Consider the following 71,545-nt stretch of genomic DNA (forward strand, 5'->3'; position numbering starts at 1 on the left):
ATTTATGAGGCTAGCAAACACGTTCCTCACATGCCAGGAACGTATTTCTTCCAACGTTATAATGAAAACGTGCCTCTTGGTCCCGAAACACAAGTTTTCTGGAGATTTGTGGGAGGGGTGCTGATGACGTTACCCACTGTATGCGCTTTCGGTAGCCTGATTTCATCCAGACTGAGGAGAAATCTGTACAGGTTGCATTCCTTACCACCTCCTGAAGTGGGTAGCCAGCTCTGAACACAATCAGACCACAAAGCCACTTTTGTGCATCCAGACCTGTCTTTTCAATGCAATCTTCGTATTATGATAGCAGAAGTTGCATGCAAGTGTCAAGTGTAGACATGACCAGAGACACAGGTGACAGGACTCAAGTGCCCCAGTTACTAAGGTAACCAATCGCCCTTAAAGGGGCAGCTGAACAGTTTGTCTCTGATATTTCGGTTAAAAGACTCAGGTCACAAAAAATGAAATGAAATTGAGCAACATTTATTGTTTTAGAAACATTACAAAGCATGTTGGTGTGTTTTTTATGTATGTATGGTGCCCCCCAAAAATGTGTCCGGTAAAAAATCTCAGTGGCTGGTCAAAAAAAATCAGTACATTTTTTGCCCTGGTCTCAAGATTATATACTCATTCATCAAACTTTATTTATAGAGCACATACTTACAGGGGATGCATTGAATAGCTTCCTATCATCTCTTTTCCCTCTGGAGCAATACGCTGAGAAGGTTTGATGGGTAAAAAAAACACTATTCAACTCATGGTCCTGTTAAAATACTTAATTGTATCATTCCTTCTGTCCTTCTCCCTGCCTGAGCTGACAAAGTTGGATTGGTAGCTAGAGACTTTATTTATACACACTGATTACTTACTTCAAGATGGGAAGGAAGCAGTAGGGCTTGTAACAAGGCTGCATTTGAAAGAGATCACACAGGTTTCCTCTTGTCAGTATAGTTTGTAATGGAAAGCAGATGAGTAGCGCGAGATGATCCAGATTGGGGCTAAAAGGAGGATGAGACTATGGGTGAATATTTATTTCCTAATCTTATTTGGTCTGCCGCATAATGTTTTCGACCAGAAATAGATCTGTATCAGAAAACGCCACATTAGACAGCTATGTTCCGTTTGCAGTTTGCTAAAAGGCACGAAGCTTAAAAAGGCACATCTTTCTTCTGACTCTCAATCAGGGCATGAAATGAACACCCACAACCTGCTAGTAGGTTTAGGTATTTTGGCGGGTAAAAAAGTAATATTTCACCAGCCATGTTGGCGGATGGTCAATTTGTAAGGCTCTACTATGCAAGCAATACATTCGTGAATAAAAAGTCAAAAGTCAAGTATGAGTACATGTGCGAGTTAGGATAAGAAAAAATGCTGCAGTAGCTGTTTTCAAAGTATTTCTCCTGTTTTGTTTCATAGCTGCTAATTGCACAAATAAATAGGAATCCTATGTCCCACCTCGCAGTAACACTGCCTGGCAGGGGAGCTATGCACACTGAGTGAAGTGCTGATAGATTCATTTTTGGAGGCGCTGCGCACAGGCGAAAGTCTACAAATAAGCTATGATCCCTTGTTGATGTCACCTTCAATCGGGTGTAGATGAAGGGGAGGAGACAGGTTAAAGAAGGATTTTTAATGCTTGAAACCATTGAGACATGGATTGTTTATGTGAGCCATTCTAAGGGTGAATGGACAAGAGCACCCTCTGATTATTCTGATTGTCCGATATCAATATGGAGAAACGAGCTCGTCTAGCATTTTAAATTGCCTTATTGCAATTAGCAATGTGTTCTATTAAAATATCAAAGTGGACCTGTAATTTCGACTTCCTCCATACCCATTCAGCCTTTCTAAAGTTTCTCTTGAGTTGCTTTATTTCCTCATTCCTCCAAGGAGGTTTCCGTTTAGGGATTACCTTTTTAAAATTTGATTGGTGCAACAGCATCAATGGTAACATTTAACTTGGTATACAAATAATTTACAAGATTATCAGAAGAGGAGGGTAGAATAGGCAGTGGCATATCATTTATATAACCTCTTAAATTCTTAGCTACTTCAGATGTCAGACAACACTTTTTAACAATACTCTCTAACATATTGCATTGTGGGAGTCAATGCAGTGAAACATACACAGTATTGGTCAGACAAAGCTACATCAACAATAGAGGATATTTCAATGTTGAGTCTGTGTGTACTCACTAGGTCCAAAATATGGCCACGGTTGTAGGCCATTGAATTCAATAGACTCAAAAACATCATAGTATTGTTTTGATTATCTACAGTACATTTAGAAAGTATTCATACACCTTGACTTATTCCACATTTTGTTGTGTTACAGCCTGAATTCAAAATGATTAAATATAGTTTTTCTCCTCACCCATCTACACACAATACCCCATAATGACAAAGTGAAAACATGTTTCTAGACACTTTAGCAAATTTACTGGAAATAAAATACTGAAATATCTCATATACATTAATATTCACATCCCTGTATCAATACTTGTTAGAATCATCTTTGGTAGTCTTTCTGGGTAAATCTCTAAGCTTTCCACACCTGGACTGTGCAATATTTGCCAATTATTCTTTTTCAAAATTCTCCAATCTCTGTCAAATTGGTTCCTGATCATTGCTAGACAACCGTTTTCAAGTCTTGCCATAGATTTTCAAGCAGACTTGAGTCAAAACTAACTTGGTCACTCAGGAACATTCACTGTCTTCCTGTTAAGCAACTCCAGTGTAGACTTAATCTTGTGTTTTAGGTTGTTGTCCTGCTGAAAGATGACTTCATCTCCCAGTGTCTGTTGGAAAGAAGACTGAACCAGGTTTTCCTGTGGGATTTTTCCTGTGCTTAGCTCCATTCCATTTATTTTTTATCCCGAAGAACACCCGTCTTTAAAGGTTACAAGAATACACATAACATGATGCAGTCACCACTATGCTTGAAAATATGAAGAGTGGTACTCACTAATGTGTTGAAAATGTTTGTTTTTTTCAGTATTACTTTAGTGCCTTATTGCAAACAGGATTCATGTTTTGGAATATTTGAATACTGTGCAGATTTCCTTCTCTTCACTCTTTCAATTAGGTTACTATTGTGGAGTAACTACAATGTTGTTGATCCTTCCTCAGTTCTATCACAGCCATTAAACTCTGTAACTGTTTTAAAGTCACTATTGGCCTCGTGGTGAAAATCACTGAGCGGTTTCCTTCCTCTCCAGCAACCGAGTTAGGAAGGACGTCTGTATCTTTGTAGTAACTGGGTTTATTGATTAACCATGCTCAAAGGGATATTCAATGTATTGGTTATTCACTGCTCGACTGAGGGACCTTACAATGTAAATGTGTGCGTGCGGTAGATATGAGGTAGTCATTCAAAAATCATGTTAAACGCTACTATTGCACACTGAGTGAGTCTATGCAACGTATTATGTGACTTGTGAAGCAAACTTGTGAAGCAAAGGGGTTGAATACTTATTGACTCAAGACATTTCATCTTTTAATTTATTTGTAAAAAAAAAAAAAAATCCACTGACATTATGGGGTATTGTGTGTAGGCCAGTGACAAAAAAAACATTTAATCCATTTTAAATTCCGACTGGAAGGCACTGTATATGTAACTTGAAATCACCTGAGATCACAATTGTTATAATTTGGATGAATGATTAAAAGAAATTCTGAGAAATCAGCTAAGCAAGTAGGACACGGCTTTCGTGTCTATAGAGGGTTTCGACAAGCAGATAGTTGACATTTTAACAACACAGCATGATGTTTAAAGTAACTGAGATGACCGACAGATGTCCCCGCCATTTAGAGCATTCGAAAAATAGTAACTGTCCCTCCACCTTTTTCCCCCCCTCGTCTCAAAGAATGACAAAATCTATAGTTCGGGGGAGATGCTTCAATAAGACAAGTTTCAGTTAGAAACATACAGTTCTAGATTGTGCTCTGAAATAAGATTTATTAGAGTGATCTAACGATAAATAGTCCCATCCTTATTTTGACAGGGATGCCCTGTCTTTAAGGACCCTGCCTTGAAACAGTTAATGCAACACGCACAATATTTCTCACATTTGTTCCAGGCTGTTTTTGCTGTCTAGATAACACCTGTGTGAAGCTAGCCACAATAAGGATTAACCACGATAGAGGAATTTGCAGTTCACCTTAAAAAACAGAAAAATGGGGGGGGGGGGGGGGGGGTAGTGTTAATGGTGAATATAGTGAAAAGACAGGGCAAACAACAAAACACACACATAAAAAAACTGTCACCTGCGCCAAATATGTGTGCGCCAAAGTGTAGACTTTACTGTGAAATGCTAACTTACAAGCCCGTATCCAACAGTGCAGTTCCAGAAGAGTTAAGAAAATATTTACAGAATAAACTGAAGTAAAAAAATGATCATAAATTAACACAATAACGAGGCTATATACAGGGGTTACCGGTACGGAGTCAGTGTGCGGGGAGACAGGTTAGTTGAGGTCATTTGTACATGTAGGTAGGGGTGTCTATGTGACTATGCATAGATTATAAACAGCGAATAGCAGCAGTGTACAAAACAAATGGGGTGGGGGGGTCAATGTAAATAATCCAGAGGCCATTTTATGAATTGTTCAGCAGTCTTATGGCTTGGGGGTAGAAGCTGTTAAGGAGCCTTTTGGTCCGAGACGTGACTGCTTACCGTCCAGTAGCAGAGAAAACAGTATGACATGGGTGACTGGAGTCACTGACAATTTTATGGGCTTTCCTCTGACACCGCCTATTATATAGATCCTGGATGGCAGGAAGCTTGGCCCCAGGGATGTACTGGGCCGTATGCACTACCCTCTGTAGCGCCTTACGGTCAGTTACCATACCAGGCAGTGATGCAACCGGTCAGGATGCTCTCAATGGTGCAGCTGTAGACATTTTTGAGGATCTGGGGACCCATGCCAAATCTTTTCAGTCTCCCCTCTTGGTGTGTTTGGACCATGATAGTTTGTTGGTGATGTGGACACCAACGAAATTGAAATCCTCGACCCGCTCCACTACAGCCTCGTCGATGTTAATCGGGGCCTGTTCGGCCCGCCTTTTCCTGTAGTCCACGATCAACTCCTTTATCTTGCTCACATTGAGGCTGTCTCATCGTTGTCGATGATCAGGCCTACCACTGTTGTGTCGTCAGCAAACTCAATGATGGTGTTGGAGTCGTGTTTGGCCACGCAGTCGTGGGTGAACAGGGAGTACACACCCCTGAGGGGCCCCAGTGTTGAGGATCAGCGTGGCAGACATGTAACGCATTGCTGTGAATGAAGCATTTCTGAATATGAGGTCCTGTATGTGACATGTATAGTATGACGTCCTTATTTATTTTATTTAAGACTTTGAGAGTATGGAAACCCAAATCACTCTATAAGTCACAATGGCCCTGTTAACACTCAGGTTGTACAACACATTTGACAAGGTTAGTTATAACAAAAATAGAAAAAAATATGATTTTGTCTGCATACCCTTTTTTTTTACACAATCATGTCAAATTTGTTGTAAGCTACATCAGGTGTACAACCTGAGCATGTACAGGGCGGATGTCTGCAAAATGTTACCTTGAATAAATAAGCATTCACAATCTCGGTGTCTCCAATAGTCTATTGTATACACTAACTTTTGCTGCCCCCTCTTGGTTTGGAGTGGGACAACAGCATTACGTTCAATGTGTAGGGCAGGGGTATTCAACTCTTACCCTTCAATTTAGACCCTCCAGGTCTAAATCAGTCCCTAATTAGAGGGGGACAATGAAAAGAAAGCAGTGGAACTGGCTTCGAGGTCCAGAGTTGAGTTTGCGATTCACTTCAAACCATGATATCCAAATGTAACAATCAAATATTAGTGTAAACAAGCAACAAATAATGCAGTGGTGTGCTGCCTCATAACTATCAAGCTGAACAACCATGCAAAAAGAGTTAACCTACCAACTGTTTGCAACATATGACACAAAAAGTTACTTTATTTTTATTTCATTTTACTGAGAAGCTAGAATCATTCACAGCAAATCCTTCTATACACAGAAACACATACTTTGTAAAGTGTGTGTGTGTGTGTGTGTGTGTGTTACACAAATGCATTACAAAAGCCCTGATTTACGTTTGACATCGTAAACGTATCCCACTGGGCACAGACGTCAATTCAATGTCTATTACACGCTAGTTCAATGTCATTTCATATAAATGACGTGGAAACAATGTTGATTCAAGCAGTGTGGTCCAGTGGGATGCTACTCAAAACAGTTTAAGCTGGTTTACCCAAAGGAAACACAAGACCCCTTTTAAATCAGTTGCAGATTAAGTTAAACTGCATCGGGGATTAATTCGGAATGTTTATGCTATATTGGAAGTGTGAATCAAGTTTAAAATCAACACCACAATGAGCTGTTTTCACAGACATTGTTCTATATTGATGCCAAACCACACCTATAACAGTGTTAACATTCTGAGAGAAGCCACAGTGTGGTATCCCCATCTGTCATTGATTGAATTGGAGTCTTGATGTCAAGCATATTGGCACAGTATTCCAATGCATCTCAGTCAAAACGCAGTGTCCATTTTAAAAACCCTCCCGTAAGAAAACAAAAATTGTTGTTAGAGTGCAGTAGAACTGCAGTATGCTGCAAATACTGCATCCAAAATAACACCGTTTTTTTTACTACAGTAATTTTGCAGTACACTGCAGTTATTCAGCAATTACTTCGTCCAAAATACCAGTCGACTGCAGTTACTGCACTTTTACTGCAGTTTCAAAACAATCTTTCTTTGTAAGGGCTGCTGTCACTAAGGTGAATGGCCAGAGAAAAGGGAAGAAGCACCATTTTGTTTTGAAAACCAAAAAACGAAGGCACAAATCCATGCTACCATGCACACGACTAAGGTCTCTCTTGTTGGAGGGATGTTACACACAAACGTTATGTACAATGGGATACTTATGTACAGTGCATTCAAAAGTATTCAGACCCCTTGATTTTTCCCACATTGTGTTCAATTATAGCCTCATTCTAAAATTGATCAAATATTTTTTTTTCGTCAATCTACACACACAATACCATGACAAAGCGAAAACAGATTTAAAAAATAAAATAAAAACAGAAATACCTTATTTACATAAGTATTCAAACCATTTGCTATGAGATTCGGCATTGAGCTCAGGTGCGTCCTGTTTCCATTGATCACCCTTGAGATGTTTCTACAACTTGATTGAAGTCCACCTGTGGTAAATTCAATTGATTGGAAATTATGATTTGGGAAGGCACACACCTGTCTACTGTATATAAGATCCCACAGTTAACATTGCATGTCAGAGCAAAAACCAAGCCATGAGGTCAAAGGAATTGTTTGTAGAGCGCCAAGACAGGATTGTGTCGAGGCACAGATCTGGGGAAGGGTACCAAATAAATGTCTGCAGCATTGAAGGACCCCAAGAACACAGTGGCCTCCATCATTCTTAAATGGAGGAAGTTTGGAACCACCAAGACTCTTCCTAGAGCTGGCTGGTTGGTCAAACTGAGCAAATCAGGGGAGAAGGGCCTTGGTCAGGGAGGTGACCAAGAACCCGATGGTCACTCTGACAAAGCTCCAGTGTTCCTCTGTGGAGACTGGAGAACCTTCCAGAAGGAAAACCATCTCTGCAGCACTCCACCAATCAGGCCTTTATGGTAGTGGCCAGACTGAAGCCACACCTCAGTAAAAGGCACATGACTGCCCGCTTGGAGTTTGCCAAAAGGCACCTAAAGGACTCTCAGACCATGAGAAACAAGATTCTCTGGTCTGATGAAACCAAGATTGAACTGTTTGGCATGAATGCCAAGCATCACGTCTAGAGGAAACCTGGCATCAGACTGGGGCGAAGGTTCGCCTTCCAACAGGACAACGACTCAAAACACACAGCCAAGACAACGCAAGAGTGGCTTCAGGACATGTCTCTGAATGTCCTTGAGTGGCCCAGCCAGAGTCTGGACTTGAACCCGATCGAACATCTCTGGAGAGACCTGAAAATAGCTGTGCAGCAACGCTCCCCATCCAACCTGAGAGAGCTTGTGAGAATCTGCAGAGAAGAATTGGAGAAACTAACCCAAATACAGGTGGGCCAAGCTTGTAGCGTCATAACAAAGACACAAGGCTGTAATCGCTGCCAAAAGAGCTTCAAAAAAGTACTGAGTAAAGGGTCTGAATACTTATGTAAATGTTATTTTTACTTTATTTTTTTTATAAATTTGCAAACATTTCTAAAAACATGTGTTTACTTTGTCATCATGGGGTATTGTGTTTAGATTGTAAAGGGAATTAAAAAAATAAAATAAGTCTGCAACATAAAATGTGGGAAAAGCTAAGGGGTCTGAATGCACTGTACATGTGCCTTGTCTCAATGTACCGTTTTATTAATAATTTCAAATTGAAGGATATTTATACGTATTTATTTATAAAATCACTGTGACTATAATAGTCTGGAAGACAACAGCCGTATCATAACACACAATAAATAGTTTATTCGAACAGTCCTATGACCTTTGCGTTAAAGTAAAACAATAACAAAAACAACTCTGTTCAAAACACTTTTCAATCCACTGCCTCAATGGAGGTTCAGGGTTAGGACAGAGACTGTATGTGTCCCCTCTCGTCTCATACACCAGTGGTGTCCCCATAGTCCTTGTTCCAGCGCACATACAGGTCCAGCGTTTGTGGTCCGACACTCCTCTTGATCTTCTTCAGTGACTCCACGAAATCAGGGAACCTGATATTCCTCACCTGCACAAAGGCACAGAACACTCCAGTGACGAAGAGTGCAACAACAGCAGAGTGGTTCATTCATTCACAGCAAAAGTAAGAAAACTGAATGAAACTGTGAGGGAACACCTGAACCTGTCCAATGAGAAGCGCTCGTTTTCATTTTCTGTAGAAAAAAGTTTTGCAACCATTAAGGGTTATTAAAAAATGTAACCTTTATTTTACCAGGCCGTCAATTAGGAACAAATTCTTATTTACAACGATGGCCTGGCAAGAGGCAAAAGGCCTCCTGTGGGGGAGGGTGCAGGGATAAAAAAAAAGTAAGACAAGATGGACAACACAGACGACGGAAGACACTTAGTTGGGAAGATATATAAACAGGCAAGGTTTTTCATTAAAAGTATATATTTAACTTTGTGAATGATGCACATTGTGAATGCTGCAAATAATTGAGCATGCCTGTTGCAATGGAACCAAGAGGTCCTGCAGGGGCCACACCACCGCCGCAGCAAGTTGAAGGAGGAAGGGGCCAACTTGAAGGGCGAAGGAATGAGTCTGAAGAAGGACGGGACTAGGATCCATTATGTCAGAGGAACTATGTCAGACTCACTGTGCTGAGGCTCAGAAAGAGTCATAGCCGCTGGAAGATTTTAGGGGGAAGATGTCTGTGCTACAGACAGCTATATTGGTCCACCAATACAGGACAAGTAAAGGCCCAGTGCACTACTTTTGTGACAAATATATATTTTTTAAGTCGTTTAAAAAATACATATTTGTTTCCCTTCAGATTTTTCAGGGGGTGCTGCAACACCCTCAGCACCCCTACTCCGTGTGGCTATGGAAAGAATCAGAGAATCCTGGAATAATCATTTGACCTTTTACAGGTGACAGAGACTTGAGGATTTTTTGCTTAAATTCTGTTAATTTCTTTCTCAAATTCCATTTTCTCTGTTTAGTTTTTACAGGTTTCGGATTTTCCTGTTTCTTCCTTCAGGTTTTCGCTCTCATAATCCTACTTTTATTTGAAGAAAAACAACAAAATTGGATGTACTAAAAGTCCACAACAATGCTTAAACCACATCAGGAGATCATTTTTTTTATTCATTTTTGGGTGTAAATACCAGGGTTGGGATAAATTACATAAATTCAATTCTAATTAAATTCTCTCTCCCAGTAAATTCAATTATAATTCCAGTCGTCTGAATTCCAATGTTAGGTAAATTCCAAGAATCCAATTCCCTATGCAATATTATCCTCAACAATTCCACAAATTCCAATTTGAATTCAATTCCTGGAATGATTATACTGGAATTATAATAATATAGGTTGAATGATTAAAACAAATCCTACAGTCCATGTCGTATACTACGTGCATTAACTTCATTAACTGGGAAACGTAAAAATATAGAATTCCAATTCAATTCATTTTCAAAGATTAAACAACACAGAGCCGCCGACATGGGCCCCCACCGCTCACGAAACCAATGGTCACTCTGACAGAGCTCCAGAGTTCCTCTGTGGAGATGGGAGAACCTTCCAGAAGGACAAGCATCTCTGCACTCCACCAATCAGGCCTTTATGGTAGAGTGGCCAGACGGAAGCCACTCCTCAGTAAAAGGCACATGACAGCCAGCTTGGAGTTTGCCAAAAGACACCTAAAGGACTCTTAGACAGTGAGAAACAAGATTCTCTGGTCTGATGAAACCAAGATTGAACTCGTTGGCCTGAATGCCAAGCATCACGTCTGGAGGAAACCTGGCACCATCGCTACGGTGAAGCATGGTGGTGGCAGCATGTTTTTCAGCAGCAGGGACTGGGAGACTAGTCAGAATTGAGTGGCCCAGCCAGAGCCTGAACTTGAACCCAATCGAACATCTCTGGAGAGACCTGAAAATAGCTGTGCAGCAACGCTCCCCATCCAACCTGACAGAGCTTGAGAGGATCTGCAGAGAAGAACGGGAGAAACAAAATACAGGTATGCCAAGCTTGTAGCGTCATACCCAAGAAGACTCAAGGCTGAAATCGTTGTCAAAGGTGCTTCAACAAGGTACTGAGCAAAGGGTCTGAATACTTATGTAAATTTCCATCAACCAGTTGATGTCATCATTAGCATCATTGCTAACGGCTACACAAAGTAGACAAACGCGCACACACAGACCGGGGCATTCCCGTGTTGCCTTTTAAAGTTGAGGAAAAATACAAATCACTGATGCATTTTGTTCTTGGACAAATTAATACATTTTCAATAGATTTAGTTGAATTCCTACCAAGTTCAATACAGTTTTGAATATGGTTGAATTCCGTTTTAAAATGTATGGATTCCGTGATAACGGCCCCATTCTCCGCATCACAGATTTTATAGGGCCCTAGATATGTGTGTGTTTGAGGAAAATTAAGTCCTTTGCAAAAACAATTAGGTGAAATGTGGCTATAGGAACAGTAGAGTTTGTGGCTAAATGGATAATAATTTAGGTGGAATGAGAACATCTCTACTAGACCAGGAAAAGTGGCATTCTGCTTATTAAAAAACACACACAAAACACAGCCGCTGTGGGGTTTTTTACAAATCTGCCAAGCAAGAAAACAAGTAATATCTCCAAGGCATTCGTAGTCGATCACCAAATATTTCTGTAAAAAAAAAACAACGATAAAAACATTGCGTTCCTATTAATACTTTTTCAGTTTAGCGCCGTTGGCGGTCGGTGGACTTGATTCAGCAGCCTTAGCACCGGGAAGGCAAAGTGTTCCCATTTTGAACCATTTCATGGTTTTGAACCACCCTATCGGCACAGTTTCCTGGAGCCATAAGCTGTAAAAAAAGAAGCCTCGGCAAAGTTGACAGTGATATTTCAAAACTTTTAAAACCATGACAAGAATTGACTCAATGGATACAGTATAGAGCTGCTGTTTTTAAGTTAATGTGTAAGTTGTTATTCAGCATTTTGTTCAACACTTTTATAAGCCATAAAATCTGCATTATGCCTACTGCCACTCATGCTACAACCAGCACTGCAGCTGCAATGAATGAGTATAGCAAAGTGTTTCGATAACTTTGTGTTATTATTAGCGGCTTGTGTCTTTTTAATATTGAGGAATATTTCATAGGAGTAACAACATGAATTGCTGCATGAGGCAGAAATAATGCAGTGGGAAAGCGGAGGGACGGTGAGTTAGGTGAGCCAGCCTCACCGCTGCTCTCTACCTCTCCTCAGACTGACCATCAGATGCAGGCCATCAGTGCAGTAAAATAACCTAATTATAATGCTCACAAGTAATACAACAAATGATCTATTACCGGTGTGATCATATACAGTGCCTTTGGAAAGTATTCAGACCCCCTGACTTTTTCTACATTTTGTTACGTTACAGCCGTATTCTAAAATGTGTTATTGTCCTTCCTCAATCTACACACACAATATTGACGAAGCAAAAACAGGTTTTTAGACATTTCTGCTAATTTATTCAAAATAAAAAACGGAAATATTACATTTACATAAGTAGTCAGACCCTTTACTCAGTTCTTTGTTGAAGCACCTTTGGCAGCGATTACACCCTTGAGTCTTCTTGGGTATGAAGCTACAAGCTTGCCACACTTATAGTTGGGGAGTTTATCCTATTCTTCTCTGCAAATCCTCTCAAGCTCTGTCAGATTGGATGGGGAGCTTTGCTGCACAGCTATTGGCTGTGTGCTTAGGAGCGTTGTCCTGATAGAAGGTGAAACTTCACCCCAGTCTGAGGTTCTGAGCGCTCTGGAGCAGCTATTCATTAAGGATCTCTCTGTACTTTCCTCTGTTCATATTTTCCTTGATCCTGACTAGTCTGCCAGTCCCTGCTGCTGAAAAACATAACTCACAGCATGATGCTGCCATCACCATATTTCACCGTAGGGATGGTGCCAGGTTTCCTCTAGACGGGACGCTTGGCATTCAGGCCAAAGAGTTCAAGCAGCGGTGAGGCTGCCTCCCCCTTACTGAGGAAAGAGGACACTGTCTTCCAGCTGATGGCGAAACTCAAGTCACACTGCATTATTTCTGCATCATGCACCAATTAATGTTATTAATCCGGTGTTCAGATAAAGTGAAATATTGTATTCGTTGAGTAATGTATTCGTTGAGTAATAGAATGCGCATTATCCCTACTTCCACTCATGCTTTGGGCTCGACAATTTATAACTTTTACGTCACTACATTCCTAAAGAAAAGAAATATACTTTTTACTCCATACATTTTCCCTGACACCCAAAAGTACTCATTACATTTTTAATGCTCAGAAGGACAGGAAAATGGTCAAATTCATGCACTTATCAAGACAACATCCTTGGTCATCTCTACTGCCTCTGATCTGGCGGACTCACTAAACACACATGCTTTGTTTGTAAATTATGTCTGAGTGTTTGAGTGTGCCCCTGGCTCTCCGTTTCTTTACTTTGGTGCTGTCTGGTTTGCTTAATATAAGGAATTTGAAATTATTTATTATTATATTTTAGCAATTACATTTACATTTGACACTTAAGTACTGTTTATTTAAAACCAAATACTTTAAAAGTTTCAATCAAGTAGCATTTTACTGGGTACTTTTTCCACCACTGAGTGCTAATGCGCAGGTGTTATCGGCTCTATAAAACAGATGGCAGCGACAACGAAACGGCATATGCGAACGTGAGTAGATTACGTTGAAAACAACGGTCGGCCATCTTGGACGCTGTCTCCAGTTCAAAATGTATCCTGATGTTGACAGTAGATGAGTTATATTCATAATATAGCTAGCTAACATACATTTGGAGGAAACAATTTATAATTAACTGGCTAGCTAACTAGCGTTAGCAGTGTTTTCAATGGTGGCAAGTGCAGCTAGCTAACCAGCTAGAAAACAACGGAACAAACGTATAATTTTAGATTCGAAAACTAGTCCAACTACTCCAAATATCTAAATATAAATTCCTGCATTCCAGGAATCACAATCGTAAGCGCACTGATAAATTATTTAGCCATTTAAACAATTTATTTAAACAATTTATTTGTTGGTGAAAACTTTGGTTTTGCAACTGCAGTCATCGGCTTCCTTGCATTTCAAATGTGACCTGGTCGGATTGGATTCTGGTTAGTGACGGTTGCTATCCAACGGAGCGCTATGATTGGTTTCACAAATATTCTGTGGCGGGCTTTGCGAAGGGGCAATTCCCATCCCCTGCATCTAATGACTTGAGGGAAATCTATCCAATGCTCATACCCTGACTACACCGCTCACGTTGCGTGCGCGAGCGTTGCAAAATAAATACAGAAATATATATTATTAAATTATTGCACCCACACTGCTCACGTGCGCCAACGAGCGTCTGCGTTGCCAAGGTCTAAAATAGAAGTCAGTTCTATTTGTGACGTAGATTGCGCTGCAAGTCCTGCCTCTCCCATCTCCTCATTGGTTGACAGAAGCAGGTACCCACGTGCCATCTCATTGGTTATGAAAGACGGACGAGGTCAGTGGGGGTAATGCACCTAATTTATGAAAGTTGCCAATCGCAATATAAAGTCCAGAGAAGAAAAAGCCTGGAAGGAGGAGAGATGACTAGAAACGATTTGGTTCACCGTTTTATGTGTGGATTAATTGTCGGAGTAGAGGACCTTCTGTATTTCAGGTAAAATAACAAGTCAATGTTTATATCCCAGAACAAATTAGCTAGCAACAGCAGGCTTGCTAAATAGGACAAATTAGCTAGCAAGTGCAAGCTAGCTAGCTAAATTGCCATAAATGTTTAATGCTTTTTGGATCTGTCCCCAAATTAAATGTAATTAGTTGAGTTTGCCTGCGTGTCGTGATCGCGTTTGGTGTGGGGGGACAAAATTAATTTATGCACGATGGCGCGCGCGCAGCCGGTTTGTGTTCCATGTCAGTCTGCTCTGGTCGCGTCTGGTTTGCCAGGGACCTGAACAAAGAGTCAGCACACTCAACCCCAGAAATTATTAACTCAAACCCTGGTCCCTATGACTAATTAAAAAATGATTATATGAAAAGGTTAAGGTGATGTCTCTAGATGTTACATTAAGGTTGTTTTGTGTTTTTACAAGGGATTCACTTTTTTTTGCATCACTTTTCAATAAAAGTTTATAAAAAACTCGTATGGCATTTTTTTTATGAGAATGTGACTATAATAAATAAGCACAAAAATAGCACAGTATGGAATTATTGGTGAGCTAATATCAGATATTTGGAGTAGCATATCGTGGAATAGGTTTTCCCAAATATCGCCCACCCCAAATATGCCCGAATAAATAACACGCCAAGATTCATAGGTAGAACTTGCTGCCAAGGGCGCCAAGTTGGCACAGGATGACCACTCTGTAGACAGGCTGCCGAAGGGTAGTCAACAACTAGAGCGCTGGACTAGTAACCGGAAGGTTGCTAGATCCAATCCCCGAGCTGACAAGGTAAAAATCTGTTGTTCTGCCCCTGAACAAGGCAGTTAACCCACTGTTCCTAGGCAGTCATTGTAAATAAGAATTTGTTCTTAACTGACTTGCCTTTTTAAATAAAGGTTCAATAAAAAAAAAAAAATAGCCATTGAATCTCAAACCGAACACCATCACTCAATATACGCGTTCACGTGTCAATCTCAATTGCTAGTTGTCGAGTCTACGAGGGCTCCACTGAACCTTTGGCAGCCTCTTTACTGAGTGGGCATACTGTGCCGACTCAGCGTCCTTGGCAGCAACTTTTACCCATGAATTTTAAACCGTTACCTAGCAACAACATGGCCACTACTACTTTGCCCTCAAAATTGTCAGAATGAATCTAAGATAATCCTTTGTTTTTAAGTTTTGGTCTTGCAATTTTACATCTAGCTAAGGTGTTTTGTGCTTGAAGGAGTAGTATTTTTTACGTTTTAAAAAGTGCATGAAAACAAGTTAGTGCAGTAGAGAGTCTGCTGTGCTCAGCTGACCCGACACTGTTTAGAGAAACATGCGGTTCTACAGACTGATTTATGAGAACACATCTACAACTTTATCAGCATGCTGTAATTGAAGGACAAGCTACACGCTGTTCATCAGTGCCCAAAATCACTAGCGTGTTAAGTTCCATCCTTGTGTTTGTCAGTGAAGCTAGCCGTTAGAACTAGCTAGCAGGCACTATGAGCAGGCAGGCTAAGTCAACTGGTGAGTTGCTTTGGTAACATTTGTGCTCCAGTAAAGAAATGCCGTTTTGTTTCATAGCGTATCATGCTACAAAACAGGTCGCAGAAAGAGACAATGCTTTCAAATGGGTTTTGCATTTTGGAATATTGACAAGTGGCAGTTGGGATACAAGTGGTTGATTGGTCGAAGTGTTTGGTTTATTATTCAGCCTTAGTGTGACGTATACAGTGAATAGTGTAAACGTACCTCGTTTGCGGCCATGTTCCTGACTTGTTCTGGACGCAACTCTGAGAATTGAAATAGATTACATTAGAAACAAATAGACACATTTGTAAAGAGACCAATTGCTGTAATGATTCAAAGGTTTGAATGAATTGTGCCGCTTACCTCTGATGGGACCGAGGGACGCATCTTTGGCCAGCGAGTTCAGGTCACTGCCAGAATAGCCTTCTGTCATTCTGCAAGGATTACACATATACCAAGTATTTCTATTATACCACAATATTAAATTAAGTTTGGGCGCAGGTAGCCTAGTGGTTAGAGCGTTGGGCCAGTAACCGAAAGGTTGCGGGATCGAATCCTCGAGCTGACAAGGTAAAAATCTGTCGTTCTGCCCCTGAACTAGGCAGTTAACCCACTATTCCCCGGTAAATAAGAATTTGTTCTTAGTTAAATAAAGGTTAAATAAAAAAATATCTATATCTACATCTCTTAGGTCTCTATACAGTCAGGTCCAAAATTGTCACCCTAGATAAAGATTAGCAAAAACGACTAAAATAAATAATACAAATACTGAGCTATATTTGCTCAAACAGGTGCAGTTAATACAGGTAATGAGTGGAGAACAGGAGGGCTTCTTAAAGAAAAACTAACAGGTCTGTGAGAGCCGGAATTTTTACTGGTTGGTAGGTGATCAAATACTTACAGTATGTCATGCAATAAAATGAAAATTAATTACTTAAAAATCATACAATGTGATTTTCTGGATTTTTGTTTTAGATTCCGTCTCTCACAGTTGAAGTGTACCTATGATAAAAATTACAGACCTCTACATGCTTTGTAAGTAGGAAAACCTGCAAAATCAGCAGTGTATCAAATACTTGTTCTCCCCACTGTATATATGACAGGTGTCAAAATGATTGGCAACCCTAAATATTTTTATAAAATCATACAAAATTCTATTTGCATTTACATTCTACTCTTCTAATGAATCTCATTTTAAGGAACTGTATTGTGGCCTTCCATGGCATCTTGTTTCAATGGGGTATAACAATGAGGTAACACGCATGTAAAATCCCATTGTCATCCGTCACCATGTGAAAATTCACAAAACAAAAAGCGACAAATGGTTGTTGAACATCAAATCAGGCAATGTGTACAAAAAAAAGCTAAAAAACAGAACAACTATTAGGGCAACAATTAGGAAGTTTCAAACTTGCCTGGTATTGGACAAAAGTGTATCTTGTCCCCACACACAGTAAGGAAGATAGTTTGGGAGGCAAAGAATATTGAAGGGCTAAAGTTGGAAAATTACAGAACTTGGTCACTTCTTGGGGTCACCAAGTCTCCAAATCTACACTTAGATGCCACCTCCATGCCAATAGGCTCGTTGGAAGGGTTGCCAGAAAAGAGCCTTTATTGAGAGCAACCAACTAATGTAAACTCTTGTAGTTTGCTAAACGGCATTGACACTTGGATTGGAATGCTTGCTGTGGTCAGATAACACAAAAATAAAGCTTGGCATTGACGGGAGGATGCATATGAAGAAAATAACCTCATACCTACTAGGGCTGGGAATTGCCAGGGACCTCACGATACGATATCATCACAATAATTAGGTGCCAACGATATGTATTGCGATTGTCACGATTCTACATGTATTGCGATTCAAAACTGTGATTTTATTGCGATTCTATGGTCCACACATATTGCTCACCACATATCTGCTGTAGAGTGACAAGATGGAGCCATGAGAAAACGAGTTTTGATCAGTCATGGAAATAAGTGCTGAAAACAAATTGGCTGCCTACTTAAAAAGTGGATATTGGATGTTATGGGGCTGTTTTGCTTCCACTGGTCCTGGGGTTCTTGTGAAGGTCAACGGCATCATGAACTGTATCAAGTACCAGGACATTTTAGGCACAAATCTGGTTGCCTATGCCAGGAGGCTGAAACTTCAACGTAAGTGGATATTCCAGCAAGACAATAACTCCAAGCAGAATCCACAATGAAATGGTTAACTGACCAAACAAATCTATTTTGCAATGGCCATCTCAGTCTCCGGACTTGAACCGCATTAAAAACATGTGGTTTGAATTGAAGAAGGCAGACCAAAGGATACCAAGGATCTGGAAAGATTCTGTATGTGTTCTCCAGTGGGGATTTTAGCATGTACATCTTGGTGGGGCAACAAAACAAAAAAATGTGGGACGCATACCAGCAAAGCCACTACACAATACATTTATTGCACTATAACGCTGACAAACGATACCCACAAACTGTTAGGGCCTCAACAGCAGACTCCCAACACCTTACCACTGCTACACCTGGCTCTCAGCGGAGCCGTGTCTGGCAGCGAAACAGTTCATTCAGCCTCATTTACTGCCTTTAAAAAAATAAACATAGCTGATATGGCTGACTTGCTTAAACAAATGTGGTTTCTACTGACAATTGAAATGCACAAACTATGGCATAAGTGGGCGACAAGCGGATAAGCGGCAATCCGTAATTTCGATTAAGACATTAATGAGCGAGCGACGAAGGACGTAGTCAGTATAACTATTTGTTCAGCACTTTTGAAATGTACAGCGACAGAATTCAGAACATTGGCCGTTCTTACAGTGTACTCCCTGTACAACAAGTCAGAACCGTAGGATAAACAAAGGGGGCATATAAGCAGAATGAAAGCTCTTACAATATTCAATGATTACATTTCTCTAAAACAGGTTAAAGGCTTCATGTGCACCACCAAGTTAGAACAGTAGGCAAAATTAAAAGGTGAAAATATACCAAATTATTAGGGTGAGGCACATTGAACGCCGTTTGGGTCTTAGTGTGTCAAAAAAGATACGTCATATAGCACTATTTGACACATTAAATAAGCTTTCATTTATGCAGCAGCATACAAGACATTTTTGGACTCACCTTGTGAAGGTGGCGCAGCGGTCCTTTGTGGGCAAATTTTGTCATCAAACTTTGTCATCAAAGTCTGGCATTCTCTGGATTTATGATGGGAACTCAAACAAAAAAACACACAGCCACTCCATTGAATAGCAGGCTAACGTTAGTGGTTGCTTTGCAATGCTTGCAGTTAGTCACTGATTCCTTCCAAACGACTCATTGTTGAATTTGTGATTTCCAACTTGTTGTGTAATCTTTATGGCCGATGAGCACCGATACGTTTTATCTATAATTTCTCTTCATTATTTATCTTCATATGAAAAGGATTTGCCAGTAGATTGTCGACTTGATTCATGATGATGACTGCTAGCTAAGACTTTGAAATTAAGATGTTGACATGATCAGTCCAATCAAAGCTACTGTACATATAACGTGATTTTACGTAATTTTATCTGTGGCCAGTGACCTTGAGCCTTCTTGGAAGGGCACTTGTAATAATTCTACGGCAGGACCCAAAGGGCTGAAATTTTGGATGTCTACCCTTACTAAGGACAAACATGGCGATGGCGTACTGTCCCCATGAGTGACAGAACACTGAGCCAATCACGGCACAATGCTCCTACTTTCTGCTGGCTCGCCCCACCACCATAGAAAGCACTGAGCTAGGCTGAAATACCTGCATGTTGGAGCTGCCTTACTCAAGAAAACAAAAAAAGAAACCATGTGTATGCAGCTTTATTAACTGAATGACTTATATTTTTTACATTGTTTGCAAACTGATATGTGACACGTATTAATGGCAAAATAACATGCAAAACAGGCAAGCCCCCCCCAAAAAATATATTTATAATATATATTTTCAAAACAATTGCTAAAAATGTGGGGCTAAAAACAGCCCCCCCTGCCCTGAATGAAGGGTCGCCTCTGGTGTTCTTCAATCTCATAAAACATTTGAGAAAAAGGCTCAGTCCCATAGGGCGGCGCACAATTGGACCAGCGTCGTCTAGGTTTGGCCGGGGTAGGCTGTCATTGTAAATAAGAATTTGTTCTTAACTGACTTGCCTAGTTAAATTAAAAAATATATTTTTAAATAAAGTACCATTATCCTCGCAAGGGGAGGGTGCCGGAGTATTGAAAACTATATTTTTTAGATTACTTGTTAAAGAAAATCTTTCGCTGAGCAATTGTATTAGCATACAATAATATAGTTTTGCTCATCTTTATCTAGGTTGCCAATAATTTTAGACGTGACTGTATATCATTCTGAAAGCATAGAGAGATAGCAAACATTTCAAATATAACATTATGTCTCTATTCTTCTCTAAATATTAATATATCTATTGGTATCTCTTTATTTATCCATCATTTTGAAAGGATTACAGAGAACAAAACATGTTATATTATAAAGATAGATGGATATCAGGATCTATCGCTATATCTAATGCTCTATCAACTACCTATTGTACAAAGTTCATTCATACCATGGTAAAGGATATCTAAAAGTACATAACATATTAGGTAGGTTTCCAAGTCAGTTTACCTGGCTAGCTGTGACAGTTCTTTCTGTGCGAGAGGATTTCCGTGCTTCTCCAAAAGGTTCTTGACCAGTTTTAGCCGTGTCTATAGACAACACACAATTATATAGATTTTTGCAGGGAAATGTATGGGGCAATGTGATTTGTTTACTGTATGGCTACAATTGTAAATTTAATTAATAGGTTTCTTAACATACCTCTTCTGTTGGTAAAGCCACGTACACCCGTTTTGCAAATCGCCTGTGAATAGAAACAGTTTGAGAACATGTTACCATTGGGTATGCCTTGGAAGACTTAAATGACAATTCCACCACTTTATAACCAGTTATTATGCTGTTAGGATACACTGAGTATACAACACTTTAGGAACACCTGCTCTTTCAATGACAGAGGAACATATTGCAGGGAGTTCCAATAAGATCATGTTCTAGTTTTTTATTTTTTATTTAACCAGGCAAGTCAGTTAAGAACGCCCGGGTTTGGCCTACCCCGGCCAAACCCGCTGGGCCAATTGCGTGCCGCCCGTTGACTCCCAATCACGGCCGGATGCGTTTCAGCATGGATACGAACTAGGGACTATAGTGACGCCTCTTGCACTCTTGCAGTGCCTTAGACTGCTGCGCCACTCGGGAGCCCCATAGATAGCTGAAAATGACTGTCTATAATGTATTTTTATTAGTCATCTCAGGGATCCTACTTGAAAAAAACAGAGAAGCAATTTCCAGTTTTGCTCATCACTAAACAGTCAATAGCCATGAAATCACAAAATTACATTAAAACGGTGATTATGACATCACTAAATACCTCATAACAACAAACCAAATCTTAAATGTGGCGGAGTTGCCCTTTAACAGTGCTACCTTGTGGCAGAGAGACCTCACTGAAAAGTAAACCTGGGTTGTGTTCAGTAGGCACACAAAAACTTATGAAACGGATAGGGAGGTACTACCTGAACAATTTGCATGTTTTCCATTGCAATACCCTGTGTCCTACTGAATACAACCCTGGCTTACTAAAACAAACTGGGCATCCCCTGCCCCAGCCACACTGGCCTACAGTACCTAAGAACAGCCTCGTCCAGCTCCTGAGGTCTGTTGGTGGCTCCCATCACCAACACCCGCTCATCCCCACCAGATTGCACCTAAACACACCCCCAAATAAATATTATTGGAAGCAACACAGTTAGACAATATATCTCTTGGACAGATTTAAAGTGGAAGAGGCTAAATCTTTATGCAGGATATGGAGAGAAAAAAATCCAATCAAAATGTATGGGTCGCGTACACAGTTCAGCAGATGTTATAGCAGGTGTAGCGAAGTCCTTGACTAGCTCCTAAACAGACATGTCTGGTTGCAGGGTGTGGCCAACAGACAGAATCGCTCCATGGACAAACATTGCATACACGTGTACATACGCTCATGAACTTATAAAACAGGTCACAAAATGAATACTGGAACACACACGTGTGCTTACGCAGACACACACACAGGGAGAGACCTCCTTACCCCATCAAATTCAATCAAGAACTCGGTCTTGAGTCGTCTGCTGGCATCATGCTCTCCCTCTCTCCTCTCACAGAGTAGACTGTCAATCTCATCTGTGTGGGGTAAGTAACTGTAGTCATAATCTGAATGGAAGGGTCCCATTATCCTAGTATTCTAGTTATTAAATAGAAAAGTCTTGCCAACATGCAACTTTCTTGCATACAATATCTGTGATTATTATTAGATTGTAGGTAATGAAACATCATTATCGTTATGTGCTTTCTTGACCAGTTCATTGCAGTTACGCATTCATCTTGGTTTATCTAACAAAGTCAAAGTTACCTATGAAGATGATGGAGGGTTGCAGTTCTCTGGCGACGGCAAACAGAGCTCGCACCAGCTTCTCTCCCTCCCCCACCTACAGGGAAAGACCAAAAGAATAGTGAGTTTACTCTTTTTCTACACGGGTCTACTTGAAATGACTGATATATGGTTGTTTTTCTGCTAAACTCAGCTGAATGCACCGACTAAGTTGCACTGGATGAGAGCATCTGCTAAATAACTAACATGCAAAGAAATGTCAAATGTAACAAATGAAAGTGTAAAAGAGATCTTTACGCTAATAATGTACTCACATATTTCGAGGTCAAGCTGGCTGCACTTATGTTGAAGAATGTGGCGTTGGACTCCATGGCCACTGCTTTAGCCTATCCGTGAAAAAAATAGCAAAAATGGCAAATGCAGAACATTATACTTATTTTGAGATATTTTCAACGATATGCTCTATAATCCTTAAATACATTTTTTTTTCTGTTCGCTTTGTTTTAAATTTGATAACATATCCAAATTCCTGCTCTATGGAATCACCATTTGTTTTAATGCAGGTCACACACATTTTGTGAGATTGAGTACATACTAGAGTACATGAATGATGGCTAATGCAATTTTGCATGACAAAAAAACACAAAATATACATTTCCACGGATTTAGCCTATCCTTACATCATTATGTTCCATCGGTCAGAGTACTCTACTGTCAAAGTACTACCATGAAATTTTTTTAAATAAAAAATATACTTACAAACTTAGACCTAAACCAACTCTACTCTTGGACAAAGCATCTTGTAGTTAGAGGATGTCCCAACCAGCTAATCCAGTGAAAGGACTCTGTCCACTGTCTATATTAATTATACTATATTAGTCTTGTATTATAGAGATTTTACAAATGTATCGTTTTGTGCATTTTTCTATGACAATTGTTATGTTATATCATGATCACTTGTGATCTTTGTGAGCCTAACCAAGACCCACTCTACTAATCATTTCTCATTCGGTCTCTTGCCAATACCAAATGGCAGTGCACCACACTCACCAGCATCGTCTTTCCGTTGCCAGGGGGACCGAAGAGCAGAAGGCCTCGTGCTGGAGCCCTCAAGCCTGTAAACAACTGGAGAAAAAAAAACATCTACTCTGCACTTTTTTCATAGTCCTGAAGTTCAAAATTACAGAGCAATACATAGCCTATCAGAACCAATAAATTACAGATTTAACATTTACTGTATACGTACAGTATGAAGTGGGTAAAACAGTACATAAACATGACTAAAGTGACCAGTGTTCAATGACTATGTACATAGGGTAGCAGTCTCTAAGGTGCAGGGTAGAGTACCTGGTGGTAGCCGGCTAGAACAGTGACTAAGGTTCAGGGCAGGGTACTGGGTGGAGGCCGGCTAGTGGTGACTGTTTAACAGTCTGATGGCCTGGAGATAAAAGCTGTTTTTCAGTCTCTCGGCCCCAGCTTTGATACACCTGTACGGTCTCCGCTTTCTAGATGGTAACGGGTGAACAAGCCGTGGCTCGGGTGGCTGAGTTCCTTGATTTTCTTGGCCTTTCTGTGACACCAGGTGCCGTAGATGTCCTGGAGGGCAGGCAGTGTGCCCCCGGGTGATGCGTTGGGCTCATCGCACCACCCTGGATGGCGCAATTGCCGTACCAGGCTGTGATACAGCCTGACAGCATGCTCTCAATGGTCCATCTGTCGAAGTTTATGAGGATCCTAGGGGCCAAGCCAAATTTCTTCAGCCTCCTGAGGTTGAAGAGGCGCTGTCGTGCCTTCTTCACCACACTGTTTGTGTGAAGGGACCATTTCAGGTTGTCAGTGATGTGCATGCCGAGGAACTTCAAGCTTTTGACCCTCTCCACTGCGACCCCATAATTGTTTTAAATATATCCTGGCACCACTCTGCCAGGGCTCTCACCTCTTCCCTGTAGGCCGTCTCATCATTGTTGGTAATCAGTCCTACCGCTGTTGTCGTAACATGACTGAACATGGCGTTAATGGCCCACGAATAGTTTTAGAATGGCTTGCGACATGGTTAAAGAATGTCAAATGCAGCCCACCAATGGAGATGCATCCAGCTGCAGCGCCAATGTGCAATAGAAGGGAGAAAAACATCGCGCCGGTAATATGGCCACAACTTCCGAACAGTTTGGGCTAGAGACGAGCGCTTTTTTTTGTAGTAATGGTGCAACCGAAGCGCTGGTTTTTTACCTCTATGGCACACGGAAACAAAGTGGTACAACGAAGCCTAATCATTACAACAATTGTTACCGGGCAGATTATTTTTTCTAGGTGCACTGGTGCTACAAAATAAAAATTCCCTCCTATAAAGCTTGAACACATTTGCTCGTATCCACGGTTCCCCCCTTATTCGTTATGATTGAAAAGGCAAAACCGATCCTAGATTAGCACTCATACTCTGAGACACCTTTGTAGGCCATCATTGTAAATAAGAATTTGTTCTTAACCGACTTGCCTAGTTAAATCAACAGAACAAAAAAAATACAGACCATTATGTTAGGACTGCCCACATTAACGGTGGCTGCTCAACATTTTTACTGTGAGGTGATACTTTGTAAGAGGCTGCCCATAACAGCCTGTGAAAAGACTACCATATACACTCCATGGTCCAGTGAATTGCTGTTCCTCTCCAATCTCACCTCTGGCCTCAGTGCAGGCAGGATGACTATTTCCTGTAGGGCCTGCTTAGCCAGCTCCTGGCCAGCAACGTCCTCGAACCTCACTGATGAGCCACTGGAACACACACACACGAGACTGGTCTGAGTGCTCATTCCCATACAGAAATAAAGACATACTCAACTCTGCCTGGGTTGTATTAATTAGGCAGCAAAGACAGACTGAAACAGGCAGGCAGGACTTTTCAGTGTCAAAACGTTAAAAAACATAAAAAGTGCGCCCTATTGAACACGACCCAGGTCAAGCAGTCAACGTCTATTGTGTTCCAAACTGAGACACCTTGCAAAGCACATGCTTTAAGTCCAGTGAATAATACAGAACACTCCAAATCATTGTCTTTCACCTGTCTATGATCTCGCTGAGGATGAGGTTGGCAAGCTTGCTGTCCACATTCTTCAAGTTCTTCATGTCCCTGTTCTTCAGTGGGGACATAGATGTGGGAGCGGTGGTGGTGGGTTTACAGCCCGCTTTACCCTATAACAAAATAACCATGAATTCAGATTTGGTTACGATTTTAAACAAGCTAATCTCTTGTGATGATGATTGGAAATTCTCCTATTTTCTTAAGTTTGTCAATTTTGTCTTCCCTTCATTAAAAATTGATATAGACTGAAGATGTTCTTTTAGTATTAGTTTTTTATTTATTTTTATTCCAGCTATTTTATAGTCCATGGCTGTAGTGCTAGTCTAGGATCAGTTATTCCTTCTAGAGCATAATTAATCAAATTTACATTGACAGGGAGGAACTGATCCTAGATCACCATTCCTACTCTGAGACACTATCAATATGGGCCCTGGACTCTTGGCTAGATGTGGAGTTAGTTGAGGAAAGACAATCTGGGTCTCACCTTGTTGCTGTTGGACTGGAGGGCCGGTCTGTGCTGTGTGTGACTGCTGGAGGGCCCACTGAAGCTGGGGGAGTGCTGGTGGCCCCCGTGGCCTGCCGCCAAGGTTTTTTTGGCCGTATGCTTTGGTCGTGGGAGGGAGTGACTGGAGTGAGTAGTCAGGGAGTCCCTCTTTTTGGGTACGGCTCCACTTACTGCCAAGAGCAAGGAGACTGTTAGAACAATCTAGATAAATGATAGATGATTTATCAGTATGGTAGTGTCAGGACATTTAATTAAGCTGCGTGTGAGCTAATGTCCCTTCAATAGAGGCATATGATTCTCCAGGCCTGATTTATTCTTAGACTGTGTGAATCTGAACAGGTCCAACAGACTTCAAACTTCAAGTCCATGTAGTCACTGGACAAAGCTGGATAAACACCCGCCAGTGTTTCTATGGAAGAGAAATATGACTGTAGTTTGAGGTAGCTATCAGTGTCAGTGTGAAGAACATATTGATAAATACACAGACAAAGCAGCAGAAAGAGTAAAATAAATAAAAATCGGTAACACTTAACTTGAAGGAAGCTTACTGTACATAGGCATTCAAAGATGAAATAGGAACAAACAGGAAAAGTAGGTTTGGAGGTAGATCAATTTCAATGATGTATGAAGAGAATTCCTGAATGAGGAACAATGACACCCCTGAAAACAACACTTTTAAGAAACCAGTCATGACAACTGAAAGCAGATTCCCGGTAAGCACCCACCTGAGCGTAGATGCCCGTTATGGTACGACTGGTTTGAGCTGTCTGTATAGATGTCTCTCTGAGCTGGCCCTGAACACAGCTTTGCTATACAACAGGAACAACAAAAACAAAACGAAATTTGGAAAGGGAATAGGAGAAGGGAGGGAAAAGGAGAAGAAAAGGAAATTATATTAAAATAAAATAAACAAATAAGATAAGGGCCATGATTCTTTGAATGGGGGACAAACAGCAATGTTTTGGGATGGTGCCTAAGTTAAGTTGTCCTGCCACATCCAAAAAAGAGGCATATGGAGTAGGGCTGAGAGGATTGTCAGTGTCTTAGGCAGCAAAGCCAAACATAGCAGCCATATGGGCTCCCGAGTGGCGCAGCAGTCTAAGGCACTGCAGCTCGGTGCAAGAGGCGTCACTACCGTCCCTGGTTCGAATCCAGGCTGTATCACATCTGGCCGTGATTGGGAGTCCCATAGGGCGGCGCAGAATTGGCCCAGCGTCGTCCGGGTTTGGCCGGGGTAGGCCGTCATTGTAAATAAGAATTTGTTCTTAACCGACTTGCCTAGTTAAATAAAGGTTATATAAAAGTAAATGAATACAAATTCCAAACAGGACAAATCAAACACCAAGAGTAGGGTCCTGTTCATTAGAGAAATGTTTTAAAACATTCTGCAAAGCAAAGGGGAAATTATAATTTCTTATTGGACAAGTCTAGGTTTGTTATCTTAGGTTTGGTGACTGATGAACATGACTCAGGATAATGTTGCAGCCAGCTGTGGAATGACGAGAAGCTTCTGAAACAGCTTTGGGGGACCACAGTGGATTTTTACCCTAATTTACTAATTCTGTAATTTAAAGGATTAAATCATGTTTTGGGGTGTCCATTATGGGTTTAATAAAAAGGTACTGGAGTATTTAGGGCCTAATCCCTTTTGGTGCATAATGTACATTGTAATTTGGAAGTGACGTCAATACAAAAAGTATGTATGCGAATATACACTGAATTGCACCCCCTTTTGCCCTCAGAACAGCCTCAATTTGTCAGGGCATGGACAACAAGGTGTCGAAAGCGTTCCACAAGGATGCTAGCCCGTGTCGACTCCAATGCTTCCCACAGTTGTGTCAAATTGGCTGGATGTCCCTTGGGTGGTGAACCATTCTTGATTTCACACAAGAATGTTGAGAGTGAAAAACACAGCAATGTAGCAGTTCTTAACACACTCAAACCGGTGCGCCTGGCACCTACTACAATACCCCGATCAAAGGCACTTCAATATTTTGTCTTGCCAATTCACCCTCTGAAAGGCACATGTACACAATCCATGTCTCTCTGAAAAATCCTTCTTTAACCCATCTCCTCCCTTCATCTACACTGACTGAAGTGGATTTAACAGATGACATCAATAAGGGATCATAGCTTTCACCTGGATTCACCTGTCATGGAAATGTTTTGTACACTCAATGTATACAAGGCCTACATGTTGTTTTCCCCCCAAGAGATACAAAGCTATGGAGAGATTTCAGTGCCAACAGCAATTGTATTGGATTTGGATATTTAATTTCAATTAAATCATTTTGAATTTGTAATCCACAAATGGAATGAATAATTTCATTCAGTTTTAAAATTCAATTTAATTCAATATTCAAATTCAATATTTATACATTCAGTTTCAATGTGGTAACTATTGCATTCATTGTATTGTGTTTCAAGTTTAGAAACTATAATTTAAAGTTGATCAAAGTTTCATATATTCAACTTCTCAAATGCATTCAAATTCAGTTTTCAAATTCAGCTCTCTAAATTCAGATTCAAAACCAGAGACATCATGGTAGGAAAGGTAGAGGAGAACAGATAGACACAAAATAATCTGAAACAACCAAAACAAACACCAAATGCATTGAACAAGTTTGTACAGTCACAAGCTTGCTGTAGTCATTGTGTGCTATGAATATGGGAGCAAATACTTACATAAGTTAATCTGTCCCAATACTTTTGGTCCCCTTAAATGGGGCGACTATGTACAAAAAGCGATATAATTTCTAAACGGTTCACCCGATATGGATGAAAATAAGAAATTAAAGCTGACAGTCTGCACTTTAACCTCTGTCGCTGTATCATTCAAACCCAACGTGCTGGAGTACAACCCCCCCCCCCCAAAATGTATAAAGTCAATTTTTTTGTGTGTTTCTCTACTCTGATGATTAATCCACAGACAAAACGGAGGTGGGCCTGACCACCAACGACGATGAGACGACTTATAGGGAGGTCAGACACTTGGCAGTGTGGTGCTAGGACATCAACCTCTCCCTAAACATGGACAAAACAAAGGACAGAAAAGAGAGGGACGAACCAGCCCCCATTCACATCGATGGGGCTGTAGTGGCGCGGGTCGAGAGCTTAAAGTTTCTCGGTGTCCACATCGCTAAGGACCTATCATGGTCCAAACACACCAACACAGTCATGAAGAGGGCACGACAATGCCTCTTCTCCCTCAGGAGGCTGAAAAGATTTGGCATGGGTCCTCAGATCCTCATATTGCGGGCATCTTGATTGGCTGCATCGGCATCCGATGGCAAGGCGCTACAGAAGGTAGTGCGTACGGCCCAGTACATCACTGGAGTCGAACTCCCTGCTATCCAGGACTTCTATACCAGGCAGTTTCAAAGGAAGGCCCTAAAAATTGTCAGACTCCAGCCACCCAAGTCATAGACTGTTCTCTCTGCTACGACACGTCAAATGGTACCGGAGTGCTAAATCTGGGACCAAAAGGCTCCTGAAGAGCTTCTACCCCCAAGCCATAAGACTGATAAATAGTTCACCAAATAGCTACCCGGACTATCTGCATTGACCCTTTTTGCACTAACTCTTTTTGACTCTATGCACACACAATGGACTCTAACCACAAACTCACACATGCAGTACTGACACTGACACTCCAACACACATGTACACACAGGCACACATTCGCCACACACTTCCACACTCATCACATACGCTGCTGCTACTGTCTTATCTATCCTGTTGCCTAGTCACTTTACCCTTACCTATATGTACATACAGTATCTACCTCAATTTCCTAGTACCCCTGCACATCCACTTGGTACTGGTACCCCATGTATATAGCCAAGCTATCAGTGTTCATTATCTATTTATTCCTCCTTGAACTTTTTTTGCCTTCCTATTATTCTTCAATTCATTGTTGGGAAGGGCCCGTAAATAAGCATTTCACTTTTAGTCTACACCTGTTTACAAAGCATGTGACGATAAAAATTTGACTTGATTTAAATATTGAATTTGAATATTAAAAATGAATGCAATATTCATTCAATTCAGTTTCAAATCTGGAAATTCAAGATCAATTCATGAATTCAATGATTTAAATTTGTGCATTACAAATTCAAAAGTAATTTCATTCAAATTCAATATCCTTAAACAAATTCAAAATTATGGAATTCGAAATACAATTTCTGTCGGCACTGAAATCGGTCCATACAAAGCTAACAGTATCTAAGTTAGCGTGAAAAGCAACAAATGTTACACAATCAATATGCATGTAGCCATTCAGAAGGTGCCATGTGGTATTCAATGTGGACACGGAAGGCAAGACCTTCAAATGTGTCCAAATGCTTGATTCTCACCTAAAAGCTCCAGGCGATCCTTTGCCATGATCAGATTGGTGATCATCTTGGCCTGTAGACGTTTATCACGTTCATATTTCTCGCCTGGAAGAGGAGAGATTAAAAACAAATCTATTAGTAAAATAGCAGTTTTCATCCTTGTTTTCCACTACTGATTTTTAGTTTGTTGCTATAGCAGAGGTCTCCAACTCCGCTCCTATAATTCCTGGGTATGCAGGTTTTTGTTCCAGCCCAGCAGCCACACACTAGGTGCTTACAATAATCAGCTGAGCATGGTCTTCAAATCAGGACCGCGACTAGCTGAACCATGTGTGTTAATGCTAGGTTGAAACAAAACCCTGCATATCACTAGCTCTCCAGGAACAGAGTTGTTCAGGAAATCTGCACTATAGGTCCTAGGGAATGCAAAAGAATGCAGTCAACTCACCGTTTTCAGCTACCTCGATCGCGATGCCTCTCTCGAGCTCTGCGATTCCACGTTTGTACCACTGGACTGCCTGTTCCTTGTGCACTAGTAACACACAAACCACAAGTCGGGACAGTCAGACTGGCACAGAAAAAAGCAATTTGAGGTTAGCGTACATACAAAGAAAATTCTTCACAGTCAAATAAGATCAAACAAAAGTCAATGTAAAAGGGCGAGATATTTAGTACTTTTGCAGTAGGCTAAGCATCCTTTAGAGTACAATACACATTTGCCATGCATTAGGCTACATATTGTACATGCTTTATGCGTTGCCTAAAGGTATAGCATCTCAAGAGGCATTGGAAGAGTAGTAAAAAAATAAAATGTGCATGACAGACAGTCAATCATGACCTCGAACAAGGGTACAGAGACTCATGGATCAATCAGTGCATAAACCATAATGAAGTGAACTATAATGAATCATTTCACATGACTCACCCGGTCTCTTAAACCCCTCTGGCCTGGAGCAGTGTTAAGTCATGGGACTGATTTTCATAGCTGTGGGAACATACAGCATATCCACTCCTTATGAGTGATTCTGAGTATTATTGAGACAGGGGCTCCCTAATCCCCAAGGCAGGCAGACAGACCCTAACATTCTACTGGGTTCAGCCGAGTTGCGTTCATTAGGCACTAAACTGAATAACTGCCTGAAACGGGGTGGAATTGCCCGAAGAATTGCTGATTTTAGTTTTTCCATTTCAAAATGTTTTTTTTTTGTTTGAAATTACGTTGCATGCCCTGATCTATGTACTGCTTCTATTAGGATCTTAGCAATATGAGAAATGTCATTGTATCCCGTCTAGCCATTTAAGGACAATGATAGCTGCCACTCCGGCCATCCCCATTTCAATATATAAATAAGGTGGATTTGACTTTCACTTCAAACCACCACTCATCTCTACCGGTTTAGGTTACTTAGGGGCATGATATAGGCCAGAGCCTTTAATTGCAAATAAATAGAGGGATGTGATATAGGCTTAGCCTTCATTGAAAAGGTCATGACTTATGATAAGATAAGAAACAATTCCAGATCTAATTCCACATATAAGCTAATGTCCAACCATGATCAAAACAAAGTAGGACATTTAGATAGAGCAAAACAGGGACTGGGAATGCCCCATCTTTCAGTGAGAATAACCTAGATTTCGATAACCCAGTCGTTTTTTCAAAAGATGTGGGCCAACAGTGCGGCATACTGGGGGATTCCTGTTCAAAGTGATGGCATTCTCCACACTCCCAGAGGGAGAGAAAAGCAGACAAAGAGTCCAAGGTCCTCAACCAGGCCCTTTGATCCGTGATGCCAAAACCATTTTCTCTCCCCATCCCATCACAATGGTGCTACACAGGGAAACGGGACGTCTAATATGGGAGGGGCCTGGTTGAAAAAGAGCACGAGGCTTTCTACACTACAGTACAGGCCTACTCCAAAAAACAGTGGTAGAAATATACTCTGCATAATGGCCCCGGGGGACATGGCTGCGGTTTTACGATCTCCTAACCTATGCTGTGTGTGTTATTTGACACTTATTTTGTACATAATGCTTCTGCCACTGTGTGTTATTACTCACCCCGTACCGGAGGAATACTTTTCTTCAATGAGTCAGACGGGAAGGATTTACTTCAGAAGCCCGACAAGACCCTCATCCCCGTCATTCGCAGGAGAAAGAGACAGAGCTATAGGGGACGAAGATCTGGCTGCCTTTTAAGGATCTGACGCCAAGCGGGTAATCTCTCTTTACCATTGGTCCTATTAGCCAGCATACAATCAATGGTAAATAAAATAGACGAACTACGATCACGTAGTTGAAGTTGGAAGTTAACATACACTTAGGTTGGAGTCATTAAAACTCGTTTTCCAACCACTCCACAAATTTCTTGTAAGTCGGTTAGGACGACTACTTTGTGCAAGACACAATTAATTTTTCCAACAATTGTTTACAGACAGATTCTTTCACTTATAATTCACTGTATCACAATTCCAGTGGGTCAGATGTTTACATACACTAAGTTGACTGTGCCTTTTATCAGCTTTGAACATTCCAGAAAATTATGTCATGGCTTTAGAAGATTCTGATAGGCTAATTGACATAATCTGAGTCAATTGGAGGTGTACCTGTGGATGTATTTCAAGGCCTACCTTCAAACTCAGTGCCTCTTTGCTTGACATTGTGAGAAAATCAAAAGAAATCAGCCAAAACCTCAGAAGACAAATTGTAGACCTCCACAAGTCTGGTTCATCCTTGGGAGCAATTTCCAAATGCCTGAAGGTACCACGTTCATCGGTATAAACAATTGTAGGCAAGTATAAACACCATGGGACCACGCAGCCGTCATACCGCTCAGGAAGGAGACACGTTCTGACTCCTTGAGATGAACGTACTTTGTTGGGAAAAGTGCAAATCAATCCCAGAACAACAGCAAAGGACCTTGTGAAGATGCTGGAGGACACAGGTACAAAAGTATCTATGTACACAGAAAACAAGTCCTATATCGACATAACCTGAAAGGCCGCTCAGCAAGGAAGAAGCCACTGCTCCAAAACCGCCATAAAAAAGTCAGACTACGGGTTGCAGCTGCACATGGGGACAAAGATTGTACTTTTTGGAGAAATGTCCTCTGGTCTAATGAAACAAAAAAAGAACTGTTTGGCCATATTGACCATTGTTATGTTTGGAGGAAAACGGGGGAGGCTTGCAAGCCCAAGAACACCATCCCAATCGTGAAGCACGGGAGCGGCAGCATCATGTTGTGGGGGTGCTTTGCTGCAGGAGGGACTGATTCACTTCACAAAATAGATGTCATCATGAGGAAAGAAAATTATGTGGATATATTGAAGCAACATCTCAAGACATCAGTCAGGAAGTTAAAGCTTGGTCGCAAATGGGTCTTCCAAATGGACAATGACCCCAAGCATACTTCCAAAGTTGTGTCAAAATGGCTTAAGGACAACAAAGTTACGGTATTGGAGTGGCCATCACAAAGCCCTGGCCTCAATCCTATAGAAAATTTGTGGGCAGAACTGAAAAAGTGTGTGCGAGCAACCAGCTCTGTCAGGAGGAATGGGCCGAAATTCACCCAACTTATTGTGGGAAGCTTGTGGAAGGCTACCCAAAACTTTTGACCCAAGTTAAACTATTTAAAGGCAATGCTACCAAATTTAATTGAGTAACCGACCTAAGACAGGGGATTTTTACAAGGATAAAATGTCAGGAATTGTGAAAAACTGAGTTTAAATGTATTTGGCTAAGGTGTATGTAAACTTCAGACTTCAACTGTATGTGAGAATACTATTCATTGACTACAGCTCAGCGTTCAACACCATAGTGCCCTCAAAGCTCATCACTAAGCTAATGACCCTGGGACTAAACACCTCCCTCTGCAACTGGATCCTGAACTTCCTGACGGGCCGCCCCAGGTGATAAGGGTAGGTAACAACACATCCGCCACGCTGATCCTCAACACAGGGGCCCCTTGAGGGTGCGTGCTCAGTCCCCTCCTGTACTCCCTGTTCACTCATGACTGCATGGCCAGGCACGACTCCAACACCATCATCAAGTTTCCCGATGACACAACAGTGGTAGGCCTGATCACCGACAACGATGAGACAGCCTATAGGGACAGGGCTATAGACAGCCTCATGGTCCAAACACACCAAGACAATCGTGAAGAGGGCACGACAAAACCTATTCCCCCTCAGGAGACTGAAAAGATTTGGCATGGGTCCTCAGATCCTCAAAAGGTTCTACAGCTGCACCATCGAGAGCATCCTGTCTGGTTGCATCACTGCCTGGTATGGCAACTGCTCGGCATCCGACCGCAAGGCACTACAGAGGGTAGTGCGTACGGCCCAGTACATCACTGGGGCCAAGCTTCCTGCCATCGAGGACCTCTATACCAGGCGGTGTCGGAGGAAGGCCCTAAAAATTGTCAGACTCCAGCCACCTTAAGTCATAGACTGTTCTCTCTGTTACCGCATGGCAAGCGGTACCGGAGCGCCAAGTCTAAGTCCAAAAGGCTTCTACCCCCCCCCAAGCCATAAGACTCATGAACAGCTTATCAAAGGGCTACCCAGAACGCTCTTTTACACTGCTGCTACTCTCTGGTTGTTATCTATCGATAGTCACTTTAACTCTACCTACATGTACATATTACCTCAACTACTTCGACTAACCGGTGCCTCCGCACATTGACTCTGTACCGGTACCCCTTGTATATAGCCTCGCTGTTGTTATTTTACTGCTGCTTTTTAAATAATTTTTTACTTATCACTTTTTCTTAACTTCTTAAAGTATTTTTGGTTAAGGGCTTGTAAGTAAACATTTCACTGTAAGGTCTACACCTGTTGTATTCGGTGCATGTGACAAATACGATTTGATATACAATATCCAGTCAACCCCTGAATGTCTGAAATAGTTTGGGACTGGTGTGACTGTGTGCACTAGGCTAAACCTGAGCCAGTACAGTATAGTGGTAGAGTGAAGTAAGCCCCTTGGCACGTCGCTCCAGCCAGTGCAGTAGGTCAATCGAACATTGGCAGAGAAGACGAGGATGCAGATGTGTGGGTTTCCAGGGCTGGAAGATTAGGCTGGATTCCAGTATCTCAGCTTTACTCCAACTACTATGCTAAAGCAAATGATCAGATGTCTTAAAATTTCTGCCTTCAGCAAAGTAAGGAAGGGTTTGGCTTATCTATAACCTGACTCTCAAGACACCACTATGCAAAATAGCTTGGGGACGAGGTTAGCTTATGACAGACCTAGGAGTCTGTGAGAAACATAATCAATACATTTTGTGTGTTTGCATTGAAAACACGGGTCTAACTAACCAAACTCACCAACATGATGAAAGTATAGCCTTTCAAAACATAGCACTGACTGTAGACTGTTTTCCTATGTGCTCCGGCCCCTGTGTATTGAGGGGAGGAGTTTCTTAAACGCAAGCAAGCGGAACGAAAATGGGGAGGGACCTACCTGAATTTGTCCAATAGAAACTTTTGTTTTAGTTGCAAAACCTTCCTTTTTTTCAACTGTTTGGACTAATGATTACACCCCAGTTACAGTACATTGGAACATTGTAAATAGTCAGGGAGGAACTCGATTAATTCAGTTCGCTCATGCATGATGACACGGCCAACTCGGAGAGGAGAGAAAATCTGAGGCATTTTCCTCCCTGCTGACGATACCAATTAATGTCGGCTCACATCATCCAAGCACATGTCTATTGATCCCCTGGGATCACGCAGATTGGAGAAAGGCACATGCAGATAGGCAGTAGCTCTGCTGTTGTACTGTATAGGCTTGTGTGTGTGTGTGTGGACAGTATATTGGGAATATAAACTGTCCTGGTTTCAAAAACACGGTGCCACAAAGGAGGACCAAGTATATATATATATATATATATATATATATGTGCTGTTTTTTTGCATATCCATACAGTATTGCCCATCTTTGTTACTTTCATTTTGTTAACAAACTGTAAAACATTCATTGGCACCTTAATTTATGCAGGCTAGTTATACTAGTTGGTGTCCCCCACACTCAGCCACTAACATATTGCCCCTGGGCACCATATGGCTGACTGCATTCAGCCAGTCTGAGACCTAGGTTGAGTAGGCAGGCACCTTCTCCTAGCCATATTGAACAGTCTGCATAACACTGTCAACTGGCTCAACATTAAGCCATTGTAGTAATAGTGTGGTGGTATAATGGACAGACATGTATCTGGGGTCCAATAAGCTAATATCTCTATGTGATTGCATACTGAATGTCATTGACAGAACAACTGTTCTCCCTTTGTCTGCATGATGACATTATAAAAAACGGTGGTGGTTTCTATGGAAAGCGCCATAAATACACAAAATATAATGGGATCAACACGACACCTTTGAACAACTTGAACTTGTAAGAAAACAGACCTCTCTTTCTTTCTTTACTTCCCGGTTTGTATATAGAACATAATACATTTTGTACACGCTCCATTGCTTTGCTGTTTGGGTTAAGAGCCATCGTTTGAATCAATAGGCCTAGTTAAATCGAACCAGTTTTGTTTCAATCTGTATTGACAGTAGTAACGTTATCTCTGTTTGCATTATCCACACATCGGTGTATGACAGTTGATAACTTGACAACTGCTGTTTAAGCCCAGCTAGCCAACAGTCGGTGGTGCTGCTGCAAATAGCAGTCACACTACACTGAAAAAAATACCTTTGTCATCCTCGTCAATTCTCAGAGCCACTGAGATGTACTCGAATGCTTGTTTGTGGCTGTTTCGGATCTGCTCGCCGCTGTCCTGCTTGCACACCTTGTTCGCGTGTTCGTCTGCTGCCCGTTGTTTGGGTCTCGCAACCATAGCGCGAGACATCCGCTCGCACAGCCAGGCGAAGAGTACGCCAAAATTCAAGACTAGGACACGGAGCACTGCAAACAACGCCAGCAGTGGGTAGAAGAAGTAGTACACATTTCGTTTATGTAGTGACACCTGGTCGCAGATGTCCCATCCGTCGGGCGGGGACCCTGCAGGGCCTCGCTTCTTTCTGCTGCCTCTTCCTCCCGGAGAACTCATTCACCCGACGACTTGCTATCGTATCCATGACATAACGATTTTGCCTTTTGCTTGGGTTGCCTCAACTTTTGCAGCGTCTACAGTTGCCACATATTCTCCGACATGGTGGTCCAAATGTTGATCAAATTGGACGGGGCGGTTACCAAACGAAAAGGGTAAGAGAGGAGGGGCACGCGCCCTCTTGTCCTATCATAGAAAGTACGTAACTGCAAACAAGAGTTTACGTAGAGACCACCCACATTGCGTAAATACTAACAACAAACATGGCGGACGGTAAGTGAAATGTTTATCGGCGAGTTATATTGTAATTGTAGTCAATTTTAGGGATACATTTAGCTTGAAATATTTCTTATACCCCAACAATTGGTTTAATCCAATCTGATCTCTCGGTAAGTCCTTGGTTCACGGTGGAAGGTCGTTGCTAACATGATAACGTTAGCTAGCCAACAAGCTAAAGTAACGTTACTTTACCCGCCTCTAGAATTTATTTAACGTTACTGTAGCTATCCCGCCTGTAGGGTACCTTCTTTGGCTTTTAAGAATGGATGGTAATGCTATGTTACTAGTCATCTACCTGGACTTAGTCTGGATTAAGTGTGTGTATCTTACGTTATAGATAAACGATGACAGAACCACCGTCCTTGCGGTTGTTGACATTTTGATATTGTTTCTGATCTGTCTCCGAATGATTCTGAAGACATTTACGTTAACCGACTGACTGTCCTCTTCGGGTGCGTTCGTAAATTCACTCTGGAGTGCCAGTATGGGCTCTCGGTGTTCGTAAATTCAGAGCGTTTCGCAGGGCGTTTAGAGCGCACACTGGACGCTCTGGCCGAGGAGTTTTTTTTTTATTTATTTAATCAGGCAGGCCAGTTGAGAACAAGTTCTCATTTACAACTGAGACCTGGCCAAGATAAAGCAAAGCAGTGCGACAAAAACAACACAGTTACACATGGGATAAACAAACATACAGTCACTAACAAAATATAAAAATCTATGTACAGTGTGTGCAAATGTAGTAAGATTGGGGAGGTAAGGCAATAAATAGGCCATAGAGGTGAAATAATTACAATTTAGCAATAACACTGGAGTGATAGATGTGCAGATGATGTGCAAGTAGAGATACTGGGGTACAAAATAGAAACAAAAAACAATATGGGGATGAGGTAGTTGGGTGTGCTATTTACAGAAGGGCTGTGTAGGAGTAAGGTTGATCCGACCTCACAACGGCAGTCAATCACCCAAGCTAACTGGCTAAAGGTAGCTAGCTACTTCCAGACATAAATGAGAGAATACCTCACTCTGGCCATTTGACTTAGGCTGTTTTCATGTTATCCAGAGCGTTGGGGACTGCAACTGTGCTGCTGGCAACAATTTAATTAAGCCTTTTTGCCTATTTTTGCTGACACTGGCCATATTCAACAGGTGTTGAGCGTTCGTAAATTCATCAGTTATTCTGCGCTCTGAAATCGGAGTAGATAGCCAGAGTGAATTGCCTAGAATGTAGTAATGTTAGCTGACAATGTATGTTTCTCTCAGATCACACAGACGCAGACCAATCTATGGAGGGGAACACTCCAGTAAGTCTAATACAGATGTAGTTAGGGATTTGAAGTGGTTCTCTTCATTTAAATGTCGTGTTTTATAGTTAGACTAATTTCTGCTCCTTTTCAGATTGCTGAAAACCCCCATTCTGAATATGGACTGACAGAAAATATCCAGGTATGACCATCAATATGATTATTGTGCCTTTCAGAAAATTATGTCCATGAAAACGGGTCCATTTCAAAGACTCAAACTATCACACTGCATTGTGGTAACCTTGATTGTCTACTGAACAAGCAATGTATGCACAGCTCTCTAGCATAGCAGGCACTAATGTGTGAAGCCTATGCTTTTTGGTACAAATTGGTTAGGCTACATTGCATGAGATTGCAATTCTGAGTACACTTTTAAGACGCTTACATACATGGATAGTGGCGTGAGTAGCAGTAACTTGTGACATTTCTGTATCGCTGCTTCCTCTTTCACCACCTCATTGTGTAGAGAATAGTGGAAAACGAGAAAGCCAACACAGAGAAGGTCTCCAAACAGAAGGTGGATCTGCAGTCGCTCCCCACCAGGGCATATTTGGATCAGACAGTGGTGCCAATTCTTCTTCAAGGCTTATCTGTGCTGGCCAAGGAAAGGTATATTAAAAATGTCTGTGCAGGGGCTCAGATTTTTTTCCATTCACATTTCTGTGTGACATGCTTGGAAATGCAGTTGTAAAAAATGCATTGAACAGGCAGTACAATGAAAAGGGAAGAGCATTTGAGTAACAAGTAATTGTCAAGCTAATAGACTTTAAAGACTTTAAATGGGTGTCCTGACTCTCTGAGGTCATTAAAGATCCCATGGCACTTATCGTAAGAGTAGGGGTGTTAACCCCGGTGTCCTGGCTAAATTCCCAATCTGGCCCTCAACCATCACGGTCACCTAATAATCCCCAGTTTACAATTGGCTCATTCATCCCCCTCCTCTCCCCTGTAACTATTCCCCAGGTCGTTGCTGCAAATGAGAACGTGTTCTCAGTCAACTTACCTGGTAAAATAACGGTAAATAAATAAAAAAGATGTGCCTTTCTCCATTTTGTCTTCTCTTTCAGACCTACAAATCCTATTGAATTCTTAGCAGCCTTCCTTCTCAAGAACAAATCAGTTTGAAAATCGAAATTAAGCCCCAGACGGATGGAAATGTGCACTTTAAAATGTTTAAAATGAAGAAAATTGTTTCTGTCAATGGTTATGTTTGCTAATGATAATGTATGTAGTTTTTTAAACCAGAATAAAGATTGTGCTGCAGGGAAATATGGTACTCTTCTTTTAGGGCAAATGTCAGCAGTAAACGAATATCTACAAAACAGACACACACTAGTGTGCACCTTAAGTTCCCTTGCATCATGGTTCCCTTCAGTTCATTTACCAAAATGCCTACAGGAGGAAACATTGCTTTTTAATTAACAATATCCTCTTTGGTGATGTAACATTGAGAACTAGTCCAGTCCATGTTTACATATTGCCAAATAACACATGTAATATTCCAGTGCCTTGTTTTATTATACTACTAGTTGAGCTATAGAACTGGTGATGAACCCCTTTGATAAAAGGGTCAAAATCTCAGACACCCCAACCTCCATTCTATTAATCATAAACTAATTTTAGAATCACCCTTTCATCCATTGTTAGATTTGTGCTCTTGGAATTAATTTAGCAGAAGTACCACTTTATTGCACAACTCAAACTTAATTTAAGTGTATTAATATAAATAACATATCTTCAATATAAAGACTACACACTCTTGTTGCATGTAAAAGCACTCCATTCAAACAGCATACCAGTATTTTAGCTTTAAGCTACCGGCAAGTTTTGGTCTTCAGTGAGAACCTAGACTGCAATACAAACTGATGAACATCAGTTTGTATTTCAGGCTAGTTAGGACTATCATGCTTCATGTTTAGTTTCTGTTTTCGGGCTCTCCAGGATGTTTCCCCTAGGTACAGATCTAGCATCAGCCTCTCCCCCCATCCTACACCTTTTGGCACCCTCCTTCACCATACATGGCAACTCAGCAGCAATTATCAAAATAGAGAGAGTATGATTTGGTTTCAAACCAACTATTAGAAAATGTCAAGTTAAATAATTTCCTACAAGTCATACAAGATTGAATCAATTGTTGACGAATAGAGTGCCTCAAACAGAACTTTCATTTGAATCTATGCTTGATAGTCTTGCTTATTTACAGAATGGCAATGGGGGTTAGAAGTGAAGCCATAAAATAGACTTTCTGCTTTAAAGACATTAAAGCTCCCAAGCAGTCTTTAATTTTAAAATAACACCTAATACACTGACCTCAATGCCTGCTTTATATAGAAAGCCCCAGCCAGACAGATTCACTGTCTGTAGGAGCTAACCATTTTTGTGAATGGGTTATTGGTCAGAATAATCAGATTGGATTGTGATGTCATGCTGTGGGCCAAAAACTCCATCCCACCTGAACAGGCAAATTCCAGGAGTAAAAAAATAAACCTCACACAAAAAGGGTATTATCATTTTCCCAATTTCAGAGTTATTTTGACCTTGGTGGGAAAATATCATTAAATCAAGTTTTGGACTGCACTGCCCCTTTAAAAACCAGGAGATTTGACTTGAATGGATCACTGCAGCATGTCTTGACTGTTCAAGTTACCACTTCACTTGAACTATTGAAGTGCCAAGTTATCCTCAAAAGAACCCAAAGTTGGTTGAGTGGGACATAAATGCCTAATTCAAATTGATCTATAGTGCGTAGTAATACAAATGTGATTTCTTCTGATCATTCACAATGACCTGCATCTTATCAAAATTGACCTATCTAATGAGAAGAAACAAATTGACGCCATCCTAGATCTGGAAAATAACAGACAGATACACCTACTGTATATCTGCCACGTTGAAGACCCCATGAGACAATACTTGATGCATTTTATCCTCATTTGTGTTGACCTGTTAGCAAAAATATACACAATCTGATTAAAAAGTATTACAGCGCCCCCCCCCCCCAATCAAATCCTTGCTCAGACTACTATTGGTGGAAAACAGAACAGGCATGGGGGGGAAATTGTTGTGCATTCTATTGACCCCCAGAGGGAAGTCAGATGTAGAACTGATGGGCAGTGAGGTTGTCCATAAAGGGGCGGACCAGGTTGTCTGTAGAGAAGTAGAAGACCAGGCCGAAGGTGATGGAGATAGGGAGAGCTGGGAGGGCCTTCTTGAATATGGCCAGCAGCAGAAGAGTGAGGCAGAGTCCCTGTGAGACACAGAAGGGGTCATTAAAAAGAACATTTCAAATCCACAAATGGGCCACATTTGGTGCTTATTCACAGTTCTTAGGGCCATTTCAGCTTAGCCACCACACTAAATAGGCTAGCAATCAACACCAATTCCAAAGTTTCTGCAGAAACGACCTTTCTAATTTACTATGGGTCTGCTTATCATGAACATTAGTTCAGACTTGTAACTGAACAGTTAATCATACATAAATACAAATTGGAAAAAACGAAGTTATTCACTATATTTGTAGGCTAACTCTGTAAGCCACCCTGCACAATCAATGAACCAACAACATCACCTAGGGCTATACGTTCACTTCCAGACTCATGGATAGAACGTTTGGAGCGTAGAATAAGGTAACCAGTCCATCCAGTATGCATAATAATACAGTACACATTCAAAGGCGATTACTAGAATTTCAGATTACAGGTTAGACCAATTATGTACCAAAGAAATGAAAAACGTTTTTCTGTCGTGCATAATATGCGGTACGCTATGTATTGTATAACAGCACAATCATTTATTTTTTGGGAGCGGGAATTGGGCTCATATATAGGCCTATGCATATACTCTAAATATGCTTATGGGCGTTTTGAATTAATCATCACCTTAGAAAGCGCTGTCCACTTTGAAACAACATCCACAAAGACCATGTTTTCCACTCAGTTTAAACCAGTTGTTGAACTTCACAGTGAGGTGAGTTTTAAAAGCACAATACTGTTGATGATAAGTGTGATTTTGCATTGATGTCAGAGTGGTTAGAGGGACAATAGAGCCCTGAGTACCAGGCCATTAGCAACCTGATGGTCGTTAACGAGTTGAATACCACCAACGCATGTCAAGAGTGATAAAAGGAGATTACTCAATGTTCACGTGGAATTTTACTGTGGTCATGACTCATGACTGCCGGTGTGGCAGTAATACGGCCTCCGCAACAGCCCTAGGTCTGTTTGTAACACTCACTATGAGAATGGACACGAAGCAGGACAGCGTGGTGTTCCAGTCTCCTCCAGTGGCGGCAGCCTTCCCCACCAGCACACTGTAGAAGATGAAGTCCCCCAGTCCCAGCTTGACACCTCCTGCAGATTATACCACACCATGTCCATTTGGATTAGTTTCACACCACAAGAAACCACATTTATTACAAAATAAAAAGTAGAGAAAAAAATTTGCTATGAGAGTTGTTTGTCCAATCCCCAATCAACCCCTAGAACCCCACCCCCTATGCATTTGTGGAGATCTGAAAGGATAGGCTAGAAATGCCAAATGGCTACATTTTGATAGGCTTGGTGTAATGTTCACCACCATTGCTTACACCTATCCTATCAGATCCTTCAGATGTGCCTAAGAGGTAGAGGCTAGTGGTTGATTTAGGATTCAGAAAGTACTCACGGTCTTCCTCGTCTAGGTCGTCCTCGGTTGAGTAGGACCTATTCATCCCCGAGGACACTTGGGTTGCAAAAGTTGATTCATTTTAAGTCCTGTATTCAAATCTACAGTGCACTTGAACTCATATCACCACATTTGTTTTTCTGCTCTTTTGCACACCAGTATTTCTACTGCACATATCACTCCAGTGTAAATTGCTAAATTGTAATTACTTTGCCACTATTGGCCTATTTATTGCACACACTGTATACAGATTTTTCTATTGTGTTATTGACTGTACGTTTGTTTATCCCATGTGTAACTCTGTAGTTTTTGTCGCACTGCTCTGCTTTATCTTGGCCAGGTCGCAGTTGTAAATGAGAACCTGTTCTCAGCTGGCCTACCTGGTTAAATAAAGGTGAAATAAATAAAAAATGTAAACCCCAAAACAAAAACCATAGACAATATAACTATCTATGGTTGAGACTAAGAACAAACTGAGCATTGTTAAAGTCAAAGGGTTATAAGCAGAAATTATACAACACGTACCTGTATCTTGATTTGTGGGCTCTGCATTTCTTGCTGGGTTGGCCATCCCAACCATCCATATCATGGCAGCTAAAAATAAATAAAGTCTTAATAGGAAACTGGTGCAATTCTGCAAGACTCATAATCTTGGTTGGAAGGCATCCTTATGGAAGGAAATTACGAACCATACCAAAGAAACATTTGTCAAATCTGAATTGAACTCACACACATAATGGTGCACCAATACAAGGAGCCGCTGCTTTGTATGATGCCTATTCCCTTGGGTAGTGTTCATTATGTGCCCTTAAGCAAAGCGCGTAACCCTACATTTTCCCAGATGATAACAGCAGAACATGGCCGTGACCCGACTCTGTGAGGGTGTCTCGGGGAAATTGGGAGATGAAAAACAAAATTAAAAAAAATTGAGAAATCATATCAAATTATATTAGTCACATGTGCTGAATACAGGGAAATACTTACAAGCCCTTAACCAACAATGCAGTTAAGAAAAATAAGTAAAACATTTAAATAACAAATAAATAAAGCGCAGCAGTAAAATAACAGTAGTGAGGCTGTATACAGGGGGTACCGGTACAGAGTCAATGTGCGGGGACACAGGTTAGTTGAGGTAATGAAGGTAATATGTACATGTACAAACAGAGTAGCAGCAGCATAAAAGACGGGGTGGGGAGGGGGGGGGGACAATGCAAATAGTCTGGGTACCCATTTGATTAACTGTTCAGGAGTCTTATGGCTTGGGGGTAGAAGCTGTTTAGAAGCCTTTTGGACCTAGAGAGAACAATCTATGACTAGGGTGGCTGGAGTCTGACAATTTTTAGGGCCGTCCTCGTACACCGCCTGGTAATGAGGTCCTCGATGGCAGGCTCCAGTGATGTGCTGGGCCGCACGCACTACCCTCTGTAGTGTCTTGCGGTTGGAGGCCGAGCACTTGCCATACCAGGCAGTGATGCAACCAGTCAGGATGCTCTCGATGGTGCCGCTGTAGAACTTCATTAAGATCTGAGGACCCATGCCGAATCTTTTCAGGCTCCTGAGGGGGAATAGGCTTTATCGTGCCCTCTTCACGACTGTCTTGGTGTGTTTGGACCATGATAGTTTGTTGGTGATGTGGACACCAAGGAACTTCAAGCTCTCAACCTGCTCCACTACAGCCCCGTCGATGAGAATGGGGGCGTGCTCGGTCCTTTTCCTGTAGTCCACAATCATCTCCTTTGTCTTGATCACGTTGAGGGAGAGGTTGTTGTCCTGGCCCCACACAGCCAGGTCTCTGACCTCCTCCCTATAGGCTGTCTCATCGTGGTCAGTGGTCAGGCCTACCACTGTTGTCATCGGCAAACTTGATGGTGTTGGAGTCGTGCCTGGCCATGCAGTTATGGGTGAAAAGGGAATACAGGAGGGGACCGAGCACGCAACCCTGAGGGGCCCCTGTGTTGAGGATCAGCATGGCGGATGTGTTGTTACCTACCCTTACCACCTGGGGGCGGCCCATCAGGAAGTCCAGGATTCAGTTGCAGAGGGAGGTGTTTAGTCCCAGGGTCTTTAGCTTAGTGATGAGCTTGAAGGACACTATGGTGTTGAATGCTGAGATGTAGTCAATGAATAGCATTCTCACGTAGATGTTCCTTTTGTCCAGGTGCGAAAGGGCAGTGTGGAGTGCAATAGAGATTGCTTCATCTGTGGAGCTGTTGGGGTGGTATGGAAATTGGAGTGGGTCTAGGGTTTCTGGGATAATGGTGTTGATGTGATCCATGACCAGCCTTTCAAAGCACTTCATGGCTACAGATGTGAGTGCTACAGGTCGGTAGTCATTTAGGCAGGTTACCTTAGTGTTATTGGGCACAGGGACTATGGCGGTCTGCTTGACACATGTTGGTATTACAGATTCAGACAGGGAGAAGTTGAAAATGCCAGTGAAGACACTTGCCAGTTGGTCAGCGCATGCTCGGAGTACACGTCCTGGTAATCTGTCTGGCTCTGCGGTGAATGTTGACCTGTTTAAAGGTCTTACTCACATCGGCTACAGAGAGCGTGATCACACAGTCGTATGGAACAGCTGATGCTGTCATGCATGCTTCAGTGTTGCTAACCTCGAAGCGAGCATAGAAGTAGTTTAGCTCTTCTAGTCGGCTCTTGTCACTGGGCAGCTCGTGGCTGTGTGTAGTCTAATAGTTTGCAAGCCCTGCCACATCTGACGAGCGTCGGAGCCGGTCTAGTACGATTCAATCTTAGTCCTATATTAACACTTTACCTGTTTGATGGTTCGTCGGAGGACATCGCGGGATTTCTTATAAACGTCCGGGTTAGAGTCCCGCTCCTTGAAAGCGGCAGCTCAACCCTTTAGCTCAGTGTGGATGTTGTCTGTAATTCATGGCTTCTGGTTGGGGTATGTACGTACGGTCACTATGGAGACGAAGTCATCGATGCACTCATTGATGAAGCCAGTGGCTGATGTGGTGTACCGCTCAAAGAAACCCGGAACATATTCCCCATCTGTGCTAGCAAAACAGTCCTGTAGCTTAGCATCTGTGTCATCTGACCACTTCTTTATTGACCGAGTCACTGGTGCTTCCTGCTTTAGTTTTTGCTTGAAAACAGGAATCAGGAGGATAAAATGGTCAGATTTGCCAAATGGAGGGCGAGGGAGAGCTTTGTGCGCATCTCTGTTTGTGGTGTAAAGGTGGTCTAGAGTTTTTTCCCCTCTGGTTGCACATTTAATATGCTGATAGAAATGAGGTAAAACGGTTTCCCTGCAATAAAGTCCCCGGCCAATAGGAGCGCCGCCTCGATGAGGGTTTTCCTGTTTGCTTAGGGCCGTATACAACTCATTGAGTGCAGTCTTAGTGCCAGCATCAGTTTGTGGTGGTAAATAAACAGCTACGAAGAATATAGATGAAAACTCTTGGTAAATAGTGTGGTCTACAGCTTATCATAAGATACTCTACCTCAGAGCCAGCAGAACTTCACTCTAAACCTAATATAATCTACAACTAATCTTTATCTCAGGAGGAGTGGCCAACCATCCTTCTCAGATTACTAGCTAGCTACCCTCCTGCAGGATTTTGCTCCAGCCCTACTCGAACACAACCTTATTCTACAAAATCAGGTTCCGGGTTTCAGGCTGCTATAGTAGGGCTGGAGCAAAAGCCTGCACACCCAGTAGCTCCCCATGTCCAGAGGGAGGGTTGGCCACCCCTAATTTAGCCTTAGTTCCAGAAAGATAGATATGAACTTAGCTTGTACTAAAGTTTGGGAAAACCAGTCACATACTCAAGTATAAAGACATTAGTGTCTACTAAGTTCTAAGCATGTCAGTGTCAAATCACAGGAAAAGATCCCTTAAGGATCTGTCATAAAGATATGCAATAACCACTTCCTTCTCATAATGTCCTGCATAGAAGCATCTCTTCTCATATTACGCTGGGTCGTGTTCAATAGGGCACAACAGAAAACATTTTGAAACGGAACACGAAAATGTGCATTTCTTATTGGAAAGGTCCAGATAGCAGCCCCTCCCTGCTTCTGTCCGTTTGATGCCTCATGAATATAACCCAAGTTAGGCTGCTAAACGGAAGGGGAAAAAAACACTTACAGCTGCTGTCCATCCTTCTCAGTGTAGAAGCTGACCGACTTTATGGTGGCTACGACGACCACCATGCAAAGGGTGACGGGAACGAACAGCATGATGACATGCTTGGCGCCGTACTTGAGTGTGAGCTCCTCGTCTTCTTCCAGGTCTAGGTGCTCCTGCTCCGCGGCACTCCTGTTCAGGCTGGGGGGTTCAGCTGCAGAATCTGGGGCCACCAGGCGCCGCTGCAAGGTAACGGAGCATTTTCTAGCATTGCTTATCACATGGAAATAGTACATGGTGTGAATAATAGTGTTATTATTGCACTATGAAGAAGTCAATAGAAAATAGCAAGTAGTGCCTGTGATACCCACAGTATATCTTCAACACCATCACCACTATCTAAGAGCTGCGGACACTTGATTCAAAGGCTCTTTCTCAAGTCATCCTAAATTCCTTGCATCCTCTCCCCTCGCCGACTTCTCAAAATGCGTTGGGGAGGGTCCAGGGAGCGACCTTGGACCATCTCCTCCAATACATTTGCAAAGGAGGTGAGGATATAGGATACAAGGAAGACCAATTGAGATAGAGCCATTGAAATGATCCAAGGTGTCCCCGCTGTGGGAAAGGGCACTTGCCCAACAGTGCAGAGGACACCTACCCTGGGCTCCATGTCTGCAGGCTGGGTTTGGTCGGGGTCTTGTTGGTAAGATGGCACAGACGGTATCTCGGGTGCAACCAGAGCTGTCCTCTCATTGTAGGTGTCCTCTTCACTGTCCGACGTACTCATGGATAGAATGTTAGCGACGGCAGAGGAGCGGGACACAGCTGCAAAATTCTACAAATGAGTCAAGACAAAATTCATTGCAACGTTACTGACCAAAAAAAACGGAGAAACTGCAACTTTACTGACACTCAATCATTATAGTCCCGCAGGCTTCGAGTATGTTGATATCGAAAAACGTAGCCCAAAACTGCATACATAATTTCAGGATACTCTAACGTTACTGTTGCTAGCTAAAAGGAGGATTACCCTCAATGGATTGATTTAGCCACTACAGTCCGGTATTTAGAACAGATTGTGAGAAGTGCAAGTTAGCTTGCCGGTTAGCTAGCTAGCTAAGGGGGAAAAGCTGTACGTACTAAATTAAAGTGAGTTTTTAAACGTATCAAAGTACCTCCTTAATCCACAATTTGACATCAACAAGCCCAAGGAAACCGCGTCTGTTCTTTGATGAAAGAAAGCGCTTCTACAATTGCTCTTATCTCTGACGACAAGCTGAATGGCAACAAGGAAGTCATCAGCTGATGCCTGGTGGACCACGTGATCCGTGCTTCTGAAACGTCACTAGACAACTTGTGACTTCAAATAACTTTGCTTTGTAAAAAATAAAAATAAATTTAAAAAGAACGTTAAAAGTAAAAATATACATCAAAAATATGTTTATGAAACTTGCAAACACAACCCCTTCATCTTACAGTGCCAACAGAAATTCTACACACCCTTTCAAATGTTTTGTTGCCTTATAGCCTGGAATTAAAATGCATTAAAATACCCCCCTGCCCCCACGCGTGGCCTTATTTCTATTACAGCATTTTGGATGACTGTCATTCATATTCCATTCACACAGCTCAATGTAACATCCATAGGTTTAGCCTACTACATGATATTTGAGCATTGTATTTGGTACAAATCATTCCCTAAGCTCTAGACCTCAGCTGAATCTGGTAATTAATTACTTGGTGTTACCTTGGATTGAAAACTGTCATGGTCAAAACGTGTAGATTCAATGGTTGTAAAGATGGGGAGAGGTCTGTCCATTAAAAAAAGATGCTCTGCTTTCTTTGACACCACACTAAAAAAAGCAACTCCTGCAGGCTCTAGTTTTGTTGATTATCTTGATTATTGTCCAGTCATGTGGTCAAGTGCTGCAAAGAAAGACCTAGTTAAGCTGCAGCTGGCCCAGAACATAGCGGCACATCTTGCTTTTCATTGTAATCAGGGCTAATATAAATACTATGCATGCCAGTCTCTCTTGGCTAAGAGTTGAGGAGAGACTGACTGCATCACTTATTTTTATAAGAAACCTTAATGTGCTGAAAATTCCAAATTGTTTACATAGTCAACTGACACACACACTTACCCACCAGACATGCTACCGGGGGTCTTTTCACAGTTCCCAAATCCAGAACAAATTCAAGAAAGCGTACAGTATTATATAGAGACATTATTGAATGGAACTCCCTTCCATCTCATATTGCCAAAATGAACAGCAAACCTGGTTTTTAAAAAACTGACAAAGCAACACCTTACAGCACAAGGCCTCTACCCTATTTGACCTAGATATTTTGATTGTATGTAATGATATGTAGGCCGTTATTTAATTTACAGTTGAAGTCGGAAGTTTACATACACCTTAGCCAACTACATTTATACTCAGTTTTTCACAATTCCTGACATTTAATCCCTGTCTTAGGTCAGTTAGGATCACCACTTTATTTTAAGAATGTGAAATGTCAGAATAATAGTAGAGAGAATGATTTATTTTAGCTTTTATTTCTTTCATCACATTCCCAGTGGGTCAGAAGTTTACATACACTCAATTATATTTGGTAGCATTGCCTTTAAATTGTTCAACTTGGGTCAAACATTTCGGGTAGCCGTCCACAAGCTTCCCACAATAAATTGGGTGAATTTCGGCCCATTCCTCCTGACAGAGCTGGTGTAACTGAGTCAGGTTTGTAAGGCCTCCTTGCTCACACACGCTTTTTCAGTTCTGCCCACAAATTTTCTATGGGATTGAGGTCAGGGCTTTGTGATGGCCACTCCAATACCTTGGCTTTGTTGTCCTTAAGCAATTTTGCTACAACTTTGGAACTATGCTTGGGGTCATTGTCCATTTGGAAGACCAATTTGCGACCAAGCTTTAACTTTCTGACTGATGTCTAGAGATGTTGCTTCAACATATGCACAACATTTTCCTCCCTTATGATGCCATCTATTTTGTGAAGTGCACCAGTCCCTCCTGCAGCAAAGCACCCCCACAGCATGATGTTGCCACCCCTGTGCTTCACGGTTGGGATGGTTTTCTTCGGCTTGCAAGCGTCCCACTTTTTCCTCCAAACATAACGATGGTCATTATGGCCAAATAGTTATATTTTTGTTTCATCAGACCAGAGGACATTTCTCCAAAAAGTACGATCTTTGTCCCCATGTGCAGTTGCAAACCGTAGTCTGCTTTTTTTATGGCGGTTTTGGGATGGTGTAACCTTTCAGGTTAAGTCGATATAGGACTTGTTTTACTGTGGATATAGATACTTTTGTACCTGTTTCCTCCAGCATCTTCACAAGGTCCTTTGCTTTTGTGCTGGGATTGATTTTCACTTTTTGCACCAAAGTACGTTCATCTCTAGGAGACAGAACGCGTCTCTTCCTGAGCGGTATGACAGCTGCGTGGTCCCATGGTGGTTATACTTGCGTACTATTGTTTGTACAGATGAACATGGTACCTTCAGGCATTTGGAAATTGCTCCCAAGGATGAACCAGACTTGTGGAGGTCTACAATTTTCTTTCTGAGGTCTTGGCTGATTTAATTTTGATTTTCCCATGATGTCAAGCAAAGAGGCACTGAGTTTTCTGGAATTGTCCAACCTGTTTAAAGGCACAGTCAACTTAGTGTATGTAAACTTCTGACCCACTGGAATTGTGATACATGGAATTATAAGTGAAATAATCTGTCTGTAAACAATTGTTGGAAAAATGACTTATGTCATGCACAAACTATTTGCCCTAACCGACTTGCCAAAACTATAGTTTACTAACAAGAAATTTGTGGAGTGGTTGAAAAACTAGTTTTAATGACTCCAACCTAAGTGTATGTAAACTTCCGACTTCAAATGTATGTAGTTCTGTCCTTGAACTGTTATTGTCTATTAATGTTCTGTATTATGCAGTGGTGGACAAAGTACCCAATTGTCATACTTGAGTAAACATAAAGATATCTTAATAGAAAACTACTCAAGTAAAAGTAAAAGTCACCCAGTAAAATACTACTTGAGTAAAAGTCTAAAAGTATTTTGTTTTAAATATACTTAAGTATCAAAAGTAAATGTAATTACAAAAAATTTACTTAAATATCAAAAGTAAAAGTATGAATAATTTCTAATTACTTATATTAAGCAGACAAGTAGGCACAATTTTTTTTTTTTTTTTTTTTACATTTACGGATAGCCAGGGGCACACTCCAACACTCAGACAATTTACAAACAAAGAATTTATGTTTCGTGAGTCCGCCAGATCAGAGGCAGTAGGGATGACCAGGGATGTCTTCTTGATAAGTGTGTGAATTGGACCATGTTCTGTCCTGCTAAGCATTCAAAATGTAACGAGCACTTTTGGCTGTCAGGGGAAATGTATCGAGTGAAAAGTACATAATTTTCATTTGGAATGTAGTGAAGCAAAAGTAAAAGTTGTAAAAAATATTAATAGTAAAGTACAGATACCCCAAAAAACGACTTCATTAAGTAGTACTTTAAAGTATTTTTACTTAAGTACTTTACACCACTGGTATTATGTCATGTTTCGTGTTTTGAATTGACCCCAGGAAGAGTAGCAGAAAAAATGTTGGCCTTCCTCTGACACCGCCTAGTATATAGGTCCTGGATGGTAGGAAGATTGGCCCCAGTGATGTACTGGGTCGTACACACTACCCACTGGTGCGCCTTATGGTCAGATGCCGAGCAGTTGCCATACCAGGCGGTGATGCAACCGGTCAGGATGCTCTCAATGGTGCAGCTGTATAACCTTTTGAGGATCTGGGGACCCATGACAAATATTTTCAGTCTCCTGAGGGGGAAAAGGTTGTGCCCTCTTCACGACTGTCTTGGTTTGTTTGGACCATGATAGTATGTTGGTAATGTGGACACCAAGGAACTTGAAACTCTCGACCTGCTCCACTACAGCCCCGTCGATGTTAATGTGGGCCTGTTCGGCCTGCCTTTTCCTGTAGTCCATGATTAGCTTCTTTGTCTTGCTCACATTTAGGGAGAGGTTGTTGTCCTTGCACCACACTGCCAGGTCTCTGACCTCTTCCCTATAGGCTGTCTCATCGTTGTCGATGATCAGGCCTACCACTGCTGTGTTGTCAGCAAACTTAATGATGGTGTTGGAGTTGTGTTGTTGCCACGCAGTCGTGGGTGAACAGGGAATACAGGAGAGGACTAAGCATGTACCCTGAGTGGCCCCTGTTGCACACGGCGGGGTCGAGACCCAGGGTCTCGAGCTTAATGACGAGTTTGGAGGGAACTATGGTGTTAAATGCTGAGCTGTAGTCAATGAACAGCATTCTTACATAGGTATTCCTCTTGTCAGATGGGTTAGGGCAGTGTGCAGTGTGATTGCGATTGGGGTGGTAAGCAAGTTGGAGTGGGTCTAGGGTGTCAGGTAGGATGGAAGTGATACGGTCCTTGACTAGTCTCTCAAAGCACTTCATGATGACGGAAGTGAGTGCTACGGGGCGATAGTTGTTTAGGTCAGTTACCTTCGCTTTCTTGGGAACAGGAACAAAGGTGGCCCTCTTGAAGCATGTGGGAACAGCAGACTGGGATAAGGATTGATTGAATATGTCCGTAAACACACCAGCCATCTGGTCTGTGCATGCTCTGAGGACGCGGCTGGGGATGCCGTCTGGGCCGGCAGCCTTGCGAGGGTTAACATGTTTAAATGTTTTACTCACGTTGGCTGCAGTGAAGGAGAGCCCGCAGGTTTTGGTAGCAGGCCGTGTCAGTGGCACTGTGTTGTCCTCAAAGCGAGCAAAGAAGTTGTAAAGTTTGTCTGGGAGCAAGACATCGTGGTCAGCGACGGGGCTGGTTTTCCTTTTGTAGTCCGTGATTGACTGTAGACCCTGCCACATACCTCTCGTTTCTGAGCCGTTAAATTGCGACTCTACTTTGTCTCTATACTGATGATTAGCTTGTTTGATTGCCATACGGCGGGAATAGCTACACTGTTTGTATTCGGTCATGTTTCCGGTCACCTTGCCCTGATTAAAAGCAGTGGTTCACACTTTCAGTTTTGCGCGAATGCTGCCATCAATCCACGGTTTCTAGTTGGGGAATGTTTTAATAGACGCTGTGGGTACAACATCACCGATGCACTTGCTAATAAACTTGCTCACCGAATCAGCGTATTTATCAATGTTATTGTCCGACGCTATACGGAACATATCACAGTCCACGTGATCGAAGCAATCTTGAAGCGTGGAATCCGATTTTTCTGACCAGCGTTGAAGAGAACTGAGCATGGGCGCTTCCTGTTTTAGTTTCTGTCTATAGGCTGGGAGCAACAAAATCGAGTTGTGGTCAGATTTTCCGAAAGGAGGGCGGGGGAGGGCATCGCGGAAGTTAGAATAACAATGATCCAGGGTTTTGCCAGCCCGGATTCGCGCATTCAATATGGTGATAAAATTTAGGGAGCCTTGTTTTCAGATTAGTCTTGTTAAAATCCCCAGCTACAATAAATGCAGCCTCAGGATATGTGGTTTCCAGTTTACATAGAGTCAAATTAAGTTCTTTCAGGGCCGTCGATGTGTCTGATTGGGGCGGGATATACACGACTGTGATTATGATCGAAGAGAATTCTCTTGGTAGATAATGCGTTTGGCATTTGATTGTAAGGAATTCTAGGTCAGGTGAACAAAAGGACTTGAGTTCCTGTATGTTGTTATGATCACACCACGTCTCGTTAATCATAAGGCATACAACCCCCGCCCTTCTTCTTACCAGATAGATGTTTGTTTCAGTCAGCGCGATGCGTGAAGAAGCCGGGTGGCTGTACCAACTCTGAGGACGTATCCCGAGTGAGCCATGTTTCCGTGAAACAAAGAATGTTACAATCTCTGATGTCTCTCTGGAAGGAAACCCTTGCTTGGATTTCGTATACCTTGTCAAGAGACTGGACATTGGCGAGTAGTATGCTCGGGAGCAGTGCGCGATGTGCCCGTCTACGGCGCCTGACCAGAAGACCACTTCGTCTGCCCCTTCTGCGGCGCCGTTGTTTTGGGTCGCCGGCTGGGATCCGATCCATTGTCCTGGGTCGTGGACCAAACAGAGGATCCGCTTCGGGAAAGTTGTATTCCTGGTCGTAATGTTGGTGAGTTGACGTTGCTCTTATATCCAATAGTTCCTCCCGACTGTATGTAATAAAACCTAATATTTCCTGGGGTAACAATGTAAGAAATAACACATAAAAAAACAAAATACTGCATAGTTTCCTAGGAATGCGAAGCGAGGCGGCCATCTCTGTCGGCGCCAGAAGTCGGGGGATTTGATTTGATATTAAATGGCGTGGCTTCCTACTACAGTGCTCCCTCTTCTTTGCGCACCAGATGGGAGCCCCAACCACCGAGAGGTCCAAGGTTGCCACGGTTATTTCTCTGCTGACTAGGCGGGCGTTGGAATGGGCCACAGCCGTCTGGGAGAGAGGAGAGGAGGAGCTGAATTCATATGAGTGGTTCATGGCTCTGTTCAGAGGTATCTACGATCATCCACCGGAAGGCAGAGAGGAGGGTGAGCGCCTACTCCAACTTCGGCAGGAGGACCAGACTTCTGCTGAGTACTCGCTCACCTTCCGGACAGTAGCAGCATCCAGCGGATGGAATGAGCCGGCGCTTCATACGCTATTCAGAAGAGGACTGCGCGAGGAGGTTCAGACGGAACTGGCCTGTCGAGATGACAACCTCTCCTTGTACGCATTCATTGCGATGGCCATCCGTCTGGATAATCTACTTCGGGAGCGTCGGTACTCTCATTGCTTCTCTCCCTCCCTCAGTGAACACCTTGGATCAGAGCCTGAACCCATGGAGGTAGGGGCCACACGCCTCCCCGCGGTAGAGCGACGCAGACGGAGACAGCTGGGGCTCTGTCTCTATTGTGGTCAAGGAGGGCTTCAGCAATGTCCGGTTTGTCCCAACTCGGGATCCACAAGAGCAGAGGGACTGTCACGTGATCTTCCACCTCCTGGGGCAGGTGTGAGTATCCCCTAATCATCACTTTCTGGCAAACCCTTTTTGGTGTCAATCACACTAGTTGACTGTCCCTCATGTACTGTTTCTACAGTGTTAGTGGATTCCGGTGCCACGGGGAACGTTATTGACCAGACCCTTGCCTCCTCTCTTAACATCACCTCATACCCGCTCTCCTCTCCTTTCCCGGTTCAAGCCCTCAGTAATCGGCCACTAGGTTCCGGATCCATCACACACATCACCAAACCACTCACCCTCACCATAGAGTCCATCCATCAGGAGAACATTCCCTTCTTCATCACCAGTGCACCAGCTCACAAGTTCATCCTCGGCCTCCCTTGGCTTCAATGCCATAACCACACAATCTCATGAAAATCACGGACTGGGCACCCGAATGCCGGAGGACCTGATTTCCTGTCCCCTGTGGTTCCACGTCGGTTGAGAGTCCTGTGGTTGCCCTTCAGCCCAACATCCTGGAGGTATAGTATACCAGGACCTGCTGGATGTATTTTCCAAGACCCGCAACACCTGTCTCCCTCCTTATCGCCCATGGGACTGTGCCATCTACCTGCTTGCAGGCTCTGCGCCCCCGCATCTACCCTCTGTCGGTGGCTGAAACTAAGGCCATGGAGGAGTACATCCATGAGGCTCTCCACCAAGGTTTTATCCGCTCGTCCACTTCTCCTGCATCTGCATGCTTCTTCTTCGTGTCCAAGAAGGCTGGAGGGTTACACCCGTGTATTGATTACAGAGGACTCAATGATATCACCACCAAGTACCGTTACCCTCTCCTGTTGGTGCCAGCAGACATCGAACAGCTACGCGGGGCCCGGTTCTTTACTAAATTGGACCTGCGGAGTGCATACGATCTCATCTGCATCCCGGGGGGGATGAATGGAAGACAGCTTTTAGCATGATGTCTGGTCACTGAGTACTTGGTGATGCATTTTGGCTTAGCCAATGCTCCGTCAGTGTTCCAGGCATTTGTCAACGAGGTGTTCCGGAACATGCTCGGACACCAGGTGGTCGTGTATATCGACAACATCCTGGTCTACTCGGCTACCTTGGAAGATCACATCGCACACATCAGAGTAGTCCTGGAACCCCTCCTGGCTAGCCAACTGTTTGTCAAGGCTTAAAAGTGGTAGTTTCATTAGGAGGCTGTTTCCTTCCTAGGCTACCGAATCAGCCCGCAAGGAGTGAAGATGGACGTCAAGAAGGTAGATGCGGGCAGGTCATGGCCAGTCCCAACCACCATAAAGGGGTTACAATGTTTTGTACCGCCATTTCATCAGGAACTTTATCTCCATCGCCTCCCCTCTCTCCTCAAGGGTGGTCCCCGTAGGTTGGTGTGGAGTCCAGCAGCTGACGAGGCCTTCCGCCCACTGAAGGGACGTTTCACCTCCGCCCCATTGCTCAAACACCCAGATCCCACTATATCCTTTGTGGTGGAGGTGGACGCTTCAGAGGTGGGGGTGGGGGCAGTTCTGTCTCAACGACAAGCTAATCCACAAAATTTGTATCCGTGTGCACATTGCTCAAAGAAACTGTCCCCTGCAGAGAGGAATTACGACGTCGGCGATCGAGAGCTCCTGGCGGTGAAGTTGGCATTAGAGGAGTGGAGACACTGGCTGGAGGGCGCCAAGGACCCATTCATCATCCTCACTGACCATCGGAACCTGGAGTACATAGGGACAACGAGGAGGCTGAATCCACGCCAAGCAAGGTGGAAGTTAAAAAAAATAAAAATAAATGTAGAGTTTATTTTTTCATTTTTTCCCACAAACAAAATAAAACATTGTACAGCATAAAAACATTGAGCACGACATCAAGACATACAGTGGGGCAAAAAAGTATTTAGTCACCACCAATTGTGCAAGTTCTCCCACTTAAAAAGATGAGAGAGGCCTGTAATTTTCATCATAGGTACACTTCAACTATGACAGACAAAATGAGAAGAAAAAATCCAGAAAATCACATTGTAGGATTTTTTATGAATTTATTTGCAAATGATGGTGGAAAATAAGTATTTGGTCAATAACAAAAGTGTATCTCAATACTTTGTTATATACCCTTTGTTGGCAATGACAGAGGTCAAACGTTTTCTGTAAGTCTTCACAAGGTTCTCACACACTGTTGCTGGTATTTTGGCCCATTCCTCCATGCAGATCTCCTCTAGAGCAGTGATGTTTTGGGGCTGTTGCTGGGCAACACGGACTTTCAACTCCCTCCAAAGATTTTCTATGGGGTTGAGATCTGGAGACTGGCTAGGCCACTCCAGGACCTTGAAATGCTTCTTACGAAGCCACGCCTTCGTTGCCCGGGCGGTGTGTTTGGGATCATTGTCATGCTGAAAGACCCAGCCACGTTTCATCTTCAATGCCCTTGCTGATGGAAGGAGGTTCTCACTCAAAATCTCACGATACATGGCCCCATTCATTCTTTCCTTTACACGGATCAGTCGTCCTGGTCCCTTTGCAGAAAAACAGCCCCAAAGCATGATGTTTCCTCCCCCATGCTTCACAGTAGGTATGGTGTTCTTTGGATGCAACTCAGCATTCTTTGTCCTCCAAACACGACGAGTTGAGTTTTTACCAAAAAGTTCTATTTTGGTTTCATCTGACCATATGACATTCTCCCAATCTTCTTCTGGATCATCCAAATGCTCTCTAGCAAACTTCAGACGGGCCTGGACATGTACTGGCTTAAGCAGGGGGACACGTCTGGCACTGCAGGATTTGAGTCCCTGGCGGCGTAGTGTGTTACTGATGGTAGGCTTTGTTACTTTGGTCCCAGCTCTCTGCAGGTCATTCACTAGGTCCCCCCGTGTGGTTCTGGGATTTTTGCTCACCGTTCTTGTGATCATTTTGACCCCATGGGGTGAGATCTTGCGTGGAGCCCCAGATCGAGGGAGATTATCAGTGGTCTTGTATGTCTTCCATTTCCTAATAATTGCTCCCACAGTTGATTTCTTCAAACCAAGCTGCTTACCTATTGCAGATTCAGTCTTCCCAGCCTGGTGCAGGTCTACAATTTTGTTTCTGGTGTCCTTTGACAGCTCTTTGGTCTTGGCCATAGTGGAGTTTGGAGTGTGACTGTTTGAGGTTGTGGACAGGTGTCTTTTATACTGATAACAAGTTCAAACAGGTGCCATTAATACAGGTAACGAGTGGAGGACAGAGGAGCCTCTTAAAGAAGAAGTTACAGGTCTGTGAGAGCCAGAAATCTTGCTTGTTTGTAGGTGACCAAATACTTATTTTCCACCATCGTTTGCAAATAAATTCATAAAAAATCCTACAATGTGATTTTCTGGATTTTTTTTTCTAATTTTGTCTGTCATAGTTGAAGTGTACCTATGATGAAGATTACAGGCCTCTCTCATCTTTTTAAGTGTGAGAACTTGCACAATTGGTGGCTGACTAAATACTTTTTTGCCCCACTGTATCCTCCAACAGCGCACATACAGTGGGGAGAACAAGTATTTGATACACTGCCGATTTTGCAGATTTTCCTACTTACAAAGCATGTAGAGGTCTGTAATTTTTATCATAGGTACACTTCAACTGTGAGAGACGGAATCTAAAACAAAAATCCCGAAAATCACATTGTATGATTTTTAAGTAATTAATTAGCATTTTATTGCATGACATAAGTATTTGATACATCAGAAAAGCAGAACTTAATATTTGGTACAGAATCCTTTGTTTGCAATTACAGAGATCATACGTTTCCTGTAGTTCTTGACCAGGTTTGCACACACTGCAGCAGGGATTTTGGCCCACTCCTCCATACAGACCTTCTCCAGATCCTTCAGGTTTCGGGGCTGTCGCTGGGCAATACGGACTTTCAGCTCCCTCCAAAGATTTTCTATTGGGTTCAGGTCTGGAGACTGGCTAGGCCACTCCAGGACCTTGAGATACTTCTTACGGAGCCACTCCTTAGTTGCCCTGGCTATGTGTTTCGGGTCGTTGTCATGCTGGAAGACCCAGCCACGACCCATCATCAATGCTCTTACTGAGGGAAGGAGGTTGTTGGCTAAGATCTCGCAATACATGGCCCCATCCATCCTCCCCTCAATACGGTGCAGTCGTCCTGTCCCCTTTGCAGAAAAGCATCCCCAAAGAATGATGTTTCCACCTCCATGCTTCACGGTTGGGATGGTGTTCTTGGGGTTGTACTCATCCTTCTTCTTCCTCCAAACACAGTGAGTGGAGTTTAGACCAAAAAGCTCTATTTTTGAATCATCAGACCACATGACCTTCTCCCATTCCTCCTCTGGATCATCCAGATGGTCATTGGCAAACTTCAGACGGGCCTGGACATGCGCCTGCTTGAGCAGGGGGACCTTGTGTGCGCTGCAGGATTTTAATCCATGACGGCGTAGTGTGTTACTAATGGTTTTCTTTGAGACTGTGGTCCCAGCTCTCTTCAGGTCATTGACCAGGTCCTGCCGTGTAGTTCTGGGCTGATCCCTCACCTTCCTCATGATCATTGATGCCCCACGAGGTGAGATCTTGCATGGAGCCCCAGACCGAGGGTGATTGACCATCATCTTGAACTTCTTCTATTTTCTTCTATTTTCTAATAATTGCACCAACAGTTGTTGCCTTCTCACCAAGCTGCTTGCCTATTGTCCTGTAGCCCATCCCAGCCTTGTGCAGGTCTACAATTTTATCCCTGATGTCCTTACACAGCTCTCTGGTCTTGGCCATTGTGGAGAGGTTGGAGTCTGTTTGATTGAGTGTGTGGACAGGTGTCTTTTATACAGGTAACGAGTTCAAACAGGTGCAGTTAATACAGGTAATGAGTGGAGAACAGGAGGGCTTCTTAAAGAAAAACTAACAGGTCTGTGAGAGCCGGAATTCTTACTGGTTGGTAGGTGATCAAATACTTATGTCATGCAATAAAATGCAAATGAATTACTTAAAAATCATACAATGTGATTTTCTGGATTTTTGTTTTAGATTCCGTCTCTCACAGTTGAAGTGTACCTATGATAAAAATTACAGACCTCTACATGCTTTGTAAGTAGGAAAACCTGCAAAATCGGCAGTGTATCAAATACTTGTTCTCCCCACTGTATGTCAGTCAAGTCATAAGAATAATAACATTCCGATGGGCATAACTCTATCGTAATTGTCTCTTCGTTATTATTTAGAATTGATTCGTCTTTCAATTTAACCTAAACAAGCTATTAAAACGTTCAGTTTATATCCTAAACATACACTAACTAACCGTATCTCTCCCTCTCTCGGAACTGGATCTATATGTTTTACGTTTCAGAGTCTCCAGTATTCTACCGGGCTCCCCGTCGACTGGGAGACCAGTGGGCGCGGCAATGCTGCTCTCCTCTATCCATTCTCTGTATTGTTTTTCCCCTCTCTTCTTCCATTCCTTTCCATCCTTTCCACCATTTATCTCCAATGTCGATTTCAGAGTCTTTAAAACTTTCTCAACATTTTGGTGCTCCATGATAGGGTTTTTATTTGTCTCCTGGGGTAAGTTTAAATAGGAATATACTTTTGAGGTTTCAAATTGGGCTCAACTAATTTTTCTATTATCCTTATTAATATACTTGTCACTCTGAAACAGTAATTATTCAATTGGACATGGGAGAATAAGGAAATAACGGCCACACCCGGTGGGGAATGTTCAAATTGTATCGCGACAAACACCTGCCTCTGATTGAGAACCATATCAGGCCAAACACATAGAAATAGACAAACTAGACAAACAACATAGAATGCCCACTCAGATCACACCCTGACCAAACAAAACATAGAAACATATAAAGCAAACTATGGTCAGGGCGTGACACTATCAGTGTCACGGCCGCCGAAAGAACTGGACCAAAGTGCAGCGTGGTGAGTGTACATATTCCTTTTATTAAGATGACGCCGACAAAAACAATAAACAATACAAAAACAATCGTGAAGCTTAAGGCTATAGTGCCACAAACAAAGACAACTTCCCACACAGAAAGGAGGGAAAAGGGCTACCTAAGCATGGTTCCCAATCAGAGACAATGATAGACAGCTGTCCCTGATTGAGAACCATACCCGGCCAAAACAAAGAAATACAAAAACATAGAAAACAGAACATAGAATGCCCACCCAAATCACACCCTGACCAAACCCAAAATAGAGACATAAATAGCTCTCTAAGGTCAGGGTGTGACAATCAGCATGACAATGACCTGAAGTACAAGGAACTTGAAGTACAAGTTCGACCTGAAGTACAAGGAACAGTTTTGTAAAGAAGAATGGTCAAATATTGCCAAATCTAGGTGTGAAAAGTTGGTGGAGACCTATCCCAACAGACTCGCAGCTGTAATTTCTGCCAAAGGTGCTTCTACCAAGTATTAACTCAGGGGTGTGGAGACTTATCCAATTATAATATTTCAGTTTTGTATTTTTTATATATAATTTTTTCACAAAAACGAATTCTCCTTAAAAATTTGGAGTATGGTGTGGCAGGGGGGTGTATGGAACTCTGGGGCACTGACACAACAAAATGTGAAAAAAGTTCAAGAGACTTTGAAACATTTAAATCATTCAAAACTGGTAAGAAATGTGGAACGACTTAAAATACTAAGGTAAAAACAATCATGTTTAAATATTAGGATAACTAAGTTGTATATGCACACATTGGTTTGAATGCGACTTTTCCAGGGTTGGGCAGATTACGTAAAAAATGCAATCAGTTACTAACTACAGATAACATGACAATAAAAGTAATTAGTAACAAAATCTATTGGATTACTCAAAAATAGTGGATTACTTAATTGGTTAGACAGCACCTGCCTCCTCAGTTTATGCTGCAGACGATCAGTTTCCTCTCTAACTCTGCTCCCCCAACTCCCCAGCATCTTTGGGCAAGTACTGGCTTAACTGTCTGCTGCATCTTCTTGATGAAACAGCATCATGGGTGAAAGGTCAACTTCACTGTCAAGTTCCAGGAAAAGAATTCCCAACCCTCATTATTTGATTGTGCAATTACAGGCCTTTTACACCGAGCTGCCAAGTAAATTGTGGTCAGTAAATGAGGAAATGGTCATTTGAATGTCTGACCCACCCTATAACATAACAGTCTGGAATGATAAAAACTTCAAGAACAAAGACGCAACGGATCCAAGAGATATCTGATTGTTTCATGATTTGGATGATCAATTGTGCAAATACAATTGCAAAAACATGTGTATATTGGTCTGCAAAGACCGGTAGGTTTTAGTGTACACATTCTCATGGAAACTAGAGATTTAGCTGAGTAAGCTAGAGTTTCAAGTCGAGAGTTTCAAGTTCCTTGGTGTCCACATCACCAACGAACTACCATGGTCCAAACACACCAAGACAATCGTGAAGAGGGCACGACAACACCTTTTCCCCCTCAGGAGAATGAAAAGATTTGGCATGGGTCCCCAGATCCTCAAAAAGTTCTACAGCCGCACCATCGAGAGCATCCTGACTGGTTTCGTCACTGCATGGTATGGCAACTGCTCAGCATCTGACCGTAAGGCGCTACAGAGGGTAGTGCATACAGCCCAATACATCACTGGGGCAAAGCTTCCTGACATCCAGGACAGATATACTAGGCGGTGTCAGAGGAAGGCCCAAAACACTGTCAAAACTCCAGTCCCCCAAGTCATTGACTGTTCTCTCTGCTACCATACGGCAAGTGGTACCGGAGCGCAAAGTCTACGACCAAAAGGCTCTTCAACAACTTCTACACCTAAGCGATAAGACTGCTGAGCAATTAATCAAATGGCCACCCGGACTATTTACATTGACACCCCCCCACTCACCCCCCCTCCATTTGTTTTTACACTGCTGCTACGCGCTGTCTATTATCTATGCATAGTCACTTTACCCAGACCTAAATGTACAAATTACTTGACTAAACTGTACCCCAGCACATTGACTCGGTACCGGTACCCCCGGTATATAGCCTCGTTATTGTTATTTTATTGTGTTACTTTTTATAATTTTTTACTTTATTTTGTAACTTTTTTCTTAACTCTTTCTTGAACTGCATTGTTGGTTAAGGGCTTGTAAGTAAGCATTTCACTGTAAGGTCTACACCTGTTGTATTCGGCACATGTGACAAATACAATTTGATTTGATTTGTCATGTGTGTCATCCCATTGCATGAGAAGTCAACTGGATGGAGCTGTGTTTTTGTCACAAAGATCATGATGAAAGGTGGGATGATTCAGTTCTCCATAAGTGGGGATCTGACATTTTTGGTTTAAAAATAGTTTCTGTGGAAAGCAACCAAGGGGAGCAAATTTGGCCGTTTTTTTTTATTTCAAATAGATTAGAACAGCAAAAAAAATATCAAATTCCCGGGCTGTGTGGCTTTGCACAGCTTTCAGAAAACCTGCCATTTTAGTGTGTTTGAGACAAACACATCTTGATATTAGGTTAAGTAATCTAAAATGTAATCAGCTGTTTTTAAGAATGTAACTGTAATCCGATTAAACCATTTCTTTAAATGAATTTTGTCCAATTAGTAGCTTTATTTTTTGATCTGATTGTAATCCCTGTTATGTGTTAGTACCAAACCCTGCTCTTCTCTCACAGTACAATGTCACTGACATTGGAAGACTGCCAAGCTCCTTTTTAAACAATTTACCCCTTTCCAGACAGAGTGCCTCATGGCAAACTTTATACATTCTTGAGGAGATTGAATGGCCAAGGGCCAACTCTGATCACTCAATTTTCACATGATTAGAAAAACATCAGTATAGTGGTACATGTGGTAGGCAAAGGCTGGAGGGCAATGTTGTTAATGATTTTGTCTAGGTCTATTCGTTCTGCAATTGTAAGTGGAACCTTTACTTACTACTAAAAATACTACTAAAATGACATAATCACTCATTAACTTAATTTTTTTTGAAATCTTAGTGATGTTTCACACGTAAATTATAGTACTGCAGATAAGTTACATACAAACTACTTAGATAAAGCACGCTTACTTAACCAGCACGATCATGATCCTTCTCAGATTTCAACAGTGACGGAAACATGACAGCCTCCAGTTGTTTTAAAGGGGAGTAGTTGGGAGTAGTAAGTGTGCCTCTCCCATTCACATGTCTCACACCAGCATACACAGATGGAGGCTACTCAGTCTTGACAAAGCGTGGAGACCGTGGAAGCTTTGCTGGACACAAGGACCTGAAGGAAGAGAAGGAGAAGAAAGGCGAGAACGAGAGTGGGATAATAATGGAGTGTAAGGAGAATGTGATCCACTACCTCAGCTGGGGCTTCATCGTCAGTGGGGTGGCGTATCTCCTTCAGCAGACCAGGACCCAGACCCCGTACGGACGCTACGTGACCTCGGATGGGACCCCAGGGAGGACCTGCCCTGCCAAGCTGGCCTGGTTCCTCCAGGAACTGCCTTCTTTCCTGGTGCCCATGCTCCTTCTGCTATCCACCGACACACAGCCCAGCCTGGGCAAAGACCTGCTTCTCTGGACCTTCTGTCTGCACTACTTCCAAAGGTATGTGTCCACGTTAGCCTGGTCCCCAATCTGTTAGTATTGTCTAGCCGCGTGGCTAGACAGCAGAATTAGATCTGTGATGGTGGGACGAGACTATGTCCACATACCAACTTTCAATGGAGTCTGGGATCTTTTAACTCCGAAATCAACTGAAAAACATGCACAGCTTTTTTTGGGCAACAGCAGTTATTTCACTTAAAAGGTGTTGAATATACATCTTTGCCTCCTACACAGTTGATCTGCGTGTATGCAATACCAATGCAGGCCATTCAATGAAAAGAGTCCCCTATTCACTATTTTGAGTGAAGACTAGAGGGACATTTGGTAAAAGAGTGAGGCTTAGACTCAGATTTTTCTCTTTAAAATGTATGATGTAAAAACAGAAAAAAACAGAAATCTGTTACCATCCTTTGCACTGTACTTCAAATAAATGTTTTTGCATAATATTCAGTGGAAATTGTAAAAAGTACTCCTTGTGCATATAGTTGTATGGTTTATTTAACTTTGCAAAACTTTTTGGGGGTTGGACATACATTTTAAAGTGAAAAAGTCTCAGCATCACTCTGCATGGACACTATTAAGAAGCCATCCATCATGGTTTCCTAATAATGGGATGAATCACATTAAACAGAACATTACTCATTTGGTTGGTAAAGTGATGCATTCAATGTACGCCACCATTCTGAATTGTGTCATTTTGAAAATGAAACCTCGACGATTTGCACGATCATCCTGAACAATGTCTAAATGGTGACACAAGAAAAGCTTGTGTTTGGAAAACAATTGGTAAGTGGATGAAGGTCATTGTTAGGCGAATAAACTATGAAGGTAAATAGATGGCTACAGTTGACTTTTTTGGTTATTTCATGAAATGTTTTTAGGCATAGTGTTTCACACAAGTGTGGTAAAATCCATTCAATCAGTTTTATTTAGAAATTCTTTAGTAAGAGTTAAAAGCTAAGTCTAGTTGTCTTATTTTAATTATTTTGATAAAATATAGGGGGAAATGGTGTTGCACGTCACTTTTAATGTCTGCACTATGAGGAGATTTGATGTAAAGACCCTCTTTTTAACTCACCTGCACATTAATTGTCCTTGTTCTTTCTTTGTTGATCCTTTTCCTTACAATACATTATGTACAAATGCACTAAATATTATTGGAATAATGCACAAATTTAAATCCCTGCATTCTTTAATTAGGGCTGCAATCCCGTTAACGGGATCGATATGACAACAGCCAGTGAAAGTGCAGGGCGCCAAATTCAAACAGAAATCTCATAATAACAATTCCTCAAACATACAACTATCTTATACCATTTTAAAGGTAATCTTCTTGTTAATCCCACCACAGTGTCCGATTTCAAAAAGCTTTACAGCGAAAGCACCACAAACGATTATGTTAGGTCACCGCCAAATCACAGAAAAACACAGCCATTTTTCCAGCCAAAGACAGGAGTCACAAAAAGCAGAAACAGAGATAAAATGAATCACTAACCTTTGATGATCTTCATCAGATGACACTCACAGGACTTCATGTTACACAATACATGCATATTTTGTTCGGTAAAGTTCATATTTATATAAAAAAATCTCAGTATACATTGGCGCGTTTTGTTCAGTAGTTCCAAAAACATCCGGTGATTTTGCAGAGAGCCACATCAATTTCCAGAAATACTCATAATAAACGTTGATCAAAGATCAAGTGTTATACATGGAATTTTAGATCCACTTCTCCTTAATGCAACCGCTGTGTCAGATTTCAAAAAAGCTTTACGGAAAAAGCAAACCATGCAATAACCTGAGGTCGGAGTTCAGAGCCCAATCAAGAAAAAAATATATCCGCCATATTGTGCAGTCAACAGAAGTCAGAAATAACATTATAGATATTCAAGAGTCCTATATCGACATAACCTGAAAGGCTGCTCAGCAAGGAAGAAGCCACTGCTCCAAAACCACCATAAAAAAGCCAGACTATGGTTTGCAACTGCACATGGAGAAATGTCCTCTGGTCTGATGAAACAAAAATAGAACTGTTTGGCCATAATGACCATTGTTATGTTTGGAGGAAAACGGGGGAGGCTTGCAAGCCAAAGAACACCATCCCAACCGTGAAGCACGGGGGTGGCAGCATCATGTTGTGGGGGTGCTTTGCTGCAGGAGGGACTGGTTCACTTCACAAAATAGATGGCATCACGAGGCAGGAAAACTATGTGCATATATTGAAGCAACATCTCAAGACATCAGTCAGGAAGTTAAAGCTTGGTCGCAAATGGGTCTTCCAAATGGACAAGGACCAAATATACTCCCAAAGTTGTAGCAAAATGGCTTAAGGACAACAAAGTTAAGGTATTGGAGTGGCCATCACAAAGCCCTGACCTCAATCCCATAGAAAATTTGTGGGCACAACTGAAAAAGCATGTGCGAGCAAGGAGGCCTACAAACCTGACTCAGTTACACCAGCTCTGTCAGGAGGAATGGGCCAAAATTCCCCCAACTTATTGTGGGAAGCTAGTGGAAGGATACCCGAAACGTTTGACCCAAGTTAAACAGTTTATAGGCAATGCTATCAAATACTAATTTAGTGTGTGTAAACTTCTGACCCATTGGGAATGTAATGAAATAAATAAAAGCTGAAATAAATCACTCTCTCTACTATTATTCTGACATTTCACATTCTTAAAATAAAGTGGTGATCCAAACTGACCTAAGACAGGGGATTTTTTAAATGATTAAATGTCAGGAATTGTGAAAAACTGAGTTTAAATGTCTTTGGCTAAGGTGTAAGTAAACTTCCGATTTCAACTGTATGAAAGTGACCTTGTCAACCACATTCAACAAATGGAAAGAGCCCTATTTGGCATAACATCATGGGACGTGAGAAGACTCGCCTTCAATCTGGCAGAAAGGATGGGAATAAAGCACAGGTTCAACAAAGGAAAGGGGTATGCAGGGGTGGATTGGTTCAGTGGCTTCATGAAGCGCAACTCTAAACTGTCAGTTCAAGTATTGCAAGCAACCAGTCTTGCGAGGGCCGTGGGCTTTAATAAGCTTAAGGTTGACCAGTTATCTATGGCCTACGCGGATGTTTTAAACAGTGTCAGGGAGGTCGGGGCCAACGAAGATTTGGAACATGGATGAGACGGGAATACAAAACATCCAGAAACCATTGCCTGTGGTGAACACGAAGGGAGCCAAACAGGTTGCACGGATGACTAGTGCAAAGAGGAACTTCACAGTCACAGTAATTTGTGCTATCAGTGCAGCAAGGCAGTACGTACCGCCCCTCTTCATCTTCCCCCTGTGCCTCTTCAACCTCAGGAGGCTGAAGAAATTTGGCTTGTCACCTGAAACCCTCACAAACTTTTACAGATGCACATTTGCAGGCTGTATCACCGCCTAGTACGGCAACTGCACCACCCACAACCGCAAGGCTCTCCAGAGGGTGGTGCGGTCTGCACACTCCAGAGGGTGGTGCGGTCTGAAGATCTCCCCCACGGCACAAACGATGAGAACGTGTTCTCAGTCAACTTACCTGGTAAAATAACGGTAAAATAAAAATAAATTTTAAAAAAACCCGAGGTGGGGCGCCAAATATCCAGCAACGGCCAATATCCTGCAACTTTGCACAACCATTGAAGAGGAGTGGGACAACATTCCACAGGCCACAATCAACAGCCTGATCGACTCCATGCGCTGCATGAGAAACATGGTGTTCGCACCAGATACTTACTGGTTTTCTGATCCACGCCCCTACCTTTTTTTAAAGGTCTGTGACAAACAGATTCTATTCTAAAATAGAAATGTAATGAATGACGTGATCCCTTATTCTACTTGTTACAGGGGAATGTTTGTTCTACACAATCTATTTCTATCTACGTTAAGAAACACGGCCCTGCATGGCTTCCAGGTACTCACATTGTTTGTACACACAGCAGCGCTATATTGACCCATCTTTGACTTGATTTCATTAATCATAATTTTTCTATTTTTTTTTGCAAGAACATTCATCTACTCCTTGCTGACCAAAGGCCGCCCTTCCCCTCTCTACATTGTCTTCTCTGCGGTAGTCTTCTGCTCTGTCAACGGTTTTCTCCAAGGCCACTACATGCTCCACTGTGCCACGTACGATGATGCGTGGCAGACCGACGTTCGTCTGTACACCGGTAAGTGAGATCTGAGATGCCAGCGGAAATGATTTCGCAGTCTTTTCCCAGCCCTTATTCTGAATATTATAGTGCCTGGATGATGTTCACAGACATTTAACAGTCATTTGGTATCCTATGTTGAAGCCTTAAATAAACGCTATAGATTTATTTCCAAAGTAATGTAATTTCACCCTTTAAAGGGTAACATTTGATAACTGCTAGAGCTACTGTAGATGAAGTCTGAGATCAATTTTTTTTTAAATAAATTGGTTAGGAAAACACAACGGGAAAACCAGTCGTGCAGTATGGGAGACTAATCTGGCCAGAGAACTTTGAGGTTTTTAGCCTGGAACTGTGACAAAACAAGTTGGCATTCGCTTCCTCCTTGCAAATGTTCTGTGTTTATTGGTCAGTTAATGAGGCTAGATTCTTCAAAACATGCATTTTTGGGACGTTACGTTTGACAGTATTCCTCCACAAGAATATAAATAATGATTTGTTGACAAAGTCTGAGTTTGCGGTTGCATTGTACAAGCTTCTGCTGGCATGAAATATTTTAACAGCTCATACATTTTTTTTTTTTTTAATAGAACTAGAATGTGGTTTGCATTAAGCGCCTGTACTGTCCTTTTCAGGTTTGCTGATGTTTTTCCTGGGAATGGCCATCAACATTCACAGCGACCACATTCTTCTCAATTTGAGAAAACCCGGAGAAGTTGTTTACAAGATTCCCAAAGGTACCAGATGAATTCTGGTAAACAGATGTCAGGCAGTGTTTCAGGCAACTGTTCCAGTCTTGTGAAACAATAGCAAAAAACATACATCTTTAGCCAAATAACTAACCATGTTCTGTACTGTTTAGTTAGTCACTGTCTGCACAGCCATGTAATGATAAACAGAACAAGAAGAGTATATTCAGAACATTCTGGTGTCCAATGTGATCTTTTGCTCTTATCTCTACTTACTTTTGCTTTGTAAGGGCTATGCCTGTGCTGATCGAAAAATATATTTAAAGGCTCAGTTCAGTCAAAATTCAGTTTTCCTGTGTTTTATATCATACCGTACAACAGCTGATGAAACTAACACTGTAAAAGTGTGAGAGAAAAAAACTATTTCCTGATAATTGCTGGTTGAAAATACAATCTACACAGGACCTTCTATTCAGCAGGTTTGCATGGGCAGGAGTTTTGGCTTTTCATGGTGACATCACCATGTGGTAAGTTGGTTAATAGACAAATAACAGAGAGTTCCAAACTTCCACTTCTGCATTGGGCCTTTAAGTGCTAATGTAATCACCAGGGTCATAGAAGATTGTGAGCAAAGTACACACGGCATTCAGTTGCGCCAAGAAACACAGGAAGCAAACATTCCAGCTTTCTGGGCCATTACCCCACGGAAAGGTTCAAAAGTAACATCTTGCAACTATTATCAGAACCATGTGGCACGGCAGATTTGTTTTCACCCACCTTTGGGTGAATTAACTATCCAATCCCTTGACATGGGTTGCTGGGTCCAAAAAAGGTAGTAGATATGAAGTAGGGTCTGAAAGTTCAGGGATCGAATTGTTGTGTACTACTCTCAAGGTATGAGTGTACAGACCCTACCTCCATTACTACAGAATTAACTGTCTGACACTTTTTATTCCAGGGGGAATGTTTGAGTATGTCTCCGGAGCAAACTTCTTTGGAGAGATTCTGGAGTGGTGCGGGTATGCCCTAGCAACGTGGTCCCTGCCAACGTTCTCCTTTGCCCTTTTCACTATATGCTCGATTGGACCGCGGGCCTACCACCACCACAGGTACTGACAGGTCCAACCTCAAGAGCCTTCTGTAATCTCTTCATGCTCCTACTCCCACTGATACAACTCATGTTCACTGGTACTGATATAACTTTAGGTCTTTCAGCGAAGCAATAAGCATGGACTGTCCTGTGTAGACATTTTACAATGGAAAAGCATGGCAGTAGGATTCCTTCAATATGACATTCTCATCTCTTTCAGGTACTACCAAGAGAAGTTTGAAGACTACCCCAAGTCAAGGAAAGCTGTGATACCTTTCATATTATAAGGAGAACAGCAAACCGGAGAAGCCTTAATAAATGGACTGACCTAGCTAAAATCATTAGTCATAGCCATGATATTGGCATTTACTGAACTCTGAAATTAAATGCTTGTCCAATATTGCTCTGTTCTGTGGAGCCCATTTGACCAGGCTTTAGCTTTCATTAACTAGACATATTCCCA

The 71,545-nt window shown here is 42.1% G+C and overlaps 4 protein-coding genes across 8 annotated transcripts in view; 2 read left to right on the forward strand and 2 right to left on the reverse strand.

The window, feature by feature from the left end:
• Positions 1-5,949: 5,949 nt before the first annotated feature.
• On the reverse strand, positions 5,950-37,305 carry LOC139568787 (spastin-like). Of its 3 annotated transcripts, none has more exons than XM_071390869.1 (17): positions 36,948-37,305; positions 30,703-30,786; positions 30,276-30,359; positions 26,646-26,729; positions 25,900-26,090; positions 25,395-25,525; positions 25,015-25,108; positions 23,387-23,461; positions 22,651-22,722; positions 22,358-22,433; positions 22,037-22,128; positions 21,592-21,671; positions 20,728-20,770; positions 20,536-20,615; positions 16,263-16,333; positions 16,122-16,162; positions 5,950-7,229 (listed from the first exon to the last, which is right to left on the reverse strand). In XM_071390869.1, the coding sequence occupies exons 1-17, from the start codon at positions 37,303-37,305 to the stop codon at positions 7,191-7,193; spliced, it is 1,695 nt and encodes a 564-aa protein (XP_071246970.1). In that variant the 3' UTR covers positions 5,950-7,190. The 3 variants fall into 3 exon arrangements, with proteins under 3 accessions (XP_071246970.1, XP_071246968.1, XP_071246969.1); XM_071390867.1 differs by having other exon boundaries at positions 5,950-8,766; XM_071390868.1 differs by lacking the exon at positions 26,646-26,729 and having other exon boundaries at positions 5,950-8,766.
• Positions 37,306-37,322: 17 nt separating this feature from the next.
• On the forward strand, positions 37,323-40,154 carry LOC139568788 (protein dpy-30 homolog). 3 transcript variants are annotated; one of them, XM_071390872.1, is made up of 5 exons: positions 37,323-37,460; positions 38,845-38,885; positions 38,980-39,027; positions 39,352-39,494; positions 39,953-40,154. In XM_071390872.1, the coding sequence occupies exons 2-5, from the start codon at positions 38,868-38,870 to the stop codon at positions 40,008-40,010; spliced, it is 267 nt and encodes an 88-aa protein (XP_071246973.1). In that variant the 5' UTR covers positions 37,323-37,460; positions 38,845-38,867; the 3' UTR covers positions 40,011-40,154. The 3 variants fall into 3 exon arrangements, with proteins under 3 accessions (XP_071246973.1, XP_071246972.1, XP_071246974.1); XM_071390871.1 differs by having other exon boundaries at positions 37,446-37,578; XM_071390873.1 differs by lacking the exon at positions 37,323-37,460 and adding an exon at positions 37,578-37,694.
• Positions 40,155-40,548: 394 nt separating this feature from the next.
• LOC139542502 (presenilin-2-like) lies at positions 40,549-48,978 on the reverse strand. Its single transcript, XM_071347992.1, has 7 exons — positions 48,816-48,978; positions 48,299-48,475; positions 47,662-47,882; positions 44,048-44,141; positions 43,548-43,629; positions 43,119-43,234; positions 40,549-42,132 (listed from the first exon to the last, which is right to left on the reverse strand). The coding sequence occupies exons 2-7, from the start codon at positions 48,425-48,427 to the stop codon at positions 41,977-41,979; spliced, it is 798 nt and encodes a 265-aa protein (XP_071204093.1). The 5' UTR covers positions 48,428-48,475; positions 48,816-48,978; the 3' UTR covers positions 40,549-41,976.
• A 15,758-nt stretch (positions 48,979-64,736) lies between these two features.
• LOC139568789 (3-oxo-5-alpha-steroid 4-dehydrogenase 2-like) overlaps positions 64,737-71,545 on the forward strand; it is a 6,913-nt gene continuing 104 nt past the window's right edge. Inside the window, exons 1-5 of the mRNA XM_071390874.1 lie at positions 64,737-65,158; positions 69,158-69,321; positions 69,939-70,040; positions 70,951-71,101; positions 71,303-71,545. The exon at positions 71,303-71,545 is cut by the window's right edge and continues 104 nt beyond it. Coding sequence (XP_071246975.1) covers positions 64,881-65,158; positions 69,158-69,321; positions 69,939-70,040; positions 70,951-71,101; positions 71,303-71,369 — 762 coding nt within the window. The 5' untranslated portion in view covers positions 64,737-64,880 and the 3' untranslated portion in view covers positions 71,370-71,545. The remainder of the gene's footprint in view (positions 65,159-69,157; positions 69,322-69,938; positions 70,041-70,950; positions 71,102-71,302) is intronic.

This window comes from Salvelinus alpinus, chromosome 2 (assembly GCF_045679555.1).
Source record: "Salvelinus alpinus chromosome 2, SLU_Salpinus.1, whole genome shotgun sequence".
Lineage (NCBI taxonomy): Eukaryota > Metazoa > Chordata > Actinopteri > Salmoniformes > Salmonidae > Salvelinus > Salvelinus alpinus.

Coding starts and splice junctions, on each gene's coding strand:
- LOC139568787 (XM_071390867.1), bottom strand. CDS start 37,305: ATGAGTTCTCCGGGAGGAAGAGGCAGCAGAAAGAAGCGAGGCCCTGCA. Junction 26,730..30,275: donor GGATCGCCTGGAGCTTTTAG/GTGAGAATCAAG, acceptor CCTGTTGTATAG/CAAAGCTGTGTTCAGGGCCA. Junction 16,334..20,535: donor GAACTGTCACAGCTAGCCAG/GTAAACTGACTT, acceptor TAATCCTTGCAG/AATGACAGAAGGCTATTCTG.
- LOC139568788 (XM_071390871.1), top strand. Junction 39,028..39,351: donor GACTGACAGAAAATATCCAG/GTATGACCATCA, acceptor CTCATTGTGTAG/AGAATAGTGGAAAACGAGAA. Junction 39,495..39,952: donor TCTGTGCTGGCCAAGGAAAG/GTATATTAAAAA, acceptor CTTCTCTTTCAG/ACCTACAAATCCTATTGAAT.
- LOC139542502 (XM_071347992.1), bottom strand. CDS start 48,427: ATGAGTACGTCGGACAGTGAAGAGGACACCTACAATGAGAGGACAGCT. Junction 44,142..47,661: donor GAGAAGGATGGACAGCAGCT/GTAAGTGTTTTT, acceptor ATTTATTTTTAG/CTGCCATGATATGGATGGTT. Junction 43,630..44,047: donor TGTTGTATAATTTCTGCTTA/TAACCCTTTGAC, acceptor TACAGGACTTAA/AATGAATCAACTTTTGCAAC.